The sequence below is a fragment of the Rutilus rutilus genome, assembly GCF_951802725.1.
Source record: "Rutilus rutilus genome assembly, chromosome: 16".
Taxonomy (NCBI): Eukaryota; Metazoa; Chordata; class Actinopteri; order Cypriniformes; family Leuciscidae; genus Rutilus; species Rutilus rutilus.
The window spans coordinates 35092658-35154361 of NC_140224.1; the positions used below are offsets into that span (position 1 = coordinate 35092658).

A 61704-nucleotide genomic window follows, 5' to 3' on the forward strand; every position below is an offset into this window, starting at 1 on the left:
TTGTACCAACTGACAGAAAAATTCACATTGTTGGCCTACTGATATCTGAATCCTGATATCCAAATGAATCTAAATGCAAGTTTGTTTGCAATTGAATCATGAAATTTGTGTCAATACCCAACCCTATATATATATATATATATATATATATATATATATATATATATATATATTAGTTTATGTTCAGTACAAGTACAACTCACTTGCATGCAACCTTAACTGGATTCTAGTTTTTCATGCATTCACTGGATCCGCTCGTGTCAATAGCACAGCCTGTTATAGGAGTTATTGAAATGATATTACATGTTTCTATTTAGACACAAGCTGTTGAAATGTTCTCTATATTGAGTGTAGAATTATTATTGTGCTGTAATGTAAATTCCAGATAACACAATCTGTGTGATCATATAGCTGGAGAGCTGCTGTCGTTATCGCAGACTGCTGAAAACTCAACTATTGAAGCAATCAGAAGTTTCCAGGAATTGGCAGCTGTTAGTTTGGCTGAGTGATTCTCCCCATCTGCCCGCGGCTACAGGAGCAAACACTGGTTTGATCCCTCCGTGATAGTTGTTTGCTGTTTATATTCTTGCACAGCTACTTGCTTGTGTATCAGTTGTGTTGTTTTGTAGTTCTTTTGCCTGGTAGATGATAAAACATGCATGCATGCAAAATCTCGTTATACTGGTCTTTGCTATTTTACATTAAGTGTCAGCATGGAGTGTTGATTCTGGCTTTGACTTTGAAATCTTATTAACAAACCCAACTAGCAAAGGAAATGAATATATTCTGTGTGTGTGGACACTAAATTTATCAGTTAAATCAGTGACGAACTGACATCAAATTAGAGGTCATTGATGTGATTGGGTGATAACAGTAGAGCTGAATGAGATTTGAGTGTATGATTCAGTTCACTTAAATAGGCCTCCTGCGGTTCAGACAAAAAGCCAAATGTGGGTGTGGCCTACGTCTGATAGCTTGATTGACAGGTGAAAGGAAACGAACAGCAGGGTTCTCCAGTCAAAAAAAGACAAGTTAGAACGTGAAATGGCAACACTGAATCCTAAAATCAAATATGCAAAGGGTAGAGATTTATACAGCAAAGCTCCAAATGACAAAAAATATATCCCCAAAAATAGTGCATAAGGTGTCATATCAGATATTCTGTCTTAAATCTGTATTTTATGGAAGAAAACAAGTATGAAGAGTTAACTCAACATGAATAAGAGTAAATGCGGACAATAAAATGGGCCATGTGCAAAGACAAGCCATGTTTTTCAAACTTTGTTAAAGTGCCGCCTCGAACTCTCTGTAAGTTTAGCATATAAATGGCGATCGCCTAAAGGGTTAACATGAACGAAATGCAAACCGTTACGTGTTTAAATAGACGGCCACCTACAGAGCCCAGCCATCTCTCTGCTAGTTCTTATCAGAGTCAGCGGAAAAAACAGAGCAACATACAGCCCACCCAACAGGGGGTAAATTAGACCTCCGAGATGAATGATCAAACAATTACACAGTCGAGACTGAGCCAAAAAAGATGGGGCGAAAACATTCTGCCGTTTATTAGAACCGAGGCCTTCGCAAACTCTGTCTTCGCACGTCTTTGAAAACCAGACTCTGAAATTGAAAACTTTTCAATTAAAGTTGAACTTCTGCCAGATTGGAGCTCAAATTCAAAAAGGTTCAATTGGCTTTTTGATACCATACGGAGTCGGCCCTTAAGTCATCAGTGCGCACAAAGCCATTGACTTTATAATTCGCTGCTATTTGTTGCCATCTGCCTCCGTAACTGAATTCACCCTTCCTTCCACAGTCACTTACGTTCTCCTTCCTGGTCGTATTTATTTTCTTTTCAATTAAAGAGTCTGAATGTGCGACGCTAAAATTGCCAGGCCTTAATTAGCTCTTTTCGTGAAGAAGAGAGTCCGTGAATGCAATTGTTACTTTCCCAATCTTGGCAGCCGTTTCATTTTGATAAAGCAGGGATCCCATTTCAGGGCGAAGGCTGAATGAGGACCGCCTCCATTTACACTTTTCCGCCTTGATAAATGTGCCCCCCCCCCCTCCTCACTTCCTTTCACCAATGATGGAATGATATTATCAGTATGTTTCAAGCCCTCACGTTTCATGTGCTCTGAATGTGTGTAACGTGTTCATCTCAGAGAGCGAGAGCGAGAGAATGAATAACTTCTAATGTTGTGCTTAAAGGACGAGGTTATGGGAGTTAAGTTGTATGTTTTTTGTTCTTGAGCAAAATAATTCAAACTTTGGCTACTTGGGTCTGTCTTTCTGTTTTTTATATTTGCATATTTTGGTTAATTTAACCATGCTTTTAGTTCCATTTTATGTTGCTTGTGCAATATAGTGACATCTTTGAGGAAGCGTTTAATGGATAGGGATGAGTAAGAGGGTTCCCTTACAAAAAATAAGTATCCTTCAAGTTCATTTTATTAAGTATACTTCAGTGAAGTTCAAGTATATTTTTAAGTGTAGGCCTTTTTTTTTCTCAAGTATATTTTTAAGTGTAGGCCTAATGATACTAATATCATTGATATTAGTATACTTGCAACATAAAGTAGGCCACTTTATTTTGCAAGTATACTAATATCAATGTACTAGAAGTATATACTCGTAAGTGTACTGTAAGCCTATGTGTAACAGTAGGCCTAGTAAACTTTGAGTAGCCTACACAACTTACTCAAAACTGCAACTATACTACAAGTGAACTTACAGGTGTCTTGATGGTTTACTATATTCAAATACTTGACTTGACATCGCCTTGATGAAATACTTACATTTTTTGGTTTATCAAAGTACACTTTGAAGTAGCCTACTCTCAGTAAACTTAGTAGTTTTATAGTGCAAGTATACCTGTAAGTTTTCTTTAAGTGAACGTAACATTATGCTTATAGTTTACTATTTATATGTCATTTTTGCACTTTGGGTATACTACTATTCTTATTTTGGGATTCATTTTTTATACTTGAAATATACCTTTAACTGAACTTTTATTCTTTCAATTTTAAAAACATTTTATTCTAGCTACATTCATCCTTTTTTTTTAATCAACACTTGAATGTGGGTAAGTTTCATAAATTTTTTAAAAAAAAAGCAGAGAAAATCGCATTTTTGTCAAAGACAAAACAGTCGTTAACCCTTCCTGGGTCGAAAATTCTATAACATTTGGCAGTTTTGATATGTATTTGCTGTTCAATGTTTGATGATCGATTTATTTTACATTTGTGTAAGCAATTTTCTGTCACATTTCTGCTTCTTCTTCGCCTGTGTTTTGATCCGGAGAAAAAAATGTAAAAGAAATGTTTTAATTGTAACAGCGCCCCCTACCGTATAACCGTGAAAACACGGATAGGAAAATTCAGTCACTGGAGGAGAAAGAGTGAAGTAGATTTGAAGTAAATTTATAAGTACACTGCCAGTGGACTAGCCTACACACATATTCAATATAGGCTACTCAATCAACAGAGGAAGTATAAGTCAAGCATACTTAAGTGCAATATTAATATTTCTGAGGATAATAAAAAGTAAAAGTATACTAATAATAACACTTGAATAAACTTTTTCATAAGGGTAAGTTTGAAATCAATCAGTAATATTCTAAATTGGACATTCACTTTCCTTGCAAAGAGGGCAGTGCAGAAAAAGTTCAAGATTTCTCAACTTTTATTTTAAAATGATAATATTCTAGCTGTTTTGTCATGTGGTCATTTGTTGTGGGAAATGTTGTTCCTTGCTGAGGTATTTTGAGAGTGTTTTTAATCCGCCGCTCGCTATGCTTTTTCTTAGGTATTTTGAAAGGATGGCATGAATGTCTTTGAATATGTTGTGAATGTTTTTAGCGTGTTGATATGCTGTTGCTTGGTTTCTGTGGTGTTAAGTGGTTGCTTGAATGTTGTTTTTAGCACATTGCTCTGCAGAAGTGTTTGGTAGCGTATGTGAGCGGCAGATTTTAGTGCTCTTCTCTTTTGAAGTGTGCTCTAGGCCTTCATCTTTAATCTCTATAATCGTTTATTAATGCCTTGTCTCAGCGTGGCGGCCGTATGTCAGGCCATGAGGAGAATAAGGGAAATTAGCTGCACCTGAATGAGAAAGCAGGGACTCCCACTGGGACATTGACTGGGGCACAAACACCCTTTTAATAGACTTACACCTCATTTTGCCCCTAAAGCCGGCTGAAGGGTCCCTGGGGGGAGCGAGACGGAGCATACGGATGGAGGGAGGTGGAGGTCAGCTCTCTTTTACCTCCTGAAAACCAGCTGCGGAGAAAAACAGGCATTTGATTAGCCAGGCCTTCCCGTCCAGAAGGGGACCGTCCGGAACAATGCAGCGTTTTCCCTTTCAGAAACAACAGGGGCATTAAGTCGGAGCCGTCGCTGTTGTGTCAGGGAAAAAACACACACTCTGCGCATTCAAAGAGAGGTTGCCTCCGCTGACCCGACCAAACACTCTACTTATCCCGGACTGAAATTATCGATCTGGTAATTAGAATGAAGGCAGATTAATAATGCATAGCTGAACATCACTTTCACAAGTTTATAATGATCTCTCTGAGAGCAGGGGACACTAAACATAGAGGGTATTGATATGAGCGTCAATCAGAATTAGTGAGCATACCTTAAGAAAGAAAAATGATAAATTGCATCTCTTTAATATCTCTATAGTTGCTCCTAGACTGCAACGAGATTAAAGGGAGAGCAAAAGGAGATTTATGCAGGTTTGCTCAGATTGTTCTCAGTACGAACTCAACATTTATGAAATATTTCTCATCAAATTATCCTTGATCTTAGCTGCTATCCACATGTATTCTATAGTTGTGTGTGTGTGTGTGTATTTCACATTATATAGTAATGAGATCAGATCTGAGTGTTTTTTCCCCGCAAAAGAGCTTAATTGGTAAATTAATGCCGTAATGTCTCACTTGTCTAAATCCATTTTCTTTAAGTAAAATATAATTGTTTACTTTTGATTTTGCAGTTAAATATGATCTGGACATGTTCTTGGGTTTTGTGAGACAAAACTCTCTAATTTTATTGCTTTATACTCTTATAGTGTCTTTGCATGTGTTTTAAGGAATTGTTATTACTAACACCAGTTTTTGAGTTAATGTTTAAATGAAAAAGAACTGAGAACTCCATAAGTTTAATGAACTTTGAATTAGCAGACTTTTAGTGATATCATTTTCTTTTTATTTGTAGTTTTATTTCACTCAGAAGTTGCTCTTTAAAAGATCAGGAGGCTCGTGTTTAATTTATGTATCAACTTTGTCTCAGATTTTTCTCTTAACATTCTTCAGTTTTATAGGATTTGATTGCAGACATCGGTATCTTGGTATTAAAAGTCTCAAATTACATCTCAAACAGTTGCACTATTAAAGGGGTCGCATTCATGATTTGTGATTTGATGTTGTTCACATGCAGTATTTGTTCAGACGTGGGAATCTCTTCTAATTCCATGTTTTCCGTCTCTTCTCCAGTTCATTTGCTTGAAGTTGAGGCTTAATTATATCCAAAGAGCAAGTGCGCATCGCATCGCCTGTATTTCTTAGATGACACGGGCCCTGGTGCTGCGGGTCCCCTTGGGTCCCCATCTTTGCATTTTAAGCAGAAATCTGCGCAGACAGACCCTGAACTCCCAGAGTTAAAGTCCCGTTTAGGTTAAGTGGTCCCCAGGCTCATGACACATATCTCTGCCCAGACGTGACAGCTGGGGACCCCACTGTTGCTATGGAAATCATTGACATTCACTAACTCCATTCCCCCCCAAAACACACACACACACACACACACACACACACACACACACACACACACACACACACACACACACACACACACACACACACACACACACACACACACACACACACACACACACACACACACACTTCAGATTGATAATGCGCCTTCCTGCTCATGTAACAATAGCACACGAGGGTCCATATCGTCTTTTACTGCTAACAGGTCTGCTTTTCACTGCTGGTCTAGAGTGTTTCATAAGGGTTTTACTGCTAAAAGGAGAGTGTTTGGACTCGTCAGCGCTGCTATGCCAGTCTAGATGCAGAGAAGAGTCTTTCTCTACCTGACCTCTTATCATAATCAACTAAAAGGGGGAATTTGATTTAAAAAAAAAAAAAAAAAAAAATTGTCCTGGTCACATTTCACCTTATTAGTCAGTCAGTTAATTAGTTAGTTAGTTGTATGTATGCATGCATGCACTGTATGTATGCATTTATTTATTTATACAGTTATTTTATTTATTTATGCAGTTATTTGTTTATTTATGCAGTTATTTATTTATGCATTTTAATTTATTTATGAATCAATGCATGCATGATGGCTATTTTCATGACACCTTTTAGATTTTGGCATTTATTTTCATAACATTTAAACATCCCTGCATGCATGTATTTATGTATGCAGTCATTTATTTATGATCAGTGCATGCATGATGCCTATTTTCAGGATCATGGGGCATTTTAGATTTTGGCATTTATTATAATAACATTTAAACACCATCCCCATCAGTATTTTTTTTTTTTTTTTTTTGCACTACAAATGCAACCATGATGTATAAATACTTTACAATTTACACTTTTCCCATATTATAGTAACAAAATTAAGTTTTTTTTTGTTTTTAAACCTAAAAATGTTATAATACCATTACCGGTCTATTATCTATTTCGAATATCAGTATTATCTTGACAGGTTATGTGAGATCTCTCTTCTGCCTACACAGTTTTTCTTTTAATATTTACTCTATGTCATGTAAACACTAGATGGATGAGTTTTGAGTCTTGCTATATTTGTTTTAGCATCAGGTCTAGACATTGTATTGGAACTTTTAAAAACATGTTTCAAGACCCCTGTGTTATATTACAAGTTGTATGAACTTTTATTTATATATGAAACTTTTTGTCCGCAGCCTAATAAGTCCACATTTACTTTTCTGGTAAGGAAAAGAAGAGCATGCTAGCAGCATCTCCTTTTGAGCGAAGACAGAAAAGTCATGCAGGTTTGGAACGACATGAGGGTGAGCAAATCAGATTTTGGGGTTAACTGTTCCTTGAATCCCTGAAGCTGAATTCAGCACAAATATATGAATAGGTTATTAGCGTTTACGTGTTGGCACACGTGTGCTAGTGTTCTCAAACCTCAAGGGCAAAGTAAAGCACAAAACAAGGGCAGCACGACACTTCTCTTGGCCAGGCGCGTCAGACGTGCTGCACACACAGCAGGGGTTTGACTGGCGCATCAGGTAGTGCTGTGATTGGTCAGAAACTCCCCCAAAAACAACACACCATCACACAGTCAGAGATACAAGCAGCGAGCGGGATTTGAAGATGAATGTGTGTGTACGTAGAGCAGCAGTGACACAGAAGAGTCCACCTTCCTCCCTTGAGTCCCACCAGCAGGTTCACATTAGGGGAAATTTGTTCCACAATATTGCCGCCTCCTGTTTCTCTCCGAGGCTGGCGGGCCGCACAGAAGGTGGAGGCAGAGATTTGGGTGATGGCCAAACGTTCACGGCCGTTTCTTGTTTTTCGCAGCGTGTGTCGGCGACGGGTTCCCCGCTGCTCCTCCTCTCTCCGTGCAGACTCCCTGCGTATCGGAACAAATGCCGGACGGAAGAAAATAAACCTATCTCATTCAGATGACAACACATTCCCCCAGGTTCTGATAACGCGCCAGTTTGAGAGTAGCAGCCGGGGTCAATTGCTCATTTCTCGCACAGGGAGGGTGTCTATCGCTGGAAACGATGCTTCCCTGCGTGTGGCGGAACGGACTGGATCAAATCTCTGCTTTTTGCCAACTGTGGGAACCACGATCGTCTATTCTGACGTGAGAGAGCAAAACAAACTATTACGAGGCGGGTGTATTCCATTTCCTCACAAATGGTCGTTTACTGACCATATAGGCTACGGAAAAAAATATCTTCCCATTTCACACATAGAACTTTATCTCGGTTCAGTGGTAAAACTCACACTCTTGTTAGTGCATAGTTTTTTTTTTTTTTTTATATATATATATATATACATGTAATGTATTCCTGTGATCAAAGCTGAATTTGCAGCATCATTACTCCAGTCTTCAGGGTCACATGATCCTTCAGAAATCTTTCTAATATGATGATTTGCTGCTCAAGAAACATTTCAATGTTGAAAACAGGTGTGCTGCTTCATATACTTGTGTAACTGTGAACTGAGAAAGATTTTGTCAAATTATTCTTTACCCCAGAATCAAGGCTGCTAAAAATGTGCATGTGCCTTATATTGTATTTCTAAATGTTAGCATGTCTTTAACAGATCCTTGTGAAGCATTACTCTCGTCTTTCTTTGCATAAAATCTGTGGTTCTGCAGATATGATATGTAATCAGAAATCTGATTATCAAGGTAAAGACCTGAAGTGGCCATTACGTGAAGCTCAAATTTGACCCTAAATAGCCCGTAGACGGACTCCAGTGTCTCGTTCTCTCTCAAATCATTCCCCTAATAGACCAATCTGATCACACAGGGCCTGTTAACTAAAGATCTGCTTTCATCTCAGAGCAAAAGTGGGAGGAAAGACAAGTGCAAGTCACCTAAAAAGCAAAAGGAATCTGCGGGGAAACAAACAGGACTTCATTAAATCTCAGTTAATTGTCCCATGGGCCTCGGCTGCCTCTCTCTAGGAGAAACTCACAGGGCTTTCGTCTATCTAGTCTCATCTCATCTCATTTAAAGAGATAGTTCACCCAAAAATGAAACTTCTGTCATTATTTACGCGCCCTCATGTTGTTCCAATCCTGTATGACTTTCTGTCTCCACTGGAACACAATGGGAAACCATAGGAAAAATCTCGAACTTCAACCCATCTCTATTCTCTTCCTCCAGCCCAGAGTGGAGGAAACTCAAATATGTAAATGAACGAATCAAGAGTGTTTTAATTGTGATCTGGAAATCACTGTGCCCGAGGTGTGTTTGGATGTAATAGACAGAACATCATCCGCCTCCAGTGACCCACAACGTGGCATTCATCATCTGAGTTTATTTCTGATCAATTAGCAGTATCTGGACTTAAGAACCCCTTACAACCTAATCAGGATCATAAGAGGATTGGTAATTAAAGGCGTGTTCCTTCATTAAGGCATTAGATGCAGCCGCTCGTGATTGTAGATTTGTTTCGCACTTTGAAATCCGTTGGGAAATTCTGAGATGAATCCGCCCAGTCTGAGAGGATTAGTCTTTAGATGCGTGATGATGTGGTTTCGAATAGGTGTCTTATGAGGTCATTTAATGAACAAGACATATTTAGCTGAATCTCCATTGCTATTGCGACAACTTTAGGGTTGTTGGACATTTGTAGAAATCCCTAAACTTAAGCATTGAACTTATTGTAACTCGTGCACTTTTTGTGGTACAAAAATGAATGCTATTTTAATTCGTGTGGCTATTTTCTGACTGATCAGACTTGACTAATGAAGGTATAAGTTCAATACATTTACATTGAATCCATATCTGCACTGTAGTGTTATTTTAGGGGCCATTAACACGACACCGCTTTCAACTAAAAACCGCCCATTTACACGACAACGGTGTTTTAGGGGCCTACGAAAACAGTGACGTCATTCGCATGCTCATCACGTGACATCGCCAACTACTGGCCTGGCAGCAGAATACAGTGTTTTTAGTCATTTTCACAGATCTGTGTGAACGGGATCGCTTTCACAACGTTGTCATTGGACTTAAAAAACACAAAGGAAAAACTTTTCCATTTTTAGTATACCATTGTCATGCAAGTCCCATTAATATACTATTATAGTTTTTGTTAATAATTTTGAATTAGATTTTATTTTTTTATTTTATTTTCATTTTTTTATTATAAAGTTTTAGTAAACTTGCTCTTTTTTTATTTATTTTTTATAGTTCTATTAAGTTCTAGTTTTAGCTTTAATTATTTTAGCTTAAACTAAATGGATAAGCAATTCCCGCACACTATCGTAACTTGCAAAATATTTATTCACACTGTGTGCGGGAATTGCTTATCTGTTGAAACGATCCACCTGGTTGGTCTTATTATCCTACGCACCTATCACTTGCAGGTGTGCGATGGAATTTGTTCACTAGCTTAAACTAAATGAAAATGTTGACTTGGCAACTAGCTGAAAGAAAATGTTACATTTTAAAAACATTTTACTTCATTACATTTTTTTAATGTTCTGATTTTAGTTTTAGTTAGCGATAATAACCCTGCTAAACTTAACACAGTCATTTTCTTAGTATTTTTGTCTTTCATTATAAATATCTAAAGATTCTTAAATCAAGCTACACTTTCTTGGGAAGGAAAATGACTTGAGAAAAGTCTTGTTTTCTGAAAAACTGAAATGAAGTGAGATTATGCTTAAAACAAGAACAATATCTGTCAGTAGGGTTAGACAAATTATTCTGTTCTCTCCTTGAAATAAGTTTATTTTTCTAACCTCAGATATTTTCTTGTTTTAGGCAAAAATTCACTTAATTTGAAATGTAATATATTATGTCATTTTGCTCCTCCAGTATAATATACAGAATTTTGACTTGAGAAAATGTTTATTTGTACCGGAAACCAAGACAAAAAGTTTTTTTTTTTGCAGATCAGAATATCATTGAGATTTAAGTTAGTAAGCAACCACATAGCAGCCCACTAATCATTTCGATTCAGAAAATGTAAAAATCAAGTTCTTAATTGTTTCAAGTTCATAGTTCACAATTCACATTCTGTCGTCATTTACTCGTGTCGTGTTGCCGGTGTATAACGTTCTTCTGTGGAGCACAAAGATGCATCTCAAGATTTGTTTGAGATCAGTGATGTTAAAAGCACCACACATGAGCCCTTCATGGAAGAAAATGTGATGTATTTGAAACCGCGTGAGGGAACGGCATGACAGGACTCACATTCTTTGTGTAAACGGTTGCTTTGCAGGCCTAAAGCTAAAGAGCTGGTAGTTTATGCATTCCTAATATAAGTCATTGCTGAGGTGTTGAACTTCTGTAGTTAAGAATTCTCTACCTGAAACGCAGGATTGATCCAGCTGTCAGCAAGCACTTATTTCTTTCTGCTGTGCACACAAATTGTTAATGGTCGTCCACTCGGAATGTCAGAGAAAATGGCACATCCCTGACTCGTGCTCTCCGTCTTCCTTCTCCTTCCTCTCTGGGTTAACAGGGTTTAATTTAAATCCAAAAGGCCTGACAGCACAGTTTCTGACGGTTTGGCCGGAATGTTCTGCATGGCTGTTCGGATCAAAGCTGGAGCATCTCTGGTATTGAGCTGTTGTAACCTCTGTCCAGGCTGATTAACAGCGAGAGTCCTGTATAATCACGAGCAGCATCAGGCAGACTCACACACACACACACTGATCATCAATATGGAGAAAACGCAGAGCTTGGCAGAAAACGCCTGACAATGAGCGTAAATCATCGTCGCAGCGCATTCTGAGGCATGCAAATGATTGGGGAAATGAGCGATTATATTTGACACGATATGCTCTCTGGCTGTATATATAGCGCACTACTCTGAATGCATGCTTATGTTTGACGAAATGTGCAGTCTGCAACAGAGCTCACATATCCCACAATGCACTTGACTTCACTGAGGTCATGTGACACCAATCTTGCATTGCATTTGTTTTATATATTTTAGTGTACCTTTTATTGTTTGTGTGAGAAACAGACTGAAATTTAAGAATGATTCATGAGTATTAACAGCTTAAAATCCTTTATTTGGAAAGCAATGCAGCATTAGTGTTATTGTAGTATTTTTTTGTACACTTGTAGTAGCTAATATTTTGAAAGACCTTTTATATATTTTCAGTTTTGTCATTTTATTAGTTTTATTAGTATTACTTTTTAGCTTTCATTTTTAGTTTTAAGCTTTATTTAGTTGTTTCAAGTTTTAAGTTTAAGTTTTTACAGTTTATTTTTATTTTTAATTTTTTAGTTATTATATTTGTCTTTTCATCATATTTCAATTAATGAAAAAGATTTTGGTAACACTTTATTTTAAGGTGACATAGTTACACGTTACTGCATACTATAGTAATAACAGTAAATTACGCATAATTACAAGAAACTAACCCTAAACCCTGTAACACTTTATTTTACAGTGTCCTTGTTACATATATTACATGTATTTACCATAGTAATAACAATAAATTATGCATAATTACATGCAACTAACCCTCAACCAAATCCTAATCCCATCCTAACCCTATAGTAAGTACATGTAGTTGCTTAATATTACACCTTAAAATAAAGTGTAACCCTGTACTCTATTACTCATTACTCAGTACTTATTTGAGTAACTACAACGTAACTACGTCACATTTAATTATTGCACAAACGTTAATGTGCTAAATCTCTTTCTGTTCTTCACAGTGCTGTCCAATGGCTTCATCTCTGCATATTGCGGTTGAAGCTATACGTCCATGTTTTGTGTATATATAATTAATTCAAACACGTGATAATACCTAAAGATAGACAAGACTTGACTTAATCCTCCAAACTCTGAGCAACGTTTTGATCAGATTCACTGCAGTAATGTTTCTCCTGAGTGTCAGTTTCAGCTCTTACGCTCCTGTAATGCAGCATGTAAATGTTCTCTGTATTGTATATTGTAATTCTTTGGCTTAATACGGCCTGTTCAAGATTAACAAGAGCAGAAAATGGAACTATAACAATAACTGGCATTTTAATTGGGTAGTGGATCAGGTCTGAGTTGTAAAGCATTAGAGCACATTGATAATGAAGGTCTGGCTGTGTGTTGGAGGTTCAGGGGTTGCATTGCACGGTTCAGGAGGTTAGAAAGGCTGTGTGAGGACTGGCTCAGTTTAAAGACTGAATCACACCAGCTGTGTTTATGACTCTGCTGCACCTGTGGACGTCAAACACACACAAATCATTCAGAATAACACTGAGGCTTAGGCAGAAAGAAGGCTTTGGTTTGCTGTTTGCTTCTATACATATTGTGCGCATGCAGGACGTTAAATTTCATCACCGTGCGTTATGTCTGCGTTTGCGTTTGCTGTGAGATTGCTGCATCTGTATACAACATGCAAGAGATTAGGGCTGCACAATTAATCAAATTTGTAATCACGATTACAGTTACGGATGCCACAATTATGTAATTGTTTAAAGGCGCAATTACAAAAAAAAAAGTTCACTTACATTGTTCTGTGCGCTTAAGATGTGTTGTTTTTCTTTATACAGCTTATCTTAAGGTTTTGTTTCCCCCATTGTTTTAATTTTAGTTTTAATATAACATTATAATACCATGCATATATTTACTATGTGTATATATTTGACATTTGAGGCTTAATGCTTTAAAAAATGCTTAAAGTTTTTCAGGAAGAGTGTTTTCAGCTTGTTTATTTTGATATAACAGTATAGTGGCATAAATGGCATAAAGCTATTCAAAACATCATTCAATGTAAATTGTGATAATCGTTATTAATAATCGCAATTACAATTTCAAGGGATTAATCGACAATTACAATTTTTGTCATAATCGTGCAGCCCTACAAGAGATTTTAACTTTAGTAGAGGAGGCCGGGGCTAGTTGTCACATGATGGCTTCGTCTCAAGCTCTTTATCTCAGTAACTATGAGGATTTAAAGGTAGAAGTCTAAATGCTCAAATACTCGTTTCCTTTTTAACAGGTTTTTTTTTTTTTTTTTTGGCTGCTTTGAACATCTTTAGAATTAAGATGTATTAAATTATGATTCTTGTGTATTCTGTCCTCAAAAGTAAAATTCCAGTACCATAATATTTTTGAGTAGCATGTAAACAGAATAAAACCAAATATACTGTATTTAAAGGAGACTTTAACTGAAAGCTTGTTCTCAAGATAATAATTTTATGTGTCATTTTATGCTAATTTTATGCTTATGCTAAATTGATTTTGCTTGATTACCAAATAGCTTGATACTTGTGTTTCAGAATTAATTTATTGTTTACATAATTTATTGCTTAACCTATAGAAGGATATTTGAATGGCTAATTACTGATGTTTGACGTCAAATTAAAGGTTAAAAAATGGATGGATGGATAGATGGAGTATAAAGCTGACAGCTAGTCCTAGTTTCCCCCATTTTTGTTTTGAATTTTCCATCTTATATATTTGAATTTCATCTTATATATGTGAATTTGATATTAGTCAATGGTTTCGTTCATAAATGCCATTAATGGATATTTTAAAAAGACTTCTCATGATAACATTTTTTTATTTTATCTAGTATAAAATTGAAAGAGCTTATATAATTGCAGGTATATACAAGATATTTTTTCTATTGTTGCAGGAAAGGTTGTTCAATTATTATGCGTGATTTCCTTTATTTATTTTTCTGCTTTTTCTTTCTTTTTTCTTTCTTCTTTGTTTAGTTTTATTGTTTTCTTTGTTTATTTTAGTTTTATTGTTATTATGATTTATTTTAATTCCTGCTACTCTGAGTTGAAATGGCTGATAATGGCGTTAAAATGCGGATATGGCGTTAAATAAGTGAATAAATCTATAGGGATGTAGTTATGCTCCTCTTCAATGAGGAAAAATCTTGTTCGGGGGGAAAAGCCCTGCCGTCACCTGGAGCCAGCTGTTTCCACCAGAGTTTGCTAATTCATGATTAGAACATTGACTCTTCAGGATTAACCTGATGAACGTAATTGAATGTTAAAGTCTCTAGTTCAGCATTTCACATGATCAAAAGAGATGGATCAAGACAGATGGATGTCAAATTGAGTTCTCCTCTGTTCCCCGTACTGCTAATTGTGCCGTTTACCTCAGTGAAAGCCTCTGACTGTGAGCGTTCACACAGGCTAATGATGATTCACCGTGTCAAACATCCCTCGATAATTAAAAGGAAAGAAAAAAAAAAAACATCAATGTGAGTACTAGCCACAACTGACTCACACACTCAGAAAATATCGAGCAGTTTATCAGTGTGACTAGTCTAATTGCTTGTGCTTGACTTTGTACTTTAGTTTAAGATCTATTTGCTGTTGCTTGCCTGTGCAAAAGTCACTATCACAATGCTGTTGTTGTGGGTAGCTGGTTGCTAAGTGGTTGCTAGGCCGTTCTGGGTGGTTGTCAGGGTGTTGCTATGTAGTTGCTAGGCGGCTGGTTTCATGACATTCTGCTCTTAGATATGCAAATCTGTAATATTAATAATGATGCTTAACTTAGTAAACACAATTAATTCAATGGCCAATTATACCGCTTTTGTAACAGCCAATTAAAGACTGCCTTGTTTATTCATTAAACCACATGATATTCATCAGAAAATACTGATAAATGAACTAGTGAATGTTTTAATATTCATTCTGTGTTTTCCAAATGATGATACTGTGTGTGTGTGTGTACATATATATAATACAGGCATTGTTTCTTCCATGAAGAACCTTTAACATACATGGAACCTTCCATTCCATAAAAGGTTCTTTATAGTGAAAAAAAGGTCCTTTATTTTATTTAATTTTATTTAATTTTATTTAATTTTATTTAATTTTATTTAATTTAATTTAATTTAATTTAATTTAATTTAATTTAATTTAATTTAATTTAATTTTATTTTATTTTATTTTATTTTATTTTATTTTATTTTATTTAATTTTATTTAATTGTATTATGTTCTTCAAACAGAAAAAATGGTTCACTTAAAGGTTCTTTGTGGAACCAAAAAATGCTGTGAAATAAAACACTTTTGGAACTGTTATTTTTAACAGTGTAAAGAAAGTCTGTTGCCTCCTCAGAACACACACACACACACACACACACACACACACACACACACACACACACACACACACACACACACACACACACACACACACACGCACACACACACACACACACACACACACACACACACACACACACTCTCTCTCTCTCTCACTCTCTCTCTCTCTCTCTCTCTCTCTCTGCTTAGCTATTCTGCTCAAACCACACTCATTCTGAGATATCAGGCCTCATTATTGTCATCACATGCCACATTTGTACTCTGTTAGGGAGCAAATTGTGATAAAATGGAGCGTGGCCTCTCTCTTAGGTGCACTTTAACAAACTGGACTGTCTCTTAACACACACAAAATACTCTCTGTCGCCAGCCTTCCTTATTACTGCTCTCCCTTTCAGCAGAAAGACTGTTAGAGAACCAAACTTTTACAGTCAACATGAAACAGGAACTTATGTATATTTTGGTAATGTTACACATTATGTTTCTCTGGAATAACGTGCGCTGATGAATCAAGCACAATAATATCAGAAATACTAATTGAGAAATAAATTAGGGTCAAGTATTTACACTGTATTTTCAGTAACAGGGTCATTTACGATGAGAGTTGGTGATTTGACTTTGGTTATTGATGTGAATATGCAGGAAGGCTTTTTGTTGCCATTTGATGACAAGAAATCCATAAAACCGAACATGTGTTCAGAGAGAAGACTGTAGACCCTCATGACTGTCAATAATAGCAGAAAAAATGACGTTTTATGACAAGACAAGGTTAATTCACGTTCTCCACTGTCAAAACCCCTAAAAAACATGATATTATTTCCATGATCCTTTGTTTTGTCAGTGTTCCTTATTCTTGATATACAAAAGCAGATATGTAATTTTTTGTAAAACATTTTGACAACACTTTATAATAGGATTCCATTAGTTTACATGAACTAACAATGAAAATATTTGGTATTTACTGATCTTGGTTAATGTTAATTTCAACATTTACTAATGCAATATTAAAAATCAAAAGTTGAATTAATATTACTTAATGGAATAAAATGCATTTTTATTAACTAATGTTAACAAAGATTAATACATACTGTAATAAATGCATTGCTCATCGTTAATGTTAGTTAATGCATTTCATTTAACTAGTAATGGAACCTTATTGTAAAGTGTTACCAACCATTTTTATGTAAAGTGTTGCATTGAACTGAATGTGAATGGATTTATTAACAAGTTGACGACCATCAAAAACATTGTTGGAAATGGTTTAAAAATTTGACCAAAATGTATGACTTTACAAACAATTTAGACACATTTTTCATTAGGCTTCATCTGCACAAGAAACCGCTAATTCAAACAAAGAATCTCAATCACAGTGAATGATGGAGCGCAAACCTCTCGAGAAAGTGTTGCATCATGTTATTATCAGTGGAGATCCAGCAGCCATCATGATGTTGAGCATATGTGTGTGTAATGATTTGAGGAGCACCTCACGAGCGCAGATGTGTGTTTAACGTGCTCAGAAACGTCTACGGCTGACCCGCGTGTTGCCGAGGTCTTTTCTCTCTGTCATGCTGTATTCCTCTGAGGTTTCACATGACAAACTGCTGAAAGTTGTTTGGTCACGCTGTACCTTTATACGCTGAGGTTTTTTCCATCGCCAGGCGCTGTCTGTGCTGTCAACACACAGTCTGCACCTGCTCTCACATTCCTAATTAGACTTGTTTAATTAATTATATTCCGCAGCACAGCAACCGACGAGCGCTCTTTCACTGGCTTCTTTTGTTCAGAGGCTCTACAAGTTGTAGGCTGTTTCTGCTTTTTAGTGTAACAGTTAAAGTACTGAAGGGAATATTAGCATTCAGCAACATTAAAATGAGTCTGCAAGAGCTGTTTCTGTTGCTAAACTGGTAGAGAATGACTTTAGCAACATCAAGGTTGCGGGTTTGATTTCAATTTCATATCACAAAACAGTCGCTTTGGATAAGTGTCTGCCTAATGCATACATGCATTCAATCAGTAATTGTACTTCCTTTCATGGTTTCCTCTTGATTGGATATAACTTTGTAAAGGAGGTTAGTAAGCAATTATATCACACCAGACTAACTAACATGTGAACTTTCAACATTAATGGCCCTATTTCAACGATCTGAAAGGCAAGTATCAAGCGCGAAACGCAAGTAACTTTGTGGGCGGATCTCGGGCGCTGTTGCTATTATACCGGCGGGATAAATGACTCTTGCGCCCGACGCAAATCTAAAATGGGTTGGTCTGAAGTTGCTTCATTACTCATAGGTGTGGTTTGGGCGTAACGTGAAATAAACCAATCAGAGCGACATCTCACATTCCCTTTAAGAGCAGACGCGCTTGTTCCATGGCGGATTGCTATAAAACGGTGGATTTGCCAGGTGCACGCCAGCAGCGGTTCACAGCCAAGGAGACCGACGTTCTCGTCAGGGCCGTAAAACACAGAGAAGTGACATTGGGGATGGAGAAACACACCCAAATTAGCTTTGGTTAAACAGGCGTATAATAATTTTGGTAAATGTGTAAGCTAGATTTATGCCTATTTTTTCAAATCTTCATGGACACCGCAATGATTTCCCTCGTGTGGAATATTTTTCCTTGTAATTATGTATGGTTTGCAAAAATGTGAACTGCTGCGTCTGTGTAGAGTAGAGAAGCAAAGTGCATGCGCGTTGTGCACACGCTACATTATGGCCAAGCATGCGCCCTTTAAATACCATCTGAATAACGCGCCACTGACTTTAGACTAGGTTTTTCTCAGTCTGTGGTGGAATTGTTTTCTGAAACTGCAAAATAGCACCAGGGAACGTTTGCGCCGGAACACGCCTCCTCTTTTCGCTGAACTGCCCCCGGAGCGCAAGTTCATTCCCTAATTTACCGACATGCGTCCGTGGAGGGAAAAGTGCGCTGTGCGTCGGGTGCAAAATAGGAATGATACATGTGTCGGTGTGCAAAGTCAATTGCGCTAGGTGCAAGATAGGGCCCTGAATGAAAATCACACCACGTTGCAACACATTACTTGTGATTTACTGTACGCTACCGTTCAAACGTTTGGGGTCAGTGAGATTTTGAAGATATTCTTCTGCTCACCAAGGCTGCATTTTTTTGATCTAATTAAAAACAGTAATTTTCTGAAATAAACTGCCAGGCCAAAAACACAGTCACACACTCGAATATTTAGTTGGATCACCTTTAGCTGTGATTACAGAGTGCATTCGTTGAGGCATGTTTCAACAACCTTATGTAACATCACCACAGTTATTTCCATCAAGAGTTGCATTCATTTTTGAGATCTTGTATTGACAATGGGAAAGTAGAACCACTCTGTAAAGTCTACTCCAGCACATCCCATAGACTTTCAATGGGGTTAATGTCAGGATTTTGTGATGGCCATTCATGTGTGAAAATGATTCCTCGTGCTCCCTGAACCATTCTTTCACTATTTGAGCCCGATTATTCTTGGCATTGCCATCCTGGAATATAGCCATGGGATAACGTCTTCCGACATTACATAAATTTAAGAAATAAAAAGCTACACATTGCATCATTTAGGGTTAAAAGAATTGTTGTCAAACGTATAACATGCCAGAAAAATTAATCACTGCAATAAGTATCCGATCATAGATTATTAGGTATTTGCTTATTTAAAAAATCCAAAAGGTGACTTTTTATTTTGGCAGGGGTTTTATTGTAATATATTTAAAAATGTAATTTAGGTAACACTTTAGTTTAGGCACCTCCTAACGTATAACTTTTTTGTCAAAAGTGTTTTTCAACAGATTTTTCAATACATATTGATACTGAAATATCTGAAACGCTTCCAATACTCATTTTCCGCAGAATAGACACGATCTCTCCGACAGCTAGTGACACACAAACCCGCCTCCACTCACTCACTCATTTCTTTTGCTCTGGATGAATATTGTTGGCGTTACAGGGCCTGAATTTCATGGATTGAGTTCTTATTTTGCTGCTTATTGCGCTTAAACTGTCAAAGAAAATGTCATAATGCCGGTCTTGGTGAGTATTCATGTAAAGACAGTCAGTTGTTTTAAGTGAACGTAAACAGTTGAGAAAGAAAACGCATGTCTACCAGTATAATGGATCCGTGCGTCAGCTCTTAAAGTGACAGCAGCCTAATAAACCTGCTACCAAATTATGAGGTAATATTAAAAATATCTATATGGCAGTTTTTCCCCAAATTTTGGCCAGTGAAAATGCTGATTGGCTAGTAACTTTGGAAAACCCTAGCCACAGTGACCAGTGAGCAAAAAAAAGTTAATGTCAAGCCCTGATTATAAAGTTGGTTTAGGGTTATAAAATGGTGTGATAGATGCATATTCAACAGTTTAATTTCTCTGATAAACGTTTGCTAAACCTAAGTTTGGTGCATTTCACATGCATATTTTTATGGCAGACATTAAACATTAAGTTAGAATATTCCTAGGCTCTCAGCTGACATTGTTCACTGTAAAATGAACCGGTAAAATGTTCTTCAGTGATAGCACCCATAAAGAGGTGTAATCAGGTGCAGCGTCTCCATCCACCTGCTCCAGGTAAAGGACACCTGTCACACTCAGCTGCCTTCCAGCTGTCCGATCCCCCCTTCATCTGCAGGACCAGAAAAAGAGCCATGAAATATTCACTCCCTGATCAGCCTCAACACAATAGAGGGGAACTTACTTCAGGACAACAGGCCTATAGAGTTCCCTGCTCACTGGCGTCAGCCATATGGAGGACGGAAGCTCACGCAACACGCTCCTGGTTATCACACCCTGATCGTGACCCTATTTGAGGAAAATTTCTCCAAAACACATGAGGAAATGTCCCTCTTTAAAGCACGTAGAAGGAAGTGTTTATGGGAATGGAAGTGACGGAGTCTGAGTTTGGCTGCGGGACGGCCCTGCTCTGTTCACTATAATTAATAAAGGCAGTGGCAGGGGAGTCCCGCGATACTGTCCGCTATGACAGGACCTGTCTCCGGTGCACTAAAGCATTAAATGACCAACTCCTGTCAGGCTAACTCCCATTGCCATCCCTGGAGACCACCGGCTTTTGTGCAATTTCCTTCAGTTTCTCTTCTGAAAGAGCAACACTTGCTAGTTTTGTTCTCTGTTCCTTCTCTCCTCTTTAGCTCCTGGTTCTCTCTCTCTCTCTCTCTCTCTCTCTCTCTCTCTCTCTCTCTCTCTCTCTCTCTCTCTCTCTCTCTCTCTCTCTCTCTCTCTCTCTCTCTGCTCTGGGTTTTTCTGTGTCTGATGGCTCTAGTTTATTTCTGCTGGATTAATTGGTCCCTGAATGAATTCAGTTGACAGGGTAATTCATCATGAGTTTACTCTGACAGAGAGAGGGGGAGGAGAGGAGAGATATACAGGAGGAAAGAGTGGGAAGTGGGAGGATGGAGGTTGATAATTCGGCTCTTTCTCTCCCTGTTAAACGGATAATTCAGCAAAATTAAAATCATTTACTCACCTTCATGTTGTTCCAAACCTGTATTTACTTCCATGGGAAACAAAAGTAGGATATTCTCACTGCTGTTTTTCATTTAATCAAACTGAATGAGGATGGACACTGTTGAGCTTCAGAAGAGGGTAAAGAGTACTAATACAGGATCTTATTATCCCCTTCCCCTCTGAAAATCTCAGCTCTGAAATCTCATTTGGGATCTCATACAGTCGAATGATGCCTTGACGGTTGATGGCAGGCTGAACATCATTGACACCAAACACAATGAGCCAACATGAATATGCCGGATGGAGATTTGAGAGTTGCAGTGGAGGGCAAGATTAGTCCATAATGACTTTTCTGTCTTATTGTCACTATTTTCTCTCATATAACTTTAGAAGGCTTGTAATATAGTCATGTGGATACATTTCATGATACTTTTGTTTAAGTTAAATGTTTCTGTTTCACTGAAAAGAACAACATGGGGTTGAGTAAATGATGACAGGATTTTAATTTCTGGGTGAACTTTCAGTGTTTCTTGCTTTTACAGCTTTTTTTAGACACTTCTAAGTTTTTAACACTTTTAAAGATCTAAATATATGTTTTTTTTTTCTTCATTAAATTGTGTAATATACCCAAAATGACAACACTCTTTTGCACTTTTAAGACTTATTTGTATTTGTATTATAGCAGTGTTTGATCATATTCTAGGTAATTTAATGTTTTTACACAATTCTAAAAAGCTATAAAAAACCCTATGTAAAATTAAAGTTACAAACTGTATTTTAATTATGGAAAATGACTGTATTTTTACAATATTTTCCATTATTTCACAGATTTTTTTCTGCCACCCTAAGAATTATTATTTATTTTTTTATTAATAATAAAAAAAAAAAATTTTTTTACAATGTACTTAAAATGTTTGTATTTCATATAAGAGATGCATATGGAACAGTGTAAGAGTGAGTAAATGATGTTCTGGGTGAACTATTTCTTTAATTTCAGTAATAAGACTTCACATAGAAGTTTTTACCGTGACCGAAGTGATAACTGTGAGTTCTCTGGAGAGATCTGCACGTGATTGGACGATTAATGCAGCGCGCGTGTTGACATTCAGGACCCCTGACTGCCTGTCATTCTGCCTGTGGTAATCACATACGTGCATAACATTAGCTTTTAATTGCATCATGTATCACACAATAGCCATTAGGGCTAATTATTGAGTGGTGAGGGAGAAACGTTTGGCACTGGATGGACTGGGCAACATGTCGGCAGTGCTGGAGTCGTTTAATTCTCTCTCTATCGCTCTCTCCTTTTCTTTTGCTGTATTAACTGTGGACAACTTTCACCTGTGATGATAACTGCTCATTTGCTCCATTTTTAAATACTTTTATACGTTTAGCATGAGCTGCTTAAATAGGCACCACATGCAAAACACATTTGAAGGCATCTAGAAGCGCTGCTTTTTAAAGAGGCCATGATATGCCCTTTTACAAAGTCTTGATTTTGGGCTCTAGAACTGGTTTTCATGATGATTATTTTCCCCATATTGTCCATTGTTGCAGCTCCTCTCTCCCCAGTCTGTCAGTAACGCTCTGTTTAGTTCCTGTCTCTATGAAGCCCCTCCTTCCGAAAAGCACACTGTGCTCTGATTGGTCAGCTGGAGCAGTGTGTTGTGATTGGTCAATGTTTGGGAAATGTCCCGCCCCTTACCATAACCGCCAGTTTCAACACACTACTAACTAACTCAATGTATTAATTATTGAAATGAGGAATATTGTGACCAGTTTGTTCCCGGAAGAAAACTCACGACCACAGTGGAGGCGTTTCAGGGAGTTCAGAAACACTAACACTGATATAGAGAAGAACTCCCGCTGGAGGAGCTTTTTCATGCTTATACAGCAACATTACACGCTAAAGAATATTGAACATATAGGTTCTCTTTAAGATATCTTTTGGTCAAAATGTAAGGTATAGCATCACTTTTCAGTATTGATTGAAATATATGTTTGTTTATTATTAACATTTCTGCCATCTGGCATTTCGGGATTGCCTGGATATGCAATGCTGCCTTAGAATTTGGCTTTTAAAATGAAGTTTTCTACTGTTTGGAACAACTTTTGCAAGCAATTCAATTCATGTAAAAATGTATGTTTTTTTATGCATATGAGATCATCAGTTTAGCAGCTTATTAGAATTGTAAGTGGAGCTTCTCATGCACTTTGCATTTGGAGCCCTATCTGTACAACACACGGTTTGCTGCCTATGTAGAGTGTTTCAAGTCAAGTCACTTGAGGGTTTATTTAGACAGCAAGGCAGCTCAGAGCTCTTTCCTGCTCATGCATTGGTCTGATCACTGAATGTTTGCTCATTAGCTCCGTTCTCCTAGAAGACCTCTCATCTCCTCAGTCTAAAATCATGCATAACTGTTGTTCATCCATCAGGCCTGGGATGCCCTGCTAACGCCCTTCACCATGCGGGGCCACGAATGGGCATGATGGTTCCCTAAGAGGCCCATTATTTATCGCCAAATCCAATTAAATTCTCAGTATTAAAGTGACAGCTTTGCTGTTGGGTTAGTCCTGATAGGAGGACATGAAACATGATTTTCTTTGTTTCCGATTCACAATGAAAATGAGCTTATGAGATTCACTGAGAGGACGAAATGATAACGAAATCTGTAATTATGCCGTAACGGTGGTTTATTTTAAACAAGCTGTGGATAGACGCGGTTAACTGGCGGTCGGTGTGCACTGGGTTGTGAAACTGAGACACATTTATGACCTGATGGGAAACTAATGCTGCTAAAATGACATTGTTTGAATCATGCATGGCTTGTTAATTCATCAAAATGACACCTTTGTTTAGACTGTCATTTTTTTTTAATAGGAAGAAATGTTCAAACATCTGTTATAATTTACATATTACCTTTTCTACCTTTGTAAAATAATACAAGTATATAAGTGAAAGTGATCAATAGTAATAGTGGTGTGGCCATTTTTAACTGTGAGGCTTCCAGTGTCATTCACTTCCAGTTATTTTACCTGTGCAAAAACTGTCCGTTATGCTGCTTTTGTCATTTATTATAAAATGGCAAACTGGTATTTGTTATCATATTATTTTATTATCATAATCATAAGCAGACTGGTTTGATTTTTTTCTGTTTAATACGTTTCGTCACTCTTCCAGTTATTTACCTGTAGCGGCTAATGAATCAGAAGTTCACATCACACACATTCACAGAAAATATAGCTTATACTTCTGCATTGCAAAATAAGGCAAATGAATTGGAAGCCTCACACATTCAAAGAAAATATCTATCTAAAATATACTACCACGTTGCAAAACAGAATGGATAGGCTATAGATAATCAGCAGCTGTCAAACAGTCTATATATTTGTGTGTGTGTGTGTGTGTGTGTGTGTGTGTGTGTGTGTGTTGCACTATTTGAAAAGCTCTGACAGTGGCAGGTGCTTTTTTTTTTTTTTGCCGTTCTGATGAGAGCCAATCAGCTCGCAGCTCTCTCCGTATCGCGTCATCTGGCACGCTGAAGAAACGCTCCGTTTGATTGACAGCTGCATCCAGGTTCACAGTTTACTGGTTTCACTGAAAGAGCCAGAAATGCCAATTTAGACAGGAGTGACAAAAAGTTTCCATCTAAATGGAATAATTTTACCACAGGGAATTCTCCGCTCAGAGAAGGGAGGGAAGGAGTCAACAGTGGGGTTTTTCTTCTCCTAACAAGGCCTGAATGACAAACATATACAGCAGAGAGAGAGAGAGAGAGAGAGAGAGAGAGAGATAAACACCAGCTGACTCTCTTGTCAGCTAAACCCTTACACAGATTTACCATGGTAATATGGGCGCTTCTTACACTGTTTGAGGGAGATGCGTAATCATTTTTTATGATAACAAAAAAAAAACATTTGAAAACAAAACTGATAATGGTTAACAACTCTAAGATAGAGTCACGTGTCTTCTGTTTCCAAGTATATAGTTTATTAATAATTAAATGGGATAAGAGTTTATTAATAATTAAATGGTATAAGAGTTGAAATCAACAACAGTTTCCATATTGTTAAAAGCCAATAACAAAAGGCCTCATCTTATAAAGAGCTTCACAAAAGATAAAGTAGTTTAACGGTCATATTTTGTTGACAAATAAAAAAATCTCTCCTAGGGCTAGTGATTCTGTTCAAGTAGAATGAACTTTCCTCAGTCAATCTCTTCTCTCCTTTATTCACAATCAATAATGAAACACAAAACAATTCTCCATAAGCCTGCAGGATTAAGAAATGGAGGAATCTCATTTCCAAAAAAAAAAAGTCATTGCATCCGGCGTGAGAATTCCTGCAGAACTGACTCCATCTTTTTGTGAGGTCTCCGCTAATTGAATTCATCCCTATTTCTCGAAATAATACTTCTGCTTTTCAGGGCCTGGAGAAGGTTATACATTTTATATGCTCAGTGATCCAAATCATAAAGAAAACATTCTCTGGCGCTCTTCCCAGCCACATTGTGATCTCTCGCGCCCTTAAAGAAGTTCATCACTAAATTCCCTAATGACTTTTTTTTGTGAATGAACAAAATAGATTTCAGTCCATTAAGCAGTAGGTGCTTAAAAATCCTCAGGGGATCGTTCTCAGGAAAGCCTCGCAAATGCTTCTGAAAGAGAAATAATGGTACGTTTTATAACAGAATAACACATGACCTGTTCTGTATTTGCACATTCTCATAGTTGTCAACAATATATAAAAAGTTAACTTTTTTATGGAAAGTTGAGTCGTAACTTGCTGCGTTACTTTTGAGTTACTTGTTCTCACCTGGGCTTTTTAATAACAAATAATCATAAGTTCTATATTTGGTATATGTAAAGGCCCTTTCCTTTCCCTTTCACCAAAGTTTAAATGAATAAGCCTCAAGCTGAAGGAAATGTAAATCCACACCTGTACAGTAGACCTGTACACCTGCGCAGCTCAAACCTGTCGCAGAAGAACAAGACAGAAGTTAGATCAACACTCTTACTTCAATAAAACCACAAATGAGATGTTTATCTAAATTCATTTTTGCTTATAAGTATGGTTTTGCTTATTAATTGGATCATCGAAGATCAGCAGCAAATACATTGGTTAATAAAGTAAGATTAAATTAAGTAAATTTGCGTAATTTAACATTTTTAATTAGGTTTTCATAATATTTATTTTGTTGTAAAATTAAAAGTAATGTATTACTTTACTAGTAACTTAAAAGTAATCTGTTTACATAACTTGTGTTGCTTGGCATGCTTTACCCCCAACACTGTCAACATCAAGCTGTTATTGGGGACAGAGATATTCATAATGTCAGATCAATGCTACACTATTAGAAGAAAAGGTTATATTTAGAGCTTAAAGGGTTCTGTCTGGCACCTCATATATATATATATATATATATATATATATATATATATAACTTTTAGGGGTTCCCTTCATGGGATACATTTATGGATTTAGTTAAAAAAAATTGTTTCATTTTGATTACATTTTATGAATTAAACAGCTTGTAAATGTACTTTATCAGTAGAAAAAAAATGAAATCACCCCTTAAACTTAAAGGATTATGCAATAATTTAAGACATTTCTCCTTATATAGAACCTTTTGGCCTTAAATGGTTCTTTAAAGTTGAGTCTAGAACACTAGAGTTCCATATAGAACACCACTGAACATTTGTTTCAAAGAATGTACTGTACACTAAGAAATAAGATGAATAGATAGATAGATAGATAGATAGATAGATAGATAGATAGATAGATAGATAGATAGATAGATAGATAGATAGATAGATAGATAAACTATTCTATATTATATAATGCTGAACTATTTTGCATTAAATGTTACTGCTTTAGAGATTAACTGATCATTTTAAACCAGTAACATATGAATGACACTACATGACTTCTTTAAAATTCACATTTTTATTTGTTTCCAATTTGAGTTTTGCTTTTAATATTAATTAAACGAGAAATTGTTTTATAAATAAACATTACATGAAGAGTTAAATCAGCCAGATAGCATTTGTTTCTTTGTGAAGTCTGGGAGATTTGTAAAGTAGTTTCTGGTTGGCAGTAATTGCATTCGGTGTGTGTGTGTGTGTGTGTGTGTGTGTGTGTGTGTGTGTGTGTGTGTGTGTGTGTGTGTACGGTCTGGCAGAAATGTTTGAGGCCATAAAGTAAATAGTGTTGCTTTGATTTAGAAGTTCATAGATATCAGAGTCTTCCTGTTTGTATTCGACCCATGTGTGTCTCACACTGTTAAAGTTATTTTACTTCTCTACAGATGATGAAACCAGAGAGACGGACCAGATTCCATCAGAATGTATTTACAGTACAGAAATGACATTTCACACAAAATGATTTTAAAAATTATTATTTCACAAAATAACATAAATAATGAACAAAACCAACATGTCAGTAGTTTTATAGTTATGCATACAACAGTTTTTTTTCTTTGCTCTGCATAGGATTTGTACATATATTGAAAATGTTTTTACTATAATACTGTTTGTACAATGCGACAGCAGACTGTAAATGAAAAAAAAAAATACACATCAACAAAAAGTCTTTGGCAAATGTGATACAAGTACATTCTCTCAACTGTAACGTATATGATGAAAACTAAAGTTTATCACAACATCAACTAAACCTGGAGTGTACAGTACATAATTATGAGAAATGTTTTGCTGAATTGCACTTGTTGTAAAGCATTAAACAATTTTTTTTTTTTTTTTTGCGTTACTGAAACAGCTTGACAATCCCAAAATGTTTTTGAGTTCTGAAAAGTAAACCATAAAGCCGATAACCAGTGAGCAACCCATCTGTTGATTAATTGAACAGTTGCTAACTCTTCTGTAAACACATTTGGAGGTTTAAGTGCTTCGTCCGATCAGTAGTACATGTTTGTTTTTCTCAAAATCTTACAGTGTCCAATCTGACTGAAGACTGAGTGAGTTCACTGTTTATTCAGTCAAGACTGACGATATTCATCTTATAAAGAGCACAACCCATAGTGCAAAAAAAAACCACGGAGGGGTGAATTCACTAAACCACTTTTGCATTTCAGCAGTGAATCCGGTGTAAAACGATCATATCAGTGGTTCAATTCAACTCCCTCCTGAGAATCTGATCTATGATAAACACATAAAAATGCATAATGAATGAAAATAATCCATGCATACTGTAGTGTCCTTGTCATTATAAAAACGACATAGAAAAATGCATCTTCGAGTATTTCCACTTATATCTGGTGTCAGTAGGACCAGGATTGACAGCAGGTCAGTTTTCTCTGATGAAATATTTGTCTCCTCGTCTCTTCTTTGAGGTTCGTCTCTGATTGTTTCTCACAGAAGTTTGCTAGCGTCTGCTGGCGCTGACAGGAGGAGTACGCCTGCTTTGATTCCCATGCTGAGTTTGAGGACGTACTGTATTGAGTAATAGTTTGGTGTGTGTTGAGTGGAGCGTCACGTTTTGAATCCATGTGAGTTTTACTGTTCGTTTTTGCGCTGTCCACACACACACACACACACACACACACACACACAGATAGAGAAACGTGTTTGGAGAATCTGCTACCATGCGCTGGAAAGGTTTTCCCTGTCAGAGACTCTCCAGATGTGATCGTCCAGGTGATCTTGCTCGTATTGTAGGTATTCATAAATAAAGTGTACACAGACATTTGGATACATTTGGATAGACACTGAAAAATGCATTATCTGCACACTGAAATGTAAATGCTTTTACATACGAACAAGACTTTATGTTTGTAATTAGTCATATTGTTCATTTCAGTGTTTATTGTTGTTATTTTGTGTTATGTTATTTGTTGTTGTGTTATGTTGTGTTATGTGTTATATTATTTGTAATGTTATGTTATGTGTAATGTTATGTGTTGTGTTGTTGTGTTATGTTGTTATATTATGTTAAGTTATGTTGATGTTATGTTATGCTATGTGTTATGTTGTGTGTTATGTTGTTATATTATGTTAAGTTATGTTGATGTTATGTTATGCTATGTGTTATGTTGTGTTATGTGTTATATTATTTGTAATGTTATGTTGTTATGTTATGTGTAATGTTATGTTGTTATGTTATGTGTAATGTTATGTGTTGTGTTGTTGTGTTGTTGTTATGTTAAGTTATGTTGATATATGTTATGTTGTGTTATGTCATGATGTTATGTTATGTTGTTATGTTGTGTTATGCTATGTGTTATGTTATGTTGTGTGTTATGTTATGTTGATATGTATTGTGTTATGTTGTTGTTATGTTATGTTGAAATGTTATGTGTTATGTTAAGTTATGTTAAGTTATGTTGATATGTAATGTGTTATGTTGTGTTATGTCATGTTGTTATGTTATGTTATGTTGTTATGTTGTGTTATGCTATGTGTTGTTATGTGTTATGTTGATATGTATTGTGTTATGTTGTTGTTATGTTAAATTATGTTGAAATGTTATGTGTTGTGTTATATTATTTGTAATGTTATGTTGTTATGTTATGTGTAATGTTATGTGTTGTGTTGTTGTGTTATGTTGTTGTTATGTTATGTTGAAATGTTATGTTATGTTGTTGTCATGTTAAGTTATGTTGATATGTTATGTGTTATGTTGTGTTATGTCATGTTGTTATGTTGTGTTATGTTATGTGTTGTGTTGTGTTATGTTTTGTGTTATGTTGTTATATTGTAATACGTCATGTTATATTGTAATACGTTATATTGTTCATTTCGGTGTCTATCCAAATGAATGAAAATGACCACTTTATGTATGAATACCTATGAATATAAATGAGGACAAAATATAAAAAGTATTATAAAAGCAGATGTTAATTCCACTGTACGTTTTAAAAATCCTATTTACCCTCACTCCATGAGATATACATTTATTGTTCATTTTTATGAGTTTTCCCTCGTCACGTGTGGAAGCCCACCGAGGCCTGTGTGAATGGCTGAACTGTCGTTGAGATGTTTTTGTTCCTGATTGGTCTGTTCTTCATCATGTGACCGCACGAAACCACTCTGTCCAATCAGCTGCACTGCTCACACTGGCAGAATATGAAGTCCGAGTCCATGGGTGTGCCGCCTAAACTGGTTTCCGTGGTAACTAGTGGCGGTCATAGGCAGTGGCAGCAGTTGGGGGGGCGGAGCCTCTGGATGCACTATAATAATAGGGGGAACCTGAAAGTTAATAAGAAAGGAATGTACCATTTCAATACACCATGAACATGTCTGCATTTTTGCTTTATGCATCATATAGTATTGATTTCACGTATGCCAGTCCTTCTATTATTTTGCTATCACAAAAATTAATGCAAAATCCACCATTTCCTTCATTGCAAATTTTGTCTTATTTTTGCATATGACATAAACTTTAGCATGCACAATGAGTTACAACCCAATCAAATTGAACTGATTACGTAAATGACTCTGCGAACACAAAGTGCTGTTTTTATTTACAGTATAGTTTACACAAAAAAAAAAATCATATTTTGTTGTGTTGTGTGCAGTTTCAATTTGATTTGTATAATTTTTTTTCATGACTGTGCTGTCTAATACAAAATCAAAGGATTGTACTGTAGCACTGATGATATTTTGACAGTAGCGATGTTGACCATGGCACATTATTGTAATGGCACTCACTCAGTATTGCTGGGTTGCTGAATCTCCAGGCTTCATTGTAGGTCGTGTACTGTGGATGGCTGTAGGGATTCCCTGAAAATTCACTCCCTGAAATGGAAACATGCAGGCATTTTTAAATAATGCACCAGCAATTTTACATCACATTTGCTGTAACTTTGGCAGTTTATGATAACTCCGTCACATCGTAACATCTAAAACCCATTGTGTCCTGTTGAATGAGTGCACTACTATGTCCCTTTTTTCCTTCTCCAAAGTTCTCTATTGTGGAATTTGAGCTGGAAGAAAGCCTTTGTGTTGGTCCAGCACAGTTTGTCCTTTATGGGATAATAAAGCGGTGTTTTTATCTGCGGTCTGTCAGTAAATCTCTCTGAAGCAGCAGGTATAATGGACACGTCTGCCGAGACCTGCTGCTGCTCTTATTACAAGGAGCTGCTAAAAATAATGCAAGATCGAACCACATTTTACAAACTAGTTTGAGCTCAGTGATCTCAGAATGCCTTTCGTCTGGGGGTCTGCTGGACCAGTTAATTCTTTAGTCAATTGAGGTTTGATGGTCAATAGTTAAAGGTTTCCTGCATTCACACACCAGTGAAATGCTGCTTCTATGCGTGTCTGCAGGCCGCTGTAAACACTATTTATTGGTAATGGTGTCTGGTCAGTTCGTAAATGTAAGCCACTCTAATATTTTACTATTTGAGCTTTCATCAATGTATAGATGTTAAAAGTGAAGTGTGGCATTTTAAAAGTTAAAATACTGTTTTAATGCGCATAGACAACTATGCTAACATTCAAAAGTTTGGGGGCGGTATGATTTTATGAATGTTTTTACTGTATAGAAGTGTCTTTTGCTCACCAAGCCGGGATTAATTTGGTCAAAAATACAGTAAAAAAAACTGTTTTCTATTACAATATATTTTAAAATGTAATTTATTCCTTAAATCTGAATTTTCAGCATCATTACTCCAGTCTTCAGTGTCACATGATCCTTCAGAAATCATTTTAATATGCTGATTTGCTGCTCAAGACACATTTCTGATTATTATCAGTGTGCTGGTTAATATATTTGATGAATAGACATTTATTTGAAATACAAAATCTTTTGCAACATTATACATGTCTTTACTGTCACTGTTGATCAATTTAATGCCAAATAAAAGTATGAATCACTTTAAAATTATTCCATTAATCCAAACTTTTGAATGGTAGTGTATTTGTTTGAGAATCTCAACAGTGTGAGTCACTCTGTTTATTTGACCAATGGCAGATGGAAAAATTGGCACATGTCACAAAGACATCTTTCATAAAGATAAATCATAATGTTTTTAATGCATTTCAAGGTAAATATTAACTGAACTGCATTGATTTTTGTTCTGTGCATAAAAAAAAAAAAAAATTCTTCACAAAGTTCTCATTTTCAATTTTGTCAATTGCACCGCTTCTTTATTATCTCGAGATGCTCACCAGGAACCATTCCAGCCAGTGTGGACGTTGGGTAGCTGCCCTGTCCGGTGGGCGGGACGTGAGGGGGATATCCAGGTAAGGTTGTGTTGGCCATATCCCGACCTGCACACACAAAACACAACTACACTCACAAGCTGTTCCATGCATGAACAAGCTGACACGCAATTGATTGCAAATGCATTTTGAACTGTAGAAATAATGATTTTAAATGGAATCCGTTTTTGGTCAAGAAAAGAAAAGAAAAAAACTTTGCGTATCAAAGGATTTATTCTTGTCCTTTCGAGGTCAGAACAGAGAACAGATGTAAGCCTGGGTCATACCGACCGGCCCATACCGGCCTCCACTAAACAGTCAATGTCTCTTCTTAGCACCAAGAAGCTCCACATTCAGAGCAGTAATTGGGTCTGACGCTTGGCTGTCCTACCCAACAACGCAAAGCCCGGACCCAGCCGAGCGCTGGAGCCTGACACCCCTCACAGACTAATGTTTTTGTTCAAGTAAAGGGGGGCTGTGGAGGGTTTACTGGGGACGCTGGGGGAAACTTGGCCATCGGTTCAATTCTAATGAGCAGGACAGTGTCCATCAAAGCTCAGCGAGTGTAATCCTGTGTGGACCAGGACGCTTGCCAATGACCAGAAAAAACATGCAGGCTAAAAATGAACTTAAGATTGAACAAAAGCGTCATTTAAAAATAAATAAAAAATGAACGTGCAATTATACAATGGATATTGTTACTCTAAAATCTGAAATTTATGCTACTTAAGCTACAAACCATTGAATCAACGTAAATAGCCTTTAATTAGGCTGACTAACCATATTGGCTGGATTATTATTATTATTATTAATCAATTATTTCTTGGATGTTGGTGTCTTGGCGAAATGAAGGATGTGTTGAATGATGTGTGTTTGTTTCAGTTCCAGAGATTTATGATGGACAACTTGTGAAAAGTGTCAATAATGCAGCACAAGTATGTATTGCATTTTCAGTAATTGCCACAAGGGGACCATTAGCATCTCCTTATACTGTAGGGTTTCTCTTTTATGGCAGAGAAGCAGTTTGAGGAAAAACTTGCTGTTGAAGTTAGTTAAACTGTTGACTGTAGTATTTATTTATTGTTACAGCCAAAAGTGCCCGTTATGCTATTTTAATGTTGTTTTGGAGTCTCCCACCACAGGTTTGCGTGCGTCCAAGGTCAAAAAACACTTTAATTTTCTTATAATATACAGCATACTATAATGCAGCATCAGCTCTTTTCTCACAGTGTGTGAAATGGTTCGATCAAGGATTCGGTCTCTCTAAACCTCTCGTTTCCGTGAGCCTGCTCTGCTCTGATTGGTCAGATGGCCCAGTCTGTTGTGATTGGTCGACCGCTTGCAGGGTGTATCAGAAACCAAACAGCCATTAGCGTATCTGAAATTCAACTTTTCCTCAGCACTTGATACACAGTGATATGAACATGAACGATGGCGTCGGTTTTACCGTTTCAATCTTATCGAAGTGGATTTAGTTTAGCAGCAGAAAACAGCGTCTTCTCGACATGATCAACACGAACCAAACTCTCCCAGTCTCAGATACAACTACAGTGTTTGAGGGCGGGACAAAGCAGACGCTGTTCGCCGACAGCCAATCAAGACAAGAGACTGGCATTATGCAAATTTGTTACAAACATAGGCATGTTCAGCAGGAAGTGAGACTGGAATTACTGACTGGAATTACTCCATTTATCTGCACTTTGATTCTGAAACTGTGCAGACCTTTTACATTCACAAACAGCTACATTATACATTACATGAAAGATGATATCTGAAAAAAGCATAATAGGGGCATTATTAGTGTGTAAAAAAGTGTGTACACAAGTGTGTAAAAGAGAGCCATGCTTCAATGCATTGAGCAAGCATTCACATGTTAGTTTGCATATTGAGAATGTTTCAGGTTTAAGAATTGCTGTAAAATTGCACTGCTGGACTTCAGCTTATTCCTCAATAATCTGTCAACATACAAGAAACACTCAACACCTGATGCTGAAAATCAGGGTGACCTTAGTATCATCTGAAGAAGTCGAAAGGGTTGAGTGCAAACACTTGCTTCACAGCTGTATTAAATCCGCCACGACAGGGACACCTTAATGTTCCAACAACGAGGCTACGGGAAACGTTTGACCTCTATTTTCTACATTCAGGATGCAGCAATTTATCACCAGCCAAAAAACACGGCACCCTAATTAATTACAACTAAGCAAAGGATGTTTGGAGAGCCAAATTGCCCTAATTCCCTGGATGCTCGGTGAAAGTCGTTTGTTATCAAATGTGTGCTCAAAGGTTAGTTTGCTTTTTGTGAAGATGGAATAAGCATTAATTTGTGTGACTAGGAGCGTGGTGCCCTCAGGTGCGGACACGGGTAGCCGGTGTGTCGGGAGAGAGAGAGAGAGAGAAAGAGAAACTATTGCTTCTTTTAAGGTGACAAATTCATTGCATTTCCCAACACCTTTTTCCATATAACTGGACCAAGTTTAGCAGAAGCAATGAACCAGAGCTTTCCAACATCTAGCGTTGAAGCTATTTAAAGGGGCAATATCTTTAGTATGTACTGTATGTATGCATATTAGTCGGTTGATTGATTCGTTTTTAATAGAAAAAGCCAAGGACATAAAAGATGTCTATCTGTGAGGTATTCACAGTTCACCAAGAACTCGCATCTCCTCTGGCACAGACTGCTTCATGAATCATTCATTTTTAATAGATTATGCAAATTTCCATGCATAAAATCAACAAGATCAATAACTGTGGGCATTTTAATTGGGGTTGGAAAACATTTTAAGGATGATTGTAATCTGTGTTTCTTTTCCATTAAAGGAACTATTCATCTGAACATTGGATCTCAGCCTACCCAGTGGAAATCATTTAAATATTTTTGTTTTGCTTCCGAATATTTTGTAGGCTTATCGTGAATGTTTAAACAGGAATACATTCAGTGCTAGTTCAACCAAAAATGTTGTGCTCATCCTCAGTTTGTTCCAAACTTGTGCGTTATAGTCGTGTGGACTTTGTCTTATTTTTTTTTTAAGCTTGAAAGCATTCATCCCCATTCGCTTTCATTGTGTAGAAAAGACTATGAATATTCTTCCTAACATCTCCTTTTGTGTTCCACTGAAGAAAGGAAGTCTTATGGCTTTGGTTTGAGGGTCATGAAGGTCAGCAAACGCTGAAAGATTAGCATGCTTATTATATTCATACCTGATTAATACAAACAACGCACAAATCTGTGGTGATGTGAAACTGCCATGAAACAGATAATCAGTCTCTCTCTCTCTCTCTCTCTCTCTCTCTCTCTCTATTGCTTTCTGTCACCAGCCAAACACACACAAACACAATAATGGCCATAATGGCTTCCACATAATTATGTGCATTTTAATAAAAGCGGTGTATATTTATCTTTGACCTGAAGACGATCGTAAAACTGTCAGTAAACTTCACACATTTCATATTAATAACTGGCACAACAAGCACACTATGTTTTAATTAACCGTCCCATCATTTATTATTAACAAGAGCACATGAGTGAGAGAGAGAGAGAGAGAGAGGGAGAGAGAAACAAATACCCCACGTTCCCTGTCTGCCATGAGCAAATGATGAATTTGTTTATGTAAATGTTAATATTTGATATCATTTTGAAGTTCAGCGCTGTGATAGAGCAGTTAAGGAACAAACGTCCTCTGTGCAACAGCTCGTTAGTCTGAAGTTGGTTTAATTATGTCCGTTATAAGACCAATATCACTACACGTGAGATCTAATCTTCTACATGCATGTAAATAAAACATGACTGACACATATATTAGCAGCATTTGAGTTCGAATTTACTTCCAAGCATATTCAATGCATTATTAAATATACTTGCATTATATAAACAATGGCATTAAGTGTAGGCAAGATATTAGAAATGGTTCAAAAACAGACAACAGTGGCCTAAATAAAGGACTAAAATAGCTATCTGACTATTGGTGAACATTAACCAGTAGGTCTATGGTGACACTGGCCAAAAAGCAAACTAATTTCAGAAGTGGAGCAAGTTATTATTGCATTTTGAATATTACAAAGACCAGCATAGTCAAATCTGAGCGCAAACCCTCAGATTACCCAGTTAATCTCAGTTTAGTTATTTTAAATACATTTAGTTATGGAAAGTCTGGATTTTGTTTTTTGGCTCTACTAGAACAGGTTTTCCAGCTTGAATGTTGATTATTCTCCTCATATTCTCCATTGTTGCAGCTCCTCTCTCCCCAGTCTGTCAATAACGCTCTGTTTACTTCCTGTCTCTATGAAGCCCCTCCTCCTGAAAAGCACACTGTGCTCTGATTGGTCGGCTGGATCAGTGTGTTGTGATTGGTCGAGTGCTTCGAGTGTGTTTGGGAAATGTCCCGCCCCTTACCATAACCGCCAGTTTCAACACACTACTAACTAACTCAACCAGGTCCCGCCCCTTTATTCTGCGTATTAATTATTTAAATGAGTAATATTGTGACGTGTTCGTTCCCGGAAGAAAACTCAAGACTACAATGTTTCAGGGAGTTCAGAAACACTGACACTGATATAGAGAAGAACTCCCGCTGGAGGGACTTTGTAGAGCTTCTTCATGCTCAAACAGCAACATTACACACTAAAGAAAGCTGAATGTAAAGAAGGACCCCTTTAATTATCCATTTGAGCTGATTTTGAGGGCGTAAACGGTCATTAAGGTTGGTGACATGGATCAGGCGATCTTACCTACAGAGTAGCTCTGTGACACGCTGGCGCCCAGGTCAGAGGTCGTGCCGGAGGATAAACTGGGCTTGACTTCATCCAGGCCTGTGTTTAATGCAGGGAGACTGTACTCACTCGCCTGCAGATCAAGAAGATCAAGATCAGGTCAACATCGCTCAGCCTACCAGCCTTTATGATGTTACTGGCAGACATTCAAATCATACTAACAACTCACTCAACTGTATGCGCTTTTTCTTTTAATATTATTATGCCTTGAATTTGTTTTAGTTTTTTTTATACAGTATATATATATTATTACTATTACTATTTCTCATATTTTGAGTTAATTGGTCATTACGTAAGCCCTAATCACATAAATATTGGTATAAAATATGGGTATGAAACCATATCTACAGACCAGAATATCAGTGACTTAAGGTTGGTCTCTTTTCACTTGGGCCAGTTATTAACAACAATTTTAATAAACTAAATAAATAAATACATTTAAAAATATATATATATTTTTTTTTTTCAAAACTGCATAGCAATGACGAGTGTTAATACATTTAATATATAAAAAAATGTTTTATCAACAATATATTTAATTAGCTTATATATATATATAAACGTTTTTCTTTCAGTTATTTATTTATTTATTTCCAGTTAGTAATTTTAGTGCTCCAACTAAAACTTATTTCAGTCGTTTGACAAGGCAGCATTTCTAATTTTTCATCTAATATTTATATTTTAATTTATTTCAGCTTCATTTCAATTAACAGAAATGTTTTTGATAGTTTTATTTAATGATAATAACCTGCCAACAACTCACAGCATCCTAGAATATTTCTTAGCGTCTAATAAAATTTCTGGCTACAACAAGCCATCTTTCGAGACTAAAAATGATGATATATCTTGTTGTTATAAATTTAAAATAAGGCCTTACTGATTAGTTCACCTCGTATAAATAAGATAATTTCTGAAGTGATGTTTTCGCATTTGCTAAATCACTTCTAGTTGCAAAGCCGTCAGAAATGACATTGATAAGATTTATGATTTCCACAACCCCCTTCCATCACAGACATGCTCCTCAGACCGTGTCAGCAGATGGGGGGGATTTTTTTCTTAAACTCTTTTGTTATTTAATGAGATGAGACTTCCGGCGTCTGCATGTTGAGAATGTCTGTCCAAAGTAAATGTGTGTGTGTGTCACAGGGGAGGCCCCTGACCCCAGCCATGTCTGTCTCTATCACAGATAAACTCTAATTGTGGGCTACAACTGTTCGCGGCTGATGTTGGGCTCTTTTCGGTGGAGGTCGTGGAGCAGAACAGGGCTTTTCTCATGCAGATGGAGGGGAGAGTGAAAAGGACGAGCACATGGCTGGCAGAAGTGTGGGAGGAGAGCCTGTCACATTTAGCATCTCCAGAATGGCTTTTTAATGCCCCTAAACACATCCAAAACACTGGCTCTGTTCCAGAACCTATGAGCTGCCTATGTAGACAGTGTTTTAGACATCATAGGCAAGCTCTGGAAAGCGGAGGCTGCTTCAAAAAGGCATTCTTTGAATTCGAAGGCAATACCACACCATAATGCTTTGCAATGAGCTCAGTGAAATATAGTATATTGTATTTTGCAACACGGAAGTAAGCTATTTTCGATCATTGGTCAGTATAGGTAAATAACCAAAGCATTACAAAGTGCAGTAAATGGTTAAACTAGACAAGCCAAAACAAGCCTATACAAACCAGTGTGTTTATGAATATAATTAGTTCAAATAATATGATAAGAAATACCAATTTGCAATATCAAGCAGCATAACAGGCAGTTTAAAGTACAGCTACAATAGGTGAACTGTTAAAAATTATATAATCAATAAGTTACAACGTTTTTACATTGTTTAAGTAACAACATATGTTTTTACATCGCTTTAACTCAGCAAAATAAGTTAAGCAATTACTAGCAATTACAAAAGTTATACAAGATTCAACTATTTTTTTTAAGTCAGTGTAATGTAATTTAAGTTGAAATGACTTAAAAATCCAAGTTGATTGTACTTAAAAATGTATGGCAGCAACTTTTTTTTTTCTTTTTTTTTTACAGTGTGTGTGTGTGTGTGTGTGTGTGTGTGGGGGGGGGGGGGTGCAAAAAATATGCTTTCAAATAAGTATACATTTCACTTTCGTAATGAAAAAACAGTGTATTAAACAACAACAAAAAAAATCTGCAATATCCATGGAGAATTAAAAACAACAACACTGAGTCGAGTTATGTGCACTTCACAGGAAGTGTGCGTTTTGTTTGATACATTACATTAGTCGATTGTAGAGTGTTTCATCGCAGTGAGTGTGCAGCCTTAGAAGACAGCTAACTGAGCAGACAGCAAGGCTTAGTTTTGGAACAAAGCCACTAATACTAATAGCCCGACACAGCGAGAAAGAGAATAGAACGGTCGTCTGGTTTAGGGATTGCGAATGCGGAAAAAAAAAGGTCTATGAAGGGAGAAAATAGTCTGATTAATATTGCTTTAAATTAAAACTGATTTTTCTAGAGCGTTCCGTTCGTCCATTTTTCCTTCAAAGGCTTTCTGTGTTTCCTTCGTCTTTTTTTCCTCCTTTTTTAATACCCTCTTTGACGGCCTTTGTGATTGCGAGTCATTTCCAATTCATTTCGGTATTGATCTTGCAGTGAAAATCAGTTTTGTAATTAGCTGCAAATTAGGCCTTCTTCTGGAGGTGAGTGCTGTCGGCCTGATTAATCGCTGGAGTAATGTCTCCCGATCGCACCCAAATTAAAATCAACTCAATTAGGCTGTTCCCTTTGCTTTATGGCTCCGACTCGCTCTTTCGGGGAGAGAAATTAATCGTCACTTGTTGTTTAGTAGTGAAAGTAAATAAAGGTTATCCATTATAATAAATCCAACACTTTTAATACGAAATTGTACGTAAAGGGTTTCATATGGTGCTGTTTGGATGTGTGTGTGGGTGTGTGTGTTAATTGCTTTAATAGGGGTTTATCCTGAAGAATAAATTTGTGGTTTCATATGGTGCTGTTTATATATGTGTGTGTGTTAATTGCTAACATTGTTCTTTTGTGAGTGTTTTGCCACATTTAGCTTTTGTAAACAGGAACCTTACAGGAAATGACATCATTGCTCATGTTGTCTATGGCCAGTGAGTGGGTGGTAGCTCATCTCATGTTGTTTTTCCTAAGAATGTATTTTTATTTTCATCAGAAAATCAATAAACCGAGGGAGTTCTGCTATTTGATCCCCACTGCAACGCTAGCACACACACAACCAGACTTATAAGTAAAACCAACATAGAATTGGAATTTTTTTTTTTTAAATAGGGGTTTATCCTGAAGAATAAATGTGTTACACAATTGGGAGCATCCCTAAAATACTGTAGTATGGTATTAGCATCTGATGCCATCATTGTACTGTATTTTTGGTAAGTATACACAGGCCTAAATGCCGATATGTTTCGTTGCAGGCGCGCACAGAGAGGCAGAAGGGAACGTCACTCACCTGCTCCGGTTTGACGTGTTCAGAAGTGGGAAAGACGTCTGGGAACGCCGGCCTCTCGAACACTCGGTCCAGAGCTTCTAACTGCTGCTGTGTGAAGGCATCGGCTCGCAGATGTTTCCTCAGGCTCTCCACACTGCCCTGAGAATCACTGCTCTGCGCTGAACCCTCAGAGCCATCTACAGACACCCAAAAACAGCTTTCTACTCGTCTGGGCTGAGAGAGCAACATTCCACAACAACAGAATATTCCACAATCTAGGAGCCAAGTGAGGTAACATTTCAGGTTGTTTGAGTTTTCCTCAAACGAAAGCAAACTATACTGTGCTTCATTGCTTTGCTCAAGTAGATTAAACACAAGATAATGTGCAACTTGTATTTTTGTTGAAGGACTCATGTTCCTCCACACAAAACTTACGTTATTTGACTGTAGGTATGAGGCTGGAATTGCTGGCAACTCGTTTCAGCAGTCTTTCTTACATTTACATTTATGCATTTGGCAGACCAAAGCGACCTACATTGTATTTCTAGGTACAAATTTCTTGCTTTCCTTGGGAATCGAACCCATAACCTTGGCGTTGCAAGCGCCAACACTCTACTGTCTGAGCTACAGGAAGCTACTTTCTTTTAGGAGACAAAACTTTTTAAAACTTTACAAAGCTTTTGCATTCACAAACAGCTTTATTACACACTGCATGAAAGTATTCGAGAAAGCATAATGGGGAATTTGAAATGGTCTTTTTAGCTCTGAAATCTGCTCTTGGGAGAAAACAACACATCTTTGCATGTATCATGCAGAAGTTTCCCAGGTTTAATGGTCATAACTGGAGTTGGATATCATTTTACACAGACACAGAAAGACTAGTCTAACAAGAGGCCATGCTTTCAAAATTGGCCAACTAAATGCAATTTTTAGGGACAGGTCAAAATCAGCATGTCTTAAATGATTGAATTAATTTAAATTGCATTTAACCAGGAATATTTCTAAAATATATGTGAAGTTAAAATAGGACAATATTTCTAGATCATAATCTGTAAAAATGGAAATAGATAAATGTTAAAACTCAAGCATCACATAATATGAAGCTGTTTGTGCATTTATGTCAGAGTTGTTAAGGATAATCTGATTTTATGGTTTGTGTCCATCAAGTAAATCAACTGGGATTAAGTACCTTTCATTTCTAAGATATTTAGTTCATATATTATATATTAATAGGCATTACTACATGGTTATTTAATATATAAGTAATTTATATGATTTTCCAGGTATGTGTCAGGACTCTTTCCATGATATAAATCTTATAATCCAGTAAATTAAATACTTAATTCCAGTTGATTTATTTTGCATGAGGAAATCTTTGGTCATTTCACACATTATCTGTATTGCACTGCACTGGATGCTCCTGTTTTCTCCAGGCGTGTGTAAGGCTGATTTGATTTCCCCGAAACCTCTGCACACTGAACCCGACAAACACACACCTGAAGAAAACCTCTGCCGTTATTGTTCAATCTCTTTACCGGTTAAACAACGCTCCACAAACACAGCACTTTCTCTTGGTTTTCCTCTGACCTGATTACCCTTGTGCTGAGTAAAAGACTCTCTCACACCTTCCTCTCTCTCTCTCTCTTTCTCTTCTCTCTTTCACCCTGCCAACCCCCTTTAGAGCTCCTTTAAATATCTTCACATCTCGCCTTCTCTGGAAAGTCGTGTCTCCCTTACAAATCTGTCACTCTGCATTCGCAGCATATTATGTTCTCAGTGCGGCCCACAGGCACCGTGATGTATGACACGCTCTGCCTGTATTGATTGACCCGACTTAGAGAGAGAGTGGATGAAGAGTTAGAGGGATGACCTGAGAAAAAGAATTTTATATTTATAATAAAGTATTATTTAATAATATAGTTGTTCCACCGCATCCCAAAAGTGCTCAATTGGACTGAGATCTGGTGACTGTGGAGGCCGTTTGAGTTTAGTGAACTCACTAGGCGCGTTTCCATTACAGATTTGTGCAAAACTTTTGTAATTTTTTCTAAACGTCGACAAAAACTATTGCAAAATGATGCGTTTCCATTAACCGATGTTATGTGACTAAATTTCATTTTTTCCTCTCGCGATAAGTAAAATCATTCCAATGACATTCATTTATGTATTATATCCCAGCCACTGCACTGGCCATTATTATTAATCAAAGGAGACGTATGTGTGTTTTCCAAGCATTAATGGTAAGGAACGACCCTTATTATACTTGTGAGCGACTCATATGAGGAGTTTCTGGGTGTTTCTTCCTCATATCTGCTCTGAGGTCTTGATTGTGGCATTTATTTGAGGTTTAGAATCCATTATTCCTGTAATTCTTTTGTCTTATATGAATTTAATAAAGAACTCTGTCTCGTATTCTGTTCAAACACACCGCGTCATCTACGTCAGGTGACTGTAAATGCGCAAAATCCATTGCAGTTTTGTGAAATATCGCCTGAAAAACCACCTCATGCGAGCAAAAAAACTTTTTTGCGATAAATGGGAGTCTATGCGAAATTGACGTGTTTCCATTGGGTGTATTTTCAATTCGCAATTTCAATTTGCGCAATTTGAAGGGTAATGGAAACGCGGCTACTGTCATGTTCAAGAAACCAGTTTGAGATGATTTGAGCTTTGCGACATGATGTGCGTTATCCTGCTGGAAGTAGCCAACGCTCAGGTCCGCTGTAGTGTTTAAACAATGCTCAGTTGGTACTAAGAGACCCAAAGTGTGCCAAGAAAATATCCCTCACATCATTACACCAGCACTTGACCGTTCATACAAGGCAGGACGGATCCGTGCTTTCATGCTGTTTACCCATCTGAATGTTGCAGCAGAAATTGAGACTCATCAGACCAACGGTTTTCTGATATTCTATTGTCCAGTTTTGGTGAGTGTGTGTGAGTTGTAGCCAAGTTTTCTGTTCTCAGCTGACAGGAGCGTCATCGGTGTGTTTTCTGCTGCTGGAGCCCGTTGGCTTCAAAGCTGGACGTGTTGTGTGTTCAGAGATGCTCTTCTGCAGACTTCCCTTGTAACGTGTGGTTATTTGAGTAAGTGCTGCCTTTCTATTAGCTGAACCAGTCTGGTCATTCTCCTCTGGCATCATCGCTCACAGAACTTCTGCTCACTGGATATTTTCAAATTTTTCGGACCATTCTCTGTAAACCCTAGAGATGATTGTGCATGAAAATCCCAGTAGATCAGTAGTTTCTGAAATACTCAGACCAGCCTGTCTGATACCAACAACCATGCCACGTTCAAAGTCTCTTAAATCACATTTCTTCCCCATTATGATGCTCAGTTTGAACTTCAGCCAATCATCTTGACCATGTCTACATGCTGCCATGTGACTGGCTGATTAATGAACAGGTAACAGGTGTACCTAATAAAGTGGCCGGTGTATTTATGTTTAATATTATCTGTCACAACTATTGCCTACTTTTCTTTATAAAGACAATTTACAAAGAAGTTGTTTGGTATTTTTTGACAATTTCTCTCATTTTAACGCAGTCCTGTGAGCCATAGGCAAAGAAAAACAGAAGGTTGCACCCAAATGGGTGAATATCATTGAACATGTTTTTATATAAAAATCCTTTTTTTCTGTTTTATAGCCTGGTTTCCTCAAGAATCAGTGAGAAGAGAGATGAGGGGATAAATGCAGAGGGGATGAAGGCGAAAGAGAGAGGGATAGATGGATGGATGGAGTGATAGAGGCTCAGGCTGGAATGAAGTCTTGATGAGTATCCTGTCCCAGCTCATCGTGTCTGTAATACTCTTCTTGATCGCACATTTTTCACTGCCGCTGAATTCAATTGATCAATCATGTCTGTCTGATGGCACCATTTCAGCTGGTTATTACCACTGCGCTTGTCACGGTGACCTTTTCTTTCTGCACAGCACGGTTTTACACACGAACACACACACACACACACACACACACACACTGGACACTTGCTCTGTGTGTGTGTGTGTGTGTGTGTGTGTGTGTGTGTGTGTGTGTGTGTGTGTGTGCGTGTGTGTGTCCCAGTAGATTTTTTCTGAAGCTTACAAAACTACAATGCTACAATTTTATGAATGGTTGCTGAATGGTGTTAAGTTTAGGTTATTAAGGGATTCTGAGTAGTTTTTAGTACGTTGCTATGTTATTGCTATGGTGTTTTAAATAGTTGATGGGGTATAATTATGCTATTTCTAGGGTGTTATGGGTGGTTGTTAACTTATTGCTATGTGATTGCTAGGGTATTTAGTTACATTGCATTGCTATGCATTGCATTGTGTTCTAGGTGGTTGTTAGGGCATTTCTGTGCTGTTGCTAGGGTGTTTTGAATAGTTGCTAGGGCACTGTTATGCGGTTTGTAGAGTGTTCAGGGTAGTTTTTACCTGATGCTATGTTGTTGCTAGGGTATTTTGTAGGAAATGCATTGCTGTGTGATTGGGTGATCTAGGTGATTGTTAGTCGTTGCTATGCTGTTGCTAGGGTGTTATGAATAGTTACTAGGGTGTTATGTTGTTTATAGGGTGTTCTGGTGTTTGTTTACCTGTTGCTATGTGATTGCTAGGGTATTTAGTAGGCAATGCATTGCTATACAATTGATTAGGTGATCTAGGCGGTTGTTAGGGTGTTGCTATGCTGTCACTAGGGTGTTCTGAATAGTTGCTAGGGTGTTGTTATGTTGTTTATATGGTGTTCTGGGTGGTTGTTTACCTATTGTTATGTGATTGGTAGTAAGGCTGAACGATATTCTGTTTTAACATCGACATCGCGATGTGCGAATGAGCGATAGTCACATCGCCGGAACATGCGATGTGAAGGGTAACGTTAGTAGCACACAGTAAACACGAGATTGTTGTATGGCTTTTTGCTGGGGTGACATACGCGTTCCGCGTGCCTGCACAGTGATTGGTTCGCTGTGCCGCAGCTCACCGCTCACAGCCAACATTCACTGGCAATCCTATAGCTAAAAATGCGCTACGAAGAGGATCCGCCGCAAAAAAGTCAAAATCAGCTATTTGGGACTAGCCTATTTCGTCTACAAAAAGGAGGATGTTGACCAAAAAGAGGTAGGCTACTTTGCTGGAGTGTTATAAAGTTGTGGATGTTTTTTTTTTTTTTTAAAGTCGTTTATTTTTCGTGTTCGCATTTATGAGGAAAAAACAATGTTATTAAGGACGCGACCGTTATGAAAGCGGCAGTAAAAGACTGCTTTAAAACTTTCACAGATACCTCAAACAGAAAGCACAAAACCTTTCTTTAAAACGAATTTCGTTTCGTATTAATTGTATCTTAATTTTAATCAGTATTTCATTATCCAATTTCCTGGATTTAATAAATAAATATTAAATAGCCTATAGCAGCCAGCGCCTGAACTGGAGATTATAAGCTATCATCCATGAACCGCAACTCAGCATAAAAGGTAGCCTACTCGCCTCACACACCTAATAATAATAATAATAATAATAATAATAATAAAATAGAAATATTACTATTATCTACAGAAATCTCTACTTTTAAACAGAACCATTAAAATAATAATAATAATAGCCTAATCTGTATGAAAAGTGCATTTCTCCCGATCACTGCTGCGAAGATCGCGAGTCAGTATTGTCAACTTAATCTTTACAGAAAACACTTGTTTATTAATAAACAATTAAAATGTCACATCGCAATATTTTACATATTATTAATCATTACTTTTGCTGGTTCTAGGTGCCGTTTACATGAACGCGTCACTGAATCAGCACAGAAAACATAATTTTTCGGGTCCTAGAACCTGAAGAACGTTAGGTCCTGTGTAGAACGTCCACCGAATTCTGAGAGAAATATGTTTCTATAAAATATTAAGTGGCCTTTTTTTTACTTGTAATGAAGCTTGCTTATTAGTGAAATTATTAATAACATGTAATGGTAATTATTGACTTTAGCCTGGATTGATGGCTCGCAATATCGTGATATATATCGTTGGGAAAAAAAATATCGCAATGTAATTTTTTTCCAATATCGTGCAGCCCTAATTGGTAGGGTATTTAGTGGGCAATGCATTGATATATAATTGATAAGGTGATCTAGGTGATTGTTAGGCCGTTGCTATGCCGTTTGTAGGGTGTTCTGGGTTCTTCGTGGTTGCTATACTATTTAATTTTGTTTATAGAGGGTTCCAGGTGTTTGCAAAGACAGTTGCTAAGGCGTTCAGGTTTTTTTTTTTTTTATAGTATTCAGGTCTATGAGCAATAGCAATAGTGATGACTTGGCCATGTGTTTTTCCCACTTCAGCTTGTTAAAGTTGCATGTTTCTGAGCAGGCGCTCTGTTTGGACGGCTCCCATGGGGGTCCTTGAGGTGGAGTGGGTATTTGCTGTATCGGGCGCAGGGGCAAATGAAGTCATTAATTAGGTGCCATTAGGGAGCCTGGGCCACAAACCTGATCAATACAACTGCATTTGTCATTTACTCCTGTGACAACAGCTTCCCACTCACTGGATGAGCAACACACACATGTGCGCCCATTACTGCTCTGCATTTCTGTGGCGTTTGGCAGGAGCAATGAACATAACGCTTCAACTGCTTAGAGAAAATCAACTACTGAATCCACACGTGACTCTTACTGTGACCAGGAAACCAACATCGTTATATTACAGCTGAATCTGAAGAACTGAATCAATATATGGGGGCAAAATGAGACGTTTTAGGTCTGTAAAAATATCTCAAATCTAGTTTGTCCACATATGCAGAAGTGCAAATGAGATTTCATAAGACTTTAGAATCATTTTAATATAGCATGCATGTCATATTGACTACTTTTAAAGGGGTGGTATAATGCCCTTTTCACAAGATGTAAAATAAGTCTCTGATGTCCCCAGAGTGTGTGAAGTTTTAGCTCAAAATACCCCACAGATATTTTTATATAGCATGTTAAAATTGTCACTTTTTGAGGGTGAGCAAAATCGCACCGTTTTTATGTGTGTCCCTTTAAATGCAAATGAGCTGCTGCTCCCGGCACAGAGGGCGGAGCTTCAACAGCTTGTGTCCTTTTAACTCACACACACATGCACTGGAAATTTCAAAAACGTTTAGCCTTTTATGCTCAAACCGGAGTCAGACAAAGATGGAGAGACTCAAGAAGAAGTGACAACATGTAGACATTTCTGAACGGTTAGTTGATGAATTTATATAGCTTATGTGTAGTTATCTTCTAGTCAATGATAGGCATATTCTGTCATGATAATCTATAAATAACGTTCCCGGGGGCGGGGTTTATGTAAATTTTAGGGTTGGTGATGTCACTAACTCGGGAGGAAGCTCTTGTAGACTACCAGCCGTTTGTTGTAGTCCTTAAAAAGCAATTTCTTTAAAAGCAAATATCTCCCTTTGCATTGAACTTTGAGCGTTGTAACTTTGCAGATGTTGTTTATGCTCAAACAGCAACATTACACACTAACTAAAGTTAAAAAAGTGAAATCATAATCAACCACCCCTTTAAGATACTTGAGCTCAGTCTCTATTATGGCTATATATTGCCATAAAACATGCACATTTGCAACAACATGCAATGGGTGAGTTTTTTTACTAAGCAATTTACTATTGCTTTACTCTCTCCACTTTCTTCTGTCTATTAGGTTACCAAAGTTAAGTGTGCATTGGAGTTTCTTGCTTCTGTCACAAACTGAGACTGTTTTCTCCCATTGGTGCTTATGTAATGCGTTCACCTGGAGGCTTTGAGGCGCTGCTGCACAGTTGCGATGTGTGCTGTCCTGCTGCTGTGGTATTGATCTGAAACTGAGTGGAGCGGATTCCTTCTGACGTGAGTCAGTATTAAGACTGAGGTAACGAGGGAGCCGCTCTATCAGAGCAGATAAGAACTCCATAACACCGCAGGATTCACACCCACAGGGCCTGACCCCATGGGAAAGAGAGAGAAATACTGGGTCTGCACTAGAGATTTTCATTTCGTCTCGCTTTAGGACACAAATTTGACATGACTTTTCAAGCGCAGAACCAACACAGTACCAAAACTGTTTATTATTAAAATGATGTGATCAAAAAGTTATGACAACATATGCTTTTACATTGCTTTAACTCATCAAAATACGTTAAGCAAGATTCAACTCATTATTGAAGTCGGGTTAATGTAATTTGAATTTGAGATTACTTAAAAATTTAAGGCACCAACTTTCTTTTTTCTTTTTTTTTTATAATGTATAAAAGCAAACTAGGGCTGGTACCAATTTGCATACTTATAGACTTGAAGTATGTATTTCCCATATTATGGCTGTGTAAAAAGTATGTATGCAGGGATAAAGACACTTTCATGTACGGTTTGCATTGCATGTAAGCATCTTGTATTACACGCCCTCTAAGTTTAAGCCTCAAGTTTATCCCTGAAAAAGCAAGTTTTCTTCTTCTTTACTGATGGCAAAACTTGCCTAAAATGCATGTAACTGTGCACTCTTTGAAAATCCACCGGAAAGGTTATATGATCCAGATCCTTCAGCATGCTGTTTTCAGTGTACTATAATTGGGGCTTTTCATCTTGCATACTATTTAGGTAATAGATATAGATAGTATGTGAATTGTACCTCCACTGTTATAATGCACAGGAGATAGATTTTTTGGTAATAACAGGAATGTTCTGGTTTTGTCACGTTGCATCAAATACATTTAGTGTAGTATGTATAAAAATAAAATATGTATTGTTGTTTTATTATTGTACATATTATAGTATGTCGAAAAATAAAACTGATATACACTTAGAGAAATAGATAATAGCAAATTTTGGAAATAACATTAATAATAATATTGCGGAAAATTGTTGTGCATGTGTCTATAACAAAGTTTACCATGGTAATCATAGCTTACATGGTGTTTTCACAGTTATTGTTACAACAATAAAAGTGTGGCGATAAGCTTCTGTTTGAAGGACATGATTTTAATGCATTACGTTTTATAGTTCTTATGTTTATTTCTTAATATCTCATTTGTAGGATTCTCCAGCCTCAAGACTACAGTATATGAAATCCATGCCATCATGTTCATGACAATAATCATTGTGAAGTGGAATTTTACAGCTAAAAATTAAACATGCATTTCCCAGCATAAACACAAGACAATCAGGTTAATGTTAAAACGCAAGCCCAATTTAAGCATCAGTGGTGTCTTGGGTTGGCCGGCGCGAAACTGCTCTCATCTTTTTAATGGTGTGCTCTTATGAGACAGCTGTGGAGGGGGGGTTCTGGGATGTGTGGATGTTAGATGTTAATTTGTGCCGTAATAGCTTTTCTCGGCGGAATTGCAAATTCTCTTAAATGTCACTTGCAGCTTCGTAGCTCAGACAGCCAGGGTCCGTGCGGATACTAGCGCTCTCTCTCTCTCTCTCTCTCTGTATCGTGCTACTTTTAATTTGCAGTAATACAGTAGCGCTGTCAGATTAATGGCTGGTGTGACACCTGTGCTCTCTCAGCTCCGCCGTGTACATAACGCGTGTCACAGCACATTATCTCTCTGCTGGGCTCGTAATGGGCTCGTCGGAGGCCGCTGTGGACCCGAGCGCACTGGAGGAACTGCATACACTGTTGGCCTCTCTTGGCATGCGTACCACCACACAAAAAACACACTCCTTTTACCACTATAGATCTGTTATGTTGCATCTGACAGCGCGCCGTTTAAAATCTCACTGTGGTTTTCTGAGAAAACTGTTGTTTGTGTTTGTGTGGTGTTTTAAGAGCTGTTCAAAGTGAAGACTTTAGTTTCTTAATGCACATTCATGCATGTTATCACATTATTAAAGTAAAATGCTCTGTAAAAATATATTTTTTTTCAGTTGTTGGAAATAAAACAAAGATTATTGTTTTGCAAGTAAATGCTATTTCAGTTTTTCTACTCCATAGTTCCAAGCTCAGTTCAGTGTTACTTGACATTTCTATAATTATTTACTTATTTTACTTCCGTAATGTGATGTATTTTGCCTTCAACAAATTTGTTTCAGTGTATTTGGAAACAGCAATGCAATGTTGACTTTAAAAATGCAGCATTATCTTTCAAAGTAGTGAACAAAATAGTGTAGATAACAATTTGTAAACCATTTAAAAAAAAAATTAAAAAATTTGCTAGTAAATTTCACAAATAATTATAAAGAAACAGCAAATAACACATTAAATTAAACATGAAATTGTGAAGTAGAAATACTGAAATAGTGTGTGTGTGTGTGTGTGTGTGTGTGTGTGTGTGTGTGTGTGTGTGTGTGTGTGTGTGTGTGTGTGTGTGTGTGTGGCTGCAGGTTCGTCTGGCAAAGATAAAATACATCTGTTCTGGATTCCAGGTGTCTACAGTCCATGAGCTATGTGTGCTTGTGTGCGTGTGTGTGTGTGTGTGTGTGTGTGTGCATCACATGACCGTTTGTGAAGTTATACATAACATACACTGCCCTCCTCCTCTCTTTCTCTCTCCTCCACCTCTTCATCCCCAGCGCTTAAATCAAGAAAATGGCCACACATCAAGAGGATCATTTGGGCCTGAGAACAACCCCCAAAACCGTCAATCATCTTAAAGACACACACACACACACAGATCTGAAGTCTCCCATCATTCCTGCCGCCGCTGATGTCGACCCTGCGCCCTTGCAGCGTCTGACGGCAAGAAAACCAATGAACCCCAATGCAACACAGCGACTGTGTGTAACGCGCTCTAATCACAAGAACGACTCTTTCTATGAGCGGATCACGTGGACTCTGGATGCCAAACACACCGCATCAGTTACGTGTCGAGTTGCATGGCTGGCACGCACACACACCTGCATGCTGCTATCTTTGCTTCGCTTTTTAGGTAATCACATGTTGCTACAGTAATTTATGCCATAAATAATCTCTCTTTAGCCACAGGAAAATGACGTCATCACAACCGCAAGAATGAACACAGCACACGAAACCCTCGCTAGTGGAGACTGAGCTGTGACGTCGAAGTCAGGAGACAGAGAAACACGCAAGTGCATTATCTCGAGGAGTCTCACACACCACTCCAAATCAACACACACACTGTACGCTTGCACACAAAACTGCTAATCTGTAAACTGTACACTACTTCTGTATGTAAGGGCACAAAGATTTTTAGCAGTTCATCTGTGTTTTTGGAGAAAACAATATATATTCAAAAATATTATAGAAAACATTTTATATATACACTACTGTTCAAAACTTTGGGATTGGTAGTTTTTTTTTAAAGAAGTCTCTTCTGCTCTGATTTCTTTGATCAAAAATACAGTAGTGATATTGTGAAATATTATTACAATTCAAAATAACTGCTTTCTATGTGAATATGTTTAAAAGTGTCATTTATTCCTGTGATCATCAGCATCATTACTCCAGACGTGTCACATGATCCTTCAGAAATCATTCTAATATGTTGATTTGATGCTCAAAAACATTTCTGATTATTGTTATCAAAGTTGAAAACAGTTGTGATACATTTTGGTTTCCGGATTTTTTGGTGAATAGAAAGTTTGCTGAATAAAAGCTTCTTCTTTTTTTTAAACAACTGTTTGAACAGTAGTATATAAGAAAGTGTATTTTCTAAAATAGTATTTATACTTTTGGATAAATTCTTCACCTTAAAACGAAACAAACTGTTGGTTGCCTTGCATGTGAGGCTGACTGTAGATCAGTGATTGTGGGTCAGAATAAACTGCAGACAAGGCGATAGTTAAGTAAGTGTCGTAGAGAAAGAGGTCGTTGAGCTAAACGTCCTCTGAAGACCGTCGCTCTTGTTTGACTGAGTTTGTTAGTTGGCTACATCATCTTGACATGTAATTACTGAAGCTCTCTTAATCACTGCAGTGCAGATTAATAACAGGGGTTCCTGTGAGGGTCACATGACCACATCAAAACCCTCTCTGTACCCAATCATCATTACACATCCGAGAGAATATTGTATGCCAAATATAAACACCAAACTGACTGTGAATGCATAATTCAAAAGCACATGGACAGTGCGAGTCATCAGATACCAGGTACTTCTCTTCTCAATAATAATAATAATAAAAAAAGTAGTAATAATTAAGAAAATATATATAAATAATTATGAATGTATACATTTAACAATTAATATTATTATTGTTTTTATTATTGTTGTTGTTAATTAAAGTTGTAATTATGCTGTTTGCAGCCGTTGCATGGCTTCAGAAATACTGTACACATCCTCCCCCCAAAAAAGGAGAAACCGCAGACTCACCAGCATCTCTTTTCCTCTTTTCTCCATTGGAGCGAGGGATTCCCAGAATGCCGTTGATGGAGTAGGAGCCCACGGGGTCAATGGAAGAACTGGAGACAGGAGGAGACGCTGTACTGGAGACTATAGAGAGAGAGAGAGAGACGATCAGAACTCTTCTCATGTGTAGAACATCACATCCGAGTCTGATTACAGGACAGACAGGTTTATGGCATCTCACTCTTTCCAAGATACACAGTTTCAGTTCAAAAGTTTGAGACCACTAGAGAAAATGTTTTCTAAATTACTGCACTTTTTTTTCATTACAAATGACACAAAAAACATGACTTTTTAAGTGTAAAAATGATCATGAAGCCTGTTTTGCAGCAGCAACAAAACCTGATGATCACGTTCTCCATGATCTTGAATGGGAGCAAGGAAGTTTGACCGTCTGTCACATGATCAATTTACGTGCATTTGACACCTAAAATAGTGCAGAATCTTTCATATTTATTTATATAATGTCATTTAGCCTAAAGTCAAGTCTGGATATGTGTTTAGGAGGTATTGGTTTGCAACCATAAGCATTAAATCTACAAGATATGTAAAGAACATAGCTTAGATAGCAAAACAGTATATATTTCAGTTTGTTTTAAACAAAGACTATTAGAAATCAATATTGAAAATTCTATAAGTATATATGTATACTGTTCAAAGGTTTGTGGTCAATAAGATTGTAATGTTTTTAAAAGAAGTCTCTTCTGCTCACCTGCATGTATTTGATAATACAGAGTAATATTGTGCAATAATATTACAATTTAAAATAGCTGTTTTCTATTTTAATATATGTTAATATGTAATTTATTCATGTGATGAAAGCTGAATTTTCAGCATCATTACTCCAGTCTTCAGTGTCACATGATCCTTCAGAAATCACTCTAATATGAGGATTTGCTGCTAAAGAAACATGTCTGATTATTATCAATGTTGAAAACAGTTGTGTTGCTTCATATTTGTATTTTTTATCATATATAATAAAATGTATATTATTTGTATTAATATTATTAATATTTTATTTGATGAATAGAAAGTTCAAAAGAACAGTCTTAAAAACGTCCTTTTCATTCGCAGGTTTAAAGTAGTATTTGGATTTCACTGCGGTCTCAGACTTTCGCACACCACTATATATGATTCAGATATGATTTATAATGAATAAAAGATTAGTGTGTGTCAGTATTTTCAAACTTAGTAGTAAGAGGGCAATAGTATAGGAAAAAAATGAGAGGGCATCAGACTTTTTTCATTTTTTCTCCAGTTGCCAGTAATATCCATCTCTGAGCAGAAAGGTTTGGCTCTTGATTTGATTTGGAGGGATGACCTTGTCCAGAAAGGTCCAGATATGGCCCCTGGAGTTAATGATGTGATCTTACCTATAGTGTGTCCTGGGGTGGAAAGAGACGTCCCATCTGGCGAGGGGTGAAACGGTTGCTGAACCTTCGTCCGAATGATCCTGCACAGTAAATACAGAACATTTACTCACATGGATCTCCAGAGCCAATGCAGTGAGTGTCTCTGTCTCTCTCTCTCTCTCTCTCTCTCTCTCTCAGTCTGTCTGTCTCTCTCTGATAATCTCAGATTTACTTTATATATCTCAGAGCAGGGGGGATCTGACAGAACGGATAACCGCAGTCGTTCAGATCCTGTTTACCCGAGCGAGAAGAAGCAGACTCGCTGTAGCTTTAAGGTGAGATATAGCCGAAAGCTCTCTGAGCTCTTTTGCCTTGAGTGATCTCGCAAACAAAGCATGAAATCACAACAATTCACCTCGATAATCGTCCTTACGGCGCTCTCTCTGTGAGTGTTTGGGTCCCGAGGAAAGCCTCGGGCTCGGTTCTAGTGTGGATGAGGTTCTATTGATCTAGACTCTGGGATAAAAAGTTGGGAATTAGCCACACGGGTGCCGGGATGCAAATGGAAAGCTATAAATTATATGTGACAGGAAAGCAATAGTTGCTCAGTGCGGTGTACAAGCTTACGCCAGCATTTGATTCTGTTAATCTGAACGGCACTTTGGGGAAAGGACCCGCTGTCATGCTCATTTGTAAACTTTAGATCTATTCATCACCGTTGGCACTGCTTCTGTTTCAGCGGACATACTGTACATGCAAACGAATGCACCGTGTGCATGCAAAAACCATGCTTTTCCTGTGACTTAGCTTTCATTTCATGCCCCATGAAGATTATTGATTGTACAAATATTTAGAATATACACTGTGACCGCGGATCCCATTCAAAGATCATATATATATTTCCATTAAAATGAGTGTGCTGCTAATATTGATATCTGCAGACATAAACACCAGCTTTAGGACGTGTCCTCGGGGCTTTGAAATAGAGAGCGAGAGAGAAAGGAAAGAACACGCAGTGACAACATATCGATATTATATTTCATTTCTCTCTTTAAACCCATTGTTTGACCCCCCTGCATGGCCTGGGGAGAATAAATCTGCAGACTTTATCCAGAATCTGTGTTTCTGTTATTGAATAAGTCATTCGGAAGAGTGAATTAATGTCTGGGTTGTGTCTGAAAATCCTCTCAAGAAATATTAAAAATGCTTTACATGTGAATCGATAATATTGAGTGCCGTCGAGGAGGTTTTTTTTATAAGTCCGGCTGTCACTTGTTGGCTGTCGAGACACTTTAGTACAACAGGAACTCTGTAACACTTAATAATGTATGTTAAAGAAAAGTGTTTGCAGTCTGAACATCTTCTCACTGTCGACAGGCTCGCTCTCAGTTTGCACACGCTGCTTTTTACTTTCATGCAACATTTTGCTTTAATGAATAAAGCAATAAATAAAAAAGCACAAAAGGTTACGGGCGAAGCCGATTCTCTTGTTGCACGCCGACAAACTCTTTCTTTGCAAGTTGCGAGCTTTTGAAGAACTGACTTGAATCCAAATTCCCAAATTATCTATGAACGGACTGAGTTTCAGCCTTATTCAGTGATCCAGACAGGGCTTCATGCATGAGTATATCAACATATATATACTGTTAAATAAAAACAGACATGAAGATGGAATGAATTGTGTTTCATCAAAGTTCCTTTAAAAGGAGTCGCATTCATATTTTAATTTTCCTCATAAACAAAGAACTGTTTCCTGTTTCAAAATATCCAGACTGAATTCAATTAGATTTTAGAGACGTTTAAGGGCTTCGGTAATTACATTAACGTACATTTTGCATTTATCTCACAAGTTCATGTCAAAAGACATTCAAATGGCCCTTTTTAGGTGACCATGAGGCATGAAATGAATTTTTTTTCCAGCCTTCTCTTCTGTTGTGTGAGGCGCTCTATTCTTTGCCATCGACTCATTAAAATGTAATGCAGAGTCTGGTTTTATGGAAGAGTGAATCTTAACCAAAGTTCAGCGCCTCACTGCTTCTTTTTACCCTTTTGATTTTCCACACAGGTCTAACATACCACCCCAAAACACCAATTTAAGGATGTAAATAGAATCATATTGGATTATGGATTATTCAAACTGCAGATTTCCCATATTGTAGCCTTGGCAGTGTTAAAAATGTATTCATTAAGAATTTATTTTCTAGATTATTAATTTTGTAAGCATGAGCATACACCCTTTAGCTTATATATTTAGTCTCTTTACTGGGTTTTGTGAATGAAAACTGATGAAAAGTTACTTCCAAATGACTGTCTTCTTCTTTGGAAAATAGAAAGGACCGATAAATGACGGCATGAACTCTAATCGAGTGCTCTGTGTCTCTTTTTCCAGGTCTGATCACCGTTCATTGATCGGTTTTCACTCGGTCAGATGAGATTTGAGAGCTTCAGTCTGTCATTGTTGAGGTAGATTGGAGCAATGGGTTGTATTACATCCATAAGACCACCGGCAAAGACACATAACAAACCCCTTTACTGCCATCAAACAGCCTAATATTAACCAAATGAAATACAGACCTGTTTATAAAAAATAAAATAAAATAAAATGGGTTGTTTCAACCCCTGTTTGGGTAAACTATGGACAAATCCAACCATTGGTTTAAATATTTTAGCATTATTTTAAATGATTGTGGTAGTCCTTATTTGACCCAAACATGAGTTGAAACATCCAGGAATTTTGCAGCATGCCAATTTAAATAAACGTTGTGGAAATATAATTTATATTAAAATAACACTTTTCCCCCTCAATGAATGCTGAGAAAAGGTTGCTCTATTACAGTTTATACTGTTAGGTATGTTTTTTTTTTCTCTTTCCTTTTTTTTTTTTTTTTTTTTTTACATCAATACGTTGAGGGGTGTTAAATGTTAAATTCGTTTTTCATTTCAATATAGGTGCGTTTCAAATGTTTTTTATTTTATTTTTTATTTAAAGGTTTAAAACCATGATTACGAGTTAGTCAAGGTGCGCTAAACAAGCGCTCGCGATGTCGCGTTCACCTGGTAACCATAGCAACCGCTCGTGCGCTTTCGGTAGGATCAGCATCGGGACAGAACAAAGTGTTGTTGTTGTCAAATAATTTTACTTCAGATTCACACAACAAAAGAATATCGCATAAATCTTTTGTTTTTGTCCAACATGTCTAAGACGCATGATATTAGAGACGCCAAATGACTGTCCCTCTGAAGTCATTGAGGTTATCGTCGGTTCCTCTGACCTGTTTATGGAGGAGACGCTGGGAACGGTGTCGTTATCACAGATCCCGTCCGCCAACAGCCTGTCCCGGATCTCCCAGGCGAACATGGTGGGATTCTGTCTTTTATAGTCCGCTATTTTATCCACCACCTTCGGCGTGGCGACTTTGGGTTTGGATCCTCCGATGACTCCGGGCTTTATGCTGCCAGTCTCGTAATATCTGCAGGAACAACTGTAAATCTGACTTTCATAACCTGAACAAACCTAATGACAATAAACAACAGATGCGTGCTAACAAAGCCATGAAAATGTTTTATCTAAGCTACTTAACACGGCACTAGTAGGAAATTATCATATGATTAGAATACTAATTTAAAAATTTGCGCAGCAGGACATTAAGCAGCCCATCTGTTTTAGTTACTCACTTATTAATCTCAGATAATAAATGTTTGAAACGAATTTTACCTATTTTTACCTGACTTTTCAATTTATTATTAAATCCATTATTTAATAAAAATGGACAAGCGATGTTTGAATAAACTCATGAGCATTTGACCTGGTTGAAATAGCCTGAACTAACAAATACATTTAAAAAATTAATTTGATCATTTTAAAGCATTCAAATCAATGGTCAAATAACTTTTTCAGCGGGTGCACATATAGGCCCAGTTCTGAAATATTAAAGCAAATCAACTGGTATTTTTTCTATATGAGAATTTTTTTTTTTTTTTTTTTTGGGACAAAATAATAATCACAGATCTCATAATGATGAGTTTCCCAAAGCTCACGAGGTGACGCTTTAGTTTTTCTTTATGTCAAATTGGGGTATAATAATTAGGGGAATATGCACACGTTCATGATTCTCAATTCTGTGCTGTTAAAAAAAAATGCTAATTTCCTTACTTTGAGGACAATGATGCGCTTCATGTTCTCAATCTAAAACTATTGCAGCGTTTTTGCTAATTCTACATAATTAGTATGCATCCAGTGTTTTATGAGCTATTTTCAATTGAGAGACTATATGAATCGATTTCATTGTAAATTAGTGACGGCTCAAAAACTAACTTGCATCACAAAAAAACACACGACCTCAACTGATGCGTTGTTGTGAAATGGCTGATTTTTGCGCGAGTAAATGTCTCGTGGTCCTGATGTTGTGTACAGGGTCTCACCTGCCCAGGATCTTGCTGACGCAGCCGTGACTGACCCTCAGCTGTCTCGAGATGTCACAGGGTCTGACCCCTTGATGCGCGAGCTCCACGATTCTCTGGCGCACGACGTCAGGTAAAGGCCTTCCGTTGACGAACACCCCGCCCAGCTGGTTCACTCCCCCGTGCCCTATACCGGAGACAACAGCAACAAGCAACCGGAACATAACATTACATACAGGCCGTCGGTGACGCGCGTCACAAGTCCGTCACATTCATCCAATTAACACGCGACGCGTTCTGTATGGACACGCGCAAGCTGTAAACCAGCGTAAAGGTTAACTGCAACCAAACGCGTTTGTGAGAGTGAATTCCCGTCTACTCACATTAAGTTACAGAAGCAAACGAATATGCTATGATTACAAAAGACAATCTGCATTATTTTCACAGCGAAAACATGCACAAAAGTAATCCTATTATTTAGAATTGTTATACAATTCAAACATTAACATGTTTATATATATACATAAACATACAAACATACTAAACAGTAATTTTACTGTCCCTAAATTCACTATATCTGTAACACAATGTCGTGAATATAATGACTATCAGAAATGTTTTAGATTTTTTTCTGGTGATGAACATTAATCTGCTATTCTGGTTGCATGTTCTTGTTGAAACAATACTAGTGTTTGTTACTCGTAGGTGAGCGATTAAATTACACGAGCATTTATTGTTTTCATTCCCTAGATGTAAATTATTAAACAGTTTTGTTTGATCAAATTACATATTGTTAATCTCGATTAGTTTTTATTTTATTTAAAAATATTACATTTTAATGAAATTAGAAGTGCATATAGCTATAAGCATACACGTTTTATAATACAGATTTTTTTAAAATAATCAATAATATTTTCTACTGTAAAGCGAAATGGAATTATCCGAATATGCTCGCAATATTTTAGCTTTTTTATTTCTTGCATTCATTTTTTATATATATATATATATATATATATATATATATATATATATATATAATAACCATGCAGTGATATTTACATTTTCTCATCAGACACAGGCACACACACATATTTTGATTATTAACCGAGTTCTTTGTTTTTGTTTTATACTATTATATTTATTATCTTATTTTTCCTGAAATGTAATATAAGAAGAGTGCAATTTTGTATCTTTCTTTAACCCAGGAGCATAATAATGTCTTATGTATTTGGGCCTTTTTTTGCGTTATTATTTTTTTTTGTGTGTGTGTGTAAATAATAATCATATACATAACGCACATCGCATATTTAAATTTTCTCATCATATTTATGTTGTTTAGTAACAGAGTCCTTTATTGTTTTTTTTGTTTTATACTATTTTTATACTATCTTATTTCTCCTGAAATGCAATATAAGAAGAGTGCAATTTTGATCATTTTTTTTAAATCCAGTAGTCTAATAATTTCTTGTTCCAGTGACGATGTTAATTGTCTGAAATGTGAGAAGCATATTCTCCAGATAAACTCCAGTGTAACTCACGGTGCATGGCGGAGAACGGGTCTGCCTTACAGTGAATATCCATCGGATAACCGAGAAAAGAGCGATAATCAACTGAAGTCGCCGTCTCGTCTTTCGGCACAGAACAACTGAAAGAAACGAGGATGTAACGTGAATCCAGCCGAGGAGAGGGGAACTTCGGAAAGTTGCAAATGGACGCAGGATTTGTCAGGTGTCAGACATGACCGTGCGTTCTAGCTCAGAACAAAGTGCTGTCAAAGCAGGAACTGTTTAAATGTTTTCAGCGTGCATGCTTTCCCCAGAACTCATTTCCCAGCGTTCGTCCCATCCATCCGCGTGTTAGTGTGTCTTATATCCCGGTGGTCTCGGATAGCAGGTGCCGTTCTGCGCATGGATGACAGACAGCAGAACCATCGGAGACTGCGGGTTTGCTGTGCCCACCTCTCCCTATTCCCTTTCCCTCAGTAACAACACGACGCGTTTGCATGCGCACACGGCCCGGGACTGAAGGACTTGGGTCGCTTGTGTTGGTTTGTAAAAGCTCCAGCCCCCTCCTTCACGCGGACCCCCTTTCGCCACTGTGGGTGAGTGTATCAGACAAAGGCAGTAGATTCCAGCACTTTGTGATTCGCTCAGATGAAGCTCCATCCGCCTGTCACTCCGAAAGGGGAGGGAGGAACTCGGCGCCTCCGAGTGAAGGAGAGTTTAGTGGAAATTAAGCGAGGATGAGAGCAGATCTTTTTTTTTTCTTTTTTTTTTTTTTTTGCGATAATAGTTTGAGACGAGAATTCGGAATTGCAAATGTTATCAATGAATTATAGCAATTCTAATAACAAGGTTGGTATAGTGACAACACACAGGTAATCGCATGCGTAAAATGAGCATTTGTATTAACATGGTCACCATCAGCCCTTAAACGCCTCGTAATAACACTCTCGCGGCTGTGGCCTGCGGGATGTAATGCCTATAGGCCTGAGCTTCTGGCTGGAAAAGCCCAGCTCTAATGTCATTATGGAGAGGTCGATGGTGTGATTATGGTTTGATTTAAACACCATCTTGTTTTGGTTTGCTGTGTTCGTCTCTGCGGTGAGCGGCTCTGGATCGGGTCAGAGTGACTGAGACTGACTCTAGGTGGCGCTATATCGTCTCTCCTGAGACAGCAAAACTATATTATATTATTAATCGCGATTAATCGCATCTAACATCAGAGTTTGTGTTTACATAATGTGTGTGTGTGTGTGTAATATCAAAACTGTACTTTGCATCATATATACTGTACACACACACACACACACACACACACACACACACACACACACACACACACATATATATATCACATATATATATATATGTGATGCAAACAATTTTGAAATGATTCTCTTCTATTGTAGCTATTCTTTTCTTGATTGCAAGACTGCTCTGTATTGAGGATCATCTGTCTAATTTAAGAGTTTCTTCTAAATCTAAGTATTTAATTCATTCAAACTTTGGTTTTTCAGTTTTAGGTGCAATACATTTTTTCATGTAAATATTATTATAATTATTTTG

The 61704-nt window shown here is 37.2% G+C and overlaps 1 protein-coding gene across 2 annotated transcripts; it reads right to left on the minus strand.

The window, feature by feature from the left end:
* Positions 1-29282: 29282 nt before the first annotated feature.
* On the minus strand, positions 29283-60608 carry pax2b (paired box 2b). 2 transcript variants are annotated; one of them, XM_084433943.1, is made up of 10 exons: positions 60175-60608; positions 58658-58823; positions 57508-57705; positions 54257-54336; positions 52851-52970; positions 40619-40794; positions 37123-37233; positions 32358-32469; positions 30897-30983; positions 29283-30415 (listed from the first exon to the last, which is right to left on the minus strand). In XM_084433943.1, the coding sequence occupies exons 1-10, from the start codon at positions 60215-60217 to the stop codon at positions 30297-30299; spliced, it is 1212 nt and encodes a 403-aa protein (XP_084290069.1). In that variant the 5' UTR covers positions 60218-60608; the 3' UTR covers positions 29283-30296. The 2 variants fall into 2 exon arrangements, with proteins under 2 accessions (XP_084290069.1, XP_084290070.1); XM_084433944.1 differs by having other exon boundaries at positions 29283-30434.
* Positions 60609-61704: the final 1096 nt, after the last annotated feature.

What these genes read in the sequence shown, in the direction of transcription:
- pax2b (XM_084433943.1), bottom strand. Translation starts at nt 60,217, where the DNA reads ATGGATATTCACTGTAAGGCAGACCCGTTCTCCGCCATGCACC. An exon ending in AGCGTCTCCTCCATAAACAG is followed by an intron (nt 54,337 to 57,507) that starts GTCAGAGGAACC and finishes TTTACTGTGCAG; the next exon opens with GATCATTCGGACGAAGGTTC. An exon ending in GCGTGTCACAGAGCTACTCT is followed by an intron (nt 32,470 to 37,122) that starts GTAGGTAAGATC and finishes TAGTTGTGTTTT; the next exon opens with GTGTGTGCAGGTCGGGATAT.